Genomic DNA, 72,089 nt, shown 5'->3' with positions numbered 1-72,089 from the left:
TAATAATAATTTATAAACAACAACACATGTTGACAGCAACGCATACTCGTTCGTGGGCTATCTATTGTGGTGCGGCAGCCTAACATGAATGCATGATGATATCTTTTTAGGGTTGTGGGATTTATGTATATATAATATGTTTAATATGTGAATAAATAATACATAAGACCTATTTGTCAGAATATATGCGGGTACATGGGTACATGGGTATGGGTTGTACTAAACCATACCCGTACCCACTATACCCAATGGGTACAAAATTTTCCTATTTATGTAGACATGGATATTTTTTTGACCCATTCCCTTGCCCTAATAGGGTTTTTACCCGCAGGGTACGCAGGTAATGGGTACGCATTGCCATCCCTAATTCCAGCCCAAAGGCAGGCATGCATAGAGGAGGCAGGGAAGCACGCATGCAGAAACCAAGAAGATTGACACATGAATACGGGAAAAGGAGCCAATGACTCCATGCATATTAATAGCTATATATACATCTTTCCAGGTCCGTTGCATGCAGGGGTGAAATAGGCCAAAATAACTCATCGGCTGGCTTGCTTGGTATGCGTGCACTAAGTTATACACAAACTAAAAAAAAATGGAGGGAGTATGTTACCATCACATAGCGCTTTCCAAGAAAAATTGAGTCTACAAGCTAATAAATGCAACCATACATGCATATGACACCAGTCTATGTTACTACTACCTGAGTGGAGGTTTGATTCTCAAGGCATGTATGTTCTCACACCTATGACACTACCCACTATGGAAGTTGAGTCTATTTCTATGTCGACAAAGTAATAAACGAAGACATGTATGTTCTCAGAGCATCTCCACTCGCGCCCCAACAGGCCCCCAGGGCGAGTTTTTTTCCGCCGACGCTGGAAAAAAAACCCAGTCGCCCCTCAGGACGCCGAATTCCGCCGGTTCGGCCCATTTTTTGGCCCGGCGATCCCAGGCCGAACCCAACGCACTAGGGGGCGCTTGGGGGCTCCGGCAGAAGGAAAAGCGGCGCCTGGGCCACCACTATCAGGCGAAAAATGTTTTTTGCACGTCCAGACTCGCCCCCCGCGCGCACTACCCCTTCCGCCGTTGTTCCGATCCCGGCGCCGCCTACTTGCCCACCACTGCTAGAAAGGCCATTTCCCCGCCGGAAAGAGAGGGTTCGTCGCGGAGGCCTCCACCCCGCTCCTTGATACATCTCCAACGTATCTATAATTTTTGATTATTCCATGCTGTTATATTATCAATCTTGAATGTTTTATAATCATTTTATAGTCATTTTATATCATTTTTTGGTACTAACCTATTGACATAGTGCCAAGTGTGAGTTGCTGTTTTTTGCATGTTTTTTACATCGCATGAAATCAATACCAAACGGAGTCCAAACGCAGCGAAACTTTTGGGAGATTTTTTTGGACCAGCATGGAAACGACACATATGTATTATTGCTACTAAGGATAAAACAATGGGGGTCTATCTCTACATAAGTAGATCTTGTCTACATCATGTCATCATTCTTATTGCATTACTTCATTTTTCCATGAACTTAATACACTAGATGCATGCTGGATAGCGGTCGATGTGTAGAGTAATAGTAGTAGATGCAGGCAGGAGTCGGTCTACTAATCTTGGACGTGATGCCTATATAATGATCATTGCCTGGATATAGTCATGATCATTTGAAGTTCTATCAATTGCCCAACATTAATTTGTTTACCCACCGTTTGCTATTTTCTCGAGAGAAGCAACTAGTGAAACCTGTGGCCCCCGGGTCTCTTTCTCATATTATTTGCCTTGGCGATCTATTTTCCTTTGCTTTTATTTTCAGATCTATTAAACCAAAAATACAAAATACCTTGCTGCAATTTATTCTTATTTATTTTATTTGGCGTTCGATCTATCAATCTACTACAATTTTGTCGGCGTTCTGGAAACGGGGGTACCCAGACTTGCCTGCCTGCGGCTGATGTCTACAAAACAACCTTCTTCTTGTAGACGTTGTTGGGCCTCCAAGTGCAGAGGTTTGTAGGACAGTAACAAATTTCCCTCAAGTGGATGACCTAACGTTTATCAATCCGTGGGAGACATAGGATGAAGATGGTCTCTCTCAAACAACCCTACAACCAAATAGCAAAGAGTCTCTTGTGTCCCCAACACACCCAATACAATGGTAAATTGTATAGGTGCACTAGTTCGGCGAAGAGATGGTGATACAAGTGCAATATGGATGGTAGATATAGGTTTTTGTAATCTGAAAATATAAAAACAGCAAGGTAACTAATGATAAAAGTGAGCACAAACGGTGTTGCAATGCTTCGAAACGAGGCCTAGGGTTCATACTTTCACTAGTGCAAGTTCTCTCAACAAGGATAACATAATTAGATCATATAACTATCCTTCAACATGCAACAAAGAGTCACTCCAAAGTCACTAATAGCGGAGAACAAACGAAGAGATTATTGTAGGGTACGAAACCACCTCAAAGTTATTCTTTCCGATCAATCCATTGGGCTATTCCTATAAGTGTCACAAACAGCCCTAGAGTTCGTAGTAAAATAACACCTTAAGACACAAATCAACCAAAACCATAATGTCACCTAGATACTCCAATGTCACCTCAATTATCCGTGGGTATGATTATATGATATGCATCACACAATCTCAGATTCATCTATTCAACCAACACAAAGAACTTCAAAGAGTGCCCCAAAGTTTCTACCGGAGAGTCAAGACGAAAACGTGTGCCAACCCCTATGCATAGATTTCCAAGGTCACGGAACCCGCAAGTTGATCACCAAAATATACATCAAGTGAATCAATATAATACCCCATTGTCACCACGGGTATCCCACGCATGACATACATCAAGTGTTCTCAAATCCTTAAAGACTCAATCCGATAAGATAACTTCAAAGGGAAAACTCAATCCATTACAAGAAGATAGAGGGGGAGAAACATCATAGGATCCAACTATAATAGCAAAGCTCGCGATACATCAAGATCGTGCCATATCAAGAACACGATAGAGAGAGAGATCAAACACATAGCTACTGGTACATACCCTCAGCCCCGAGGGTGAACTACTCCCTCCTCGTCATGGAGAGCGCCGGGATGATGAAGATGGCCACCGGTGATGATTCCCCCCTCCGGCAGGGTGTCGGAACAGGGTCCCGATTGGTTTTTGGTGGCTACAGAGGCTTCCAGGGGCGGAACTCCAGATATAGGTTATTTTCTGGAGGTTTGTGGATTTGTAGGAGAGGTTGGCGTCGAGAACAAGTCAGGGGGGCCCATGGGAAGTCCACGAGGCACAGGGGCGCGCCCTAGGGAGGTGGGCGCAGCCTCCACCCTCGTGGGGCCCATGGGCCTCCCCTCCGGTAACTCTTCGTTCCAGTATTTTTTATATTTTCCAGAAAAAATCTCCGTTGATTTTGAGCGCATTTCGAGAACTTTTATTTCTGCACAAAAAACAACACCACGGTAGTTCTGCTGAAAACAGCGTCAGTCTGGGTTAGTTCTAACCAAATCATACCAAAATCATGTAAAAATATTATAAACATGGCATGAATGCATAAAAAATTATAGATACGTTGGTGACGTATCAGCATCCCCAAGCTTAATTCCTGCTCGTCCTCGAGTAGGTAAATGATAAAAACAGAATTTTTGATGTGGAATGCTACCTAACATATTTACCAATGTAATCTTCTCTATTGTGGCAAGAATATTCAGATCCATAAGATTCAAAACAAAAGTTTAATATTGACATAAAAACAATAATACTTCAAGCATACTAACAAAGCAATCATGTCTTCTCAAAATAACATGGCCAAAGAAAGTTATCCCTACAAAATCATATAGTCTGGCTATTCTCTATCTTCATCACACAAAATATTTAAATCATGCACAACCCCGATTTCAGCCAAGCAATTGTTTCATACTTTAGTATTCTCAAACTTTTTCAACTTTCACGCAATACATGAGCGTGAGCCATGGACATAGCACTATAGGTGGAATAGAATGGTGGTTGTGGAGAAGACAAAAAGGAGGAGATAGTCTCACATCAACTAGGCGTATCAACGGGCTATGGAGATGCCCATCAATAGATATAAATGTGAGTGAGTAGGGATTGCCATGCAACGAATGCACTAGAGCTATAAGTGTATGAAAGCTCAAAAAAACTAAGTGGGTGTGCATCCAACTTGCTTGCTCATGAAGACCTAGGGCATTTGAGGAAGCCCATCGTTGGAATATACAAGCCAAGTTCTATGATGGAAAATTCCCACTAGTATATGAAAGTGACAACATAGGAGACTCTCTATTATGAAGATCATGGTGCTACTTTGAAGCACAAGTGTGGTAAAAGGATAGTAGCATTGCCCCTTCTCTTTTTTTTGTTTTCTCTTTTTTGGGGGGGCGGCTCTCTTTTTTTGGCCTCTTTTTTTATTTTTCATCCGGAGTCTCAACCCGACTTGTGGGGGAATCATTGTCTCCATCATCCTTTCCTCACTGGGACAATGCTCTAATAATGATGATCATCACACTTTTATTTACTTACAACTCAAGAATTACAACTCAATACTTAGAACAAAATATGACTCTATATGAATGCCTCCGGCGGTGTACCGGGATGTGCAATGACTCAAGAGTGACATGTATGAAAGAATTATGAAAGGTGGCTTTGCCACAAATACGATGTCAACTACATGATCATGCAAAGCAATATGACAATGATGAAGCGTGTCATAATAAACGGAACGGTGGAAAGTTGCATGGCAATATATCTCGGAATGACTATGGAAATGCCATAATAGGTAGGTACGATGGCTGTCTTGAGGAAGGTATATGGTGGATGTATGGTACCGGCGAATGTTGCGTGGCACAAGAGAGGCTAGCAATGGTGGAAGGGTGAGAGTGTGTATAATCCATGGACTCAACATTAGTCATAAAGAACTCATATACTTATTGCAAAAATCTACAAGTCATCAAAACAAAGTACTACGCGCATGCTGCTAGGGGAAGGGTTGGTAGGAGTTAACCATCGCGCGATCCCGACCTCCACTCATAAGGAAGACAATCAATAAATAAATCATGCTCCAACTTCATCACATAACGGTTCACCATAAGTGCATGCTACGGGAATCACAAACTTTAACACAAGTATCTCTCAAATTCACAACTACTCCACTAGCATGACTCTAATATCACCATCTTCATATCTCAAAACAATCATAAAGAATCAAACTTCTCATAGTATTCAATGCACTTTATATGAAAGTTTTTATTATATCCCTCTTGGATGCCTATCATATTAGGACTAAATTCATAACCTAAGCAAATTACCATGCTGTTTAAGACTCTCAAAATAATATAAGTGAAGCATGAGAGTTCATCAATTTCTTCAAAATAAAACCACCGTCGTGCTCTAAAAAGATATAAGTAAAGCACTAGAGCAATCGACAAACTACTCCGAAAGATATAAGTGAAGATCAATGAGTAGTCGAATAATTATGAACTATGTGAAGACTCTCTAACATTTAAGAATTTCAGATCTTGGTATTTTATTCAAACAGCAAGCAAAACAAAATAAAATAAAATGACGCTCCAAGCAAAACACATATCATGTGGTGAATAAAAATATAGCTCCAAGTAAAGTTACCGATGAACGAAGACGAAAGAGGGGATGCCTTCCGGGGCATCCCCAAGCTTAGGCTCTTGGTTGTCCTTGAATATTACCTTGGGGTGCCTTGGGTATCCCCAAGCTTAGGCTCTTTCCACTCCTTATTCCATAGTCCATCGAATCTTTACCCAAAACTTGAAAACTTCACAACACAAAACTCAACAGAAAACTCGTAAGCTCCGTTAGTATAAGGAAATAAAATCACCACTTTTGGTACTGTTGTGAACTCATTCTTTATTTATATTGGTGTAATATCTACTGTATTCCAACTTCTCTATGGTTCATACCCTCCGATACTACTCATAGATTCATCAAAATAAGCAAACAACACATAGAAAACAGAATCTGTAAAAAACAGAACAGTCTGTAGTAATCTGTAACTCTCGAATACTTCTGTAACTCCAAAAATTCTGAAATAAATTGTTGGACGTGAGGAATTTTTCTATTAATCTTCTACAAAAATAATCAACTGAAAAGAACTCTTCTGTAAAAAATGACAGCTAATCTCGTGAGCGCAAAGTTTCTGTTTTTTACAGCAAGATCACATTAACTTTCACCCAAGTCTTCCCAAAGGTTCTACTTTGCACTTTATTGAAACAAAAGCTAAAAAACATGATTACTAAAGTAGCTTAATCAGGTGGACACACAAAAACAGCAGTGGTAAATATTGGTTTGATCTCCCAACAAGCGCTTTTCTTTAATGCCTTTCTAGCTAGGCATGATGATTTCAATGATGCTCACATAAAAGATAAGATTTCAAATATAAAGAGAGCATCATGAAGAATATAACTAGCACATTTAAGCCTAACCCACTTCCTATGCATAGGGATTTTGTGAGCAAGCAACTTATGGGAACAAGATTGAACTAGCATAGGAAAGCAAAACAAGCATAGCTTCAAGATTTTCAACACATAGAGAGGAAACTTCATATTATTGCAATTCCTACAAGCATATGTTCCTCCTCATAATAAATTTCAGTAGCATCATGAATGAATTCAACAATATAACTATCACATAAAGCATTATTTTCATGATGCACAAGCATATAAATTTTATTACTCTCCACATAAGAAAAATTCTTCTCATTCGGAATAGTGGGAGTATCATAAGAAACTCGAATACTATAAATCGTTTCCACATTAAAAGAGTAATGTTCAGAAAAAGGGTAATCATAATCATGACAGTTTTACAAATATAATCATCACTACTTTTTATAGCATAAGTGTCATCACAAGAATCATCATAAGTAGCAACTTTGTTCTCATTATAATCAATTGAAACCTCTTCCAAGATAGTGGAATAATTACTAAATAAAGTCATGACCTCTCCAAATCCACTTTCATAATTTTTACAATAAGATTCAACACCCTCCAAAATAGTGGGATCATTACTTCCTAAAGTTGACACTCTTCCAAACCCCCTTTCATCAATATAATCATAATAAATAGGAGGCATGCTATCATCATAATAAATTTGCATATCAAAACTTGGGAGGTTAAAAATATCATCTTCATAAAACATAGCATCCCCAAGCTTGGGCCTTTGCGTATCATAAGCATAATCAGTCTCATCATTAATAGTATGGATAGCACCAATAGTATAGCAATTATCATCATCACAATGAGTAATAGGAGCAACATCATTTGGAAGGGATACCTTTTTACCTTTGCTTCTTCGTCTTTTCTTTTTCTTCTTCGCATCATGTGTGGGTTTAATCCTCTTTTTGGAGCTCCTTATTAATGAGATTTGTTGAATAGAAAGCTCCTCCTCGTTACCTGATTCATCATAAGAAAGAATAGGAGGATATTGGGAAATCTCTTCCCTTTCATTAGTATTCTCTTCATCTTCTATTTGTTTTCTTGTCTTCATGTAATTGGCAATATAAGGATTTTCAATGCAATTCACTGCACAATACATATAAATTTCCTCTAGATCAAAATCAAGAATTTTATCTATAACAAATTCTGGAAGATCATTAGTTATACGTTTCATTTGTTCATAACCCACAAGCAAACTAAGTTCAAGCAAGGGAAATCAAGTCATCACAATTTTTGGACACGATACAATCATGAAACAATTTGCATTGGAGATTTAAATGATCACGTTCATTGCAAAGTTCACAAGGATGGCAAAGAAATTTTAAATTTTTAGCACAAGCATCTAGCCTCTCTTGCAACCATTTAGTTTCTAAATACTTATGCCTCTTGCAAAATCTATCTTCCCTATTTGGTGTGCTTGCAAGCTCTATGCACTCCACAAAATTGACATGCTTATAAGAGACATTTTTATCATGACTAGTGCAATCATCATTAGTACTATGGATATTCAAAGAGTTCATACTAACAACATTGCAATCATGCTCATCATTCAAAGATTGTATGCCAAACATTTTATTGCATTCTTCTTCTAACACTTTGGCACAATTATCGGAATCCTTATTTTCACGAAAGACATTAAAAAGATGAAGCATATGAGGCACCCTCAATTCCATTTTTTTTGTAGTTTTATTTTATAACTAACTAGTGATAAAACAAGAAACTAAAAGATTCAATTGCAAGATCTAAAGATATACCTTCAAGCACTAACCTCCCCGGCAACGGCGCCAGAAAAGAGCTTGATGTATACTACACAACCTTCTTCTTGTAGACGTTGTTGGGCCTCCAAGTGCAGAGGTTTGTAGGACAGTAGCAAATTTCCCTCAAGTGGATGACCTAAGGTTTATCAATCCGTGGGAGGCGTAGGATGAAGATGGTCTCTCTCAAACAACCCTGCAACCAAATAACAAAGAGTCTCTTGTGTCCCCAACACACCCAATACAATGGTAAATTGTATAGGTGCACTAGTTCGGCGAAGAGATGGTGATACAAGTGCAATATGGATGGTAGATATAGGTTTTTGTAATCTGAAAATATAAAAACAGCAAGGTAACTAATGATAAAAGTGAGCACAAACGGTATTGCAATGCTTCGAAACAAGGCCTAGGGTTCATACTTTCACTAGTGCAAGTTCTCTCAACAAGGATAACATAATTAGATCATATAACAATCCCTCAACATGCAACAAAGAGTCACTCCAAAGTCACTAATAGCGGAGAACAAACGAAGAGATTATTGTAGGGTACGAAACCACCTCAAAGTTATTCTTTCCGATCAATCCATTGGGCTATTCCTATAAGTGTCACAAACAGCCCTAGAGTTCGTAGTAAAATAACACCTTAAGACACAAATCAACCAAAACCCTAATGTCACCTAGATACTCCAATGTCACATCAAGTATCCGCGGGTATGATTATACGATATGCATCACACAATCTCAGATTCATCTATTCAACCAACACAAAGAACTTCAAAGAGTGCCCCAAAGTTTCTACCGGAGAGTCAAGAAGAAAACGTGTGCCAACCCCTATGCATAGATTCCCAAGGTCACGCAACCCGCAAGTTGATCACCAAAACATACATCAAGTGAATCAATAGAATACCCCATTGTCACCACGGGTATCCCACGCAAGACATACATCAAGTGTTCTCAAATCCTTAAAGACTCAATCCGATAAGATAACTTCAAAGGGAAAACTCAATCCATTATAAGAAGATAGAGGGGGAGAAACATCATAGGATCCAACTATAATAGCAAAGCTCGCGATACATCAAGATCGTGCCATATCAAGAACACGAGAGAGAGAGAGAGAGATCAAACACATAGCTACTGGTACATACCCTCAGCCTCGAGGGTGAACTACTCCCTCCTCGTCATGGAGAGTGCCGGGATGATGAAGATGGCCACCGGTGATGATTCCCCCCTCCGGCAGGGTGCCAGAACAGGGTCCCGATTGGTTTTTGGTGGCTACAGAGGCTTGCGGCGGTGGAACTCTTGATCTAGGTTATTTTTTGGAGGTTTGTGGATTTATAAGAGAGGTTGGCGTCGACAACAAGTCAGGGGGGCCCCACGGGAAGTCCACGAGGCACAGGGGCGCGCCCTAGGGTGGTGGGTGCGCCCTCCACCCTCGTGGGGCCCACGGGCCTCCCCTCCGGTAACTCTTTGTTCTAGTATTTTTTATATTTTCCAGAAAAAATCTCCGTTGATTTTGAGCGCATCCGAGAACTTTTATTTCTGCACAAAAAACAACACCACTGTAGTTCTGCTGAAAACGGTGTCAGTCCAGGTTAGTTCTAACCAAGTCATACCAAAATCATGTAAAAATATTATAAACATGGCATGAATACATCAAAAATTATAGATACGTTGGAGACGTATCAGCGGCCCATGGTGTGGCTCCATTGACGGCCTGGTACGGCCCAGCTTCAACATCAACAACTCAAGACCCTCGCGAGGCGGACGACACTAAGACCTTCACGTGGGGTGGCCTCCCCAGGCTAGCTCCCGAGGAGCAGAGATATCTATGCAAACCTCACCTTGCGAGGTTCAGATGACATGAGCCATGACGACCAAGGCCAGGCGGGCGCCAGCGGGCGCAGTGTGCCAGTTTCCTCTTTGGTGCTAAGGAGGCAAGTGCAGGCGCGGAGTCCCGAGGAATCAGCCAAAGGTTTCCATTCCGGTGCAACAAGACCAAGACCTCCAAGACGGAGGCTATTGCCGAGCCCACCGCGGCGTCACCACCACAGGCTTTTGCATGCGAAGACCACTTTTGTCAGGATAGCATGTACTAGTTGTCTCCCTTCGAATTTGGCCGTTGTGGGATCCTTTCCTGCCTACATTTGGAAGGAGGACCAAGGCCACTATAAATAGAGCAACACCACCACTGTAGTAAGGGACGGGTCATTCAGATCATCCTCACACCCACCAGCTCATCGAGCACAAGAACACTCCTCCTCCTGAGGTTGTTCTCCCACTCTACTAGTTCATCCTCAACCCATCGAGGCCAATCCACCACAAAGCAGGAGTAGGGTTTTACACCGCAAGGTGGCCCGAACCTGGGTAAACTGCTGTGTCTCTTGTTCATTCGGTTCATCGAGCTAGGCCGTGAGATTAGCGAGCAGGCAGGCTAGGGAGGACGAGTTCTTCGCATGCACCCCAGAGTTCGAACCTCTCAAGAGTCTGCGGAACCCGAAATCCAAGATTTGGCGCGCCAGGTAGGGGTGCGTCAGAGATCCGCCACCTTGTCCGCTGCGCTCTGCTGTTCGGCTCTCATGGCGGACGCTTCTCCATCGACTGGATTACCACCTGCTCTCGGAGGAGCCGAGGGCCTCCAAGCCTTCACCCCTGGCCTGCGGCAGGTGCAGTGGCCGCTTAAGTTCAGGCCGGACATGCCGCCCCGATATGACGGCGCGGCGGACCTGACAAGCTTTCTCCAAGCATACAAGGAGGCTGTTTGGGCGGCCGGCGGCGACGACAAGGTCATGGCGAACTGGCTCCCCATGGCCCTGGCGGGCGCGCCATGTGCCTGGCTTCTCAACTTGCCAGGGTCTTTTGTGGCGTCCTGGGAGGAGCTGCGCGGCCTCTTCATCGCGCGCTATGCGGCACCAGCACCCCACGCTGCCGCAACCCTCCTCGGTGGCTCACAGGCGCCGCCCTCGGACTGCCATGTCAAGCAGTTCTTTCGTCAGCTGGGTGCCGCCCACGTGCAACACGGAGCTCCTCCGGGATGGGCGGCGCCCAAGGCCGACCTCACCTTCGACTCGAGAGACCACCCCGCGACCACCGCGGGCGCCGACGCGCTCCCGATGCTCTGCACCCCCACCATCTGCAACATGGCGATCACCAAGACCCTCATCGATGGCGGAGCTGGCCTCAATGTGCTCTTGTGGAAGCTTTCGGCTTGCTTCACGTGCCACATGGCCGGCTCCGCCCCACCAAGCCTTTCTCTGGGGTCATGGACGGCTCCACCTGTCCCTTGGTGCAGATCCGCCTCCTCGTCACCTTCGGCACCCGCGACAACTACCGCACCGAGTTCATCGACTTTGACATCGCCTGCATTGGCCTCCCGTACAACACCATCCTCGGGTACCCGGCCCTGCCAAGTTCATGGCAGCGACTCATCCAGCCTACAACCTCATGAAGATGCTGGGGAGCAGCGGCGTCCTCACTGTGGCCGGTGACACCAAGGAGGCCTTGTTGGCCCTCAAGCTCGCCTTCAGGGCCGCGACTGCCGTGCGACCGAGGGAGGAAGGAGCCCCGGGGGCTCCGGTGGCCACGCCAACAAATAAGAAGCAGCTGTTCTCCCAAGATCACGCCGAGATGAAGCAGGTACCAGTCGACGAGGACGGGGCATCGGGCGCCACCTTCACCATAGGCGTCGGCCTCCCTTCGGATCAAGAGGAGGCATTGGTTAGCTTCCTGCGCAAGAATAAGGACGTGTTTGCATGGGAGCCCAAGGATCTGGTCGGGATCCCGAGGGGGATAATCGAGCACCATCTAAGGGTGTGCCCCAATGTGCACCCGGTGAAGCAGAAGGTGTGGCGGCAGTCCACGAAGAAGCAGTCTTTCATCATCCAGGAAACCTGCAAACTGCAAGAAGCTGGTGCCATTCGGGAGGTGCGGTACCCGGAATGGCTGGCGAACCCGGTCGTTGTCCCCAAGAAAGGCGGGAAGGAACACATGTGTGTCGACTTCACCAACCTTAACAAGGCTTGCCCTCAAGACCCGTTCCCGCTTCCGCGCATTGACCAGATCGTCGACTCCACAGCCGAGTGCGACCTGCTGTGCTTTCTGGATGCCTTCTCAGGTTATCACCAGATCAAGATGGCGGTGGAGGACATCGAGAAGACAACCTTCTTGACCCCATGCGGGGTTGGTACGCGTTGGTCCTAAACAAACGGTTTTAACCCCTTTCCGCGAGGTCATTTGGAACCGTCGCCAAGTGAGTGTGGGCGATAGGGGGGTCCTTCCCACACGACCCAGAAACCGTCGGGGATAGGGCCCCTATAGTACTCCTACTCGTTTCTGCTCGCATTGCCATCGCAGTCGGTATTCTGTGGTGCTACGTTTACGATGCGCAACCCATCACAAACGGTTCACTATTATAGAATGTGTATGATGCGCGGCCCATCACAAACGGTTCACCATTAAGAAGATTAGCTAATCATCGTATGAGTGTCAGACAGGATTACGAAATGTCGGACCGTCGTAACATCGTCGTACACGACAACTATTGCACACGCTATTCTGTGGTGCAACGTTTACGATGCATACTTCATCAGAAACAGTTCATGGTTGCGAATCGTGTACGATAGGGCAACTAACACAAACGTTTAGTTTGCCCGCACCGTTTGTGATATTGTCTGACATCGCACATGCTTTGCAAACGGCAACTGTGTGCATGCTTGCACATGTTTCCTCTCTGTGAACCGTCTCGGATTATGGTGCATATCGCAAACGTTTGTGTTTTACCAACCGTGTGTGCCGTAACAACCTGGAGAGCGTAATTTCACCGTAATTTAATTGCTGCTTTTCCAAATTGTACCGGATTTGGGTTTGAATTTGAATTATAATTTGAATGTATGCTACAGCTTTATTCATATCCATCAGGTTCAAACAACCAATGCATTATTATTCATAGGTACAGATGTTCAAGAATTACATAAGAACCAAATAAAGAATGATGAACCACAGTTGTATACTTGTACTATTAAAGACGGTAAAGAAAGAGGCGAAATATATTCTGGTTGTTGAACAAGGTGAAGCGGAATGCCCATATTGTGCCCTCCTCCATGCAGAAGGCACGCACGACTCTAGTCCAACCCCTTGTGATGGCCGACCGCCCATCCTTCACGGTCTTCATGAAAACATCTAGATAATCATCGTGTTCTGGTAGAAATACTTTAACCTTTGCATGCCCACCAATCATCTAGTTTGAGAGGTAATCTTGAGTAAACTGCTTTGGCAACCACTTCAAAGGAAAAAGATTCAGACATTGTCATCTAACACAACTCATTATGGGCAGTAAAAAGAAAGCTGCAGAGTTCTTACTTACCATCCTGCAGTTTGCTGTTGTCTTGGATAAAGTGTAAACAAATAGTTTAAACAATCTTTATCAGCTTCCTCACTTGATGCTGGTTCATCGATATCTCATTGCCCCATACGCAGAAAGGGTCGAAACGCGGATCTTTACCAATGACATATGTACCTAAAAGCACCAAGTTAATATTAGAAGCTAAACAACAATTGCACAATGATGTAGTACAACACTCTTTTATAATATGTCTATATACATCCGTATGTGGTAGTCCATTTGAAATCTCTAAAAAGATAAATATTTAGGAACGGAGGGAGTATCTTATAACATCCAATATAATCACATATTAGATGAATTAACATCTTATATTATGGGCCGAAAGGAGTTTAGTGCATTCTAACAAATTATCGGCTGATTAACTGCTGATGTATCCATCGGTTACAGTTAGTTTGAGCTAGTTCGGGCTCAAATAGCCCTAAAGTATATCTAAACATGAGGGCTAGTTTGAGCTAGTTGCATCTATAACCCACCCAAAAAAACTATCCAACCCAAGAGGTGCTAATTGGAGCTAGTTCTCCTAGTGCATTTATTGTCAATCTAACCCTGCCATCCAAACAACTCTTTGGATGGAGTTAGTTCAGGGTTAGTAATGATCTAGAAACTAACTCTAACCTCTAGCTAAGTTGAGTATCCAAACAGGGTTGTGTTGTTGTTGTTCCTGCTGCTCTTCTACGTATATCTAGACATCATTAGAACATTAATGTAACACTCTTCCTTGTAGCTATGTAGCCTAGGATTGCATATTTAGACATTAAGTACAGTGCATGTTGCTATGTAGCCTCAGATATATTACATATGGCCCTAGTTAACCTAACGAAAAATGGGTTGCAGATATATTCAGTTAAAAGTCCGATACACCGATTAGTCCCTTATCAGCCGTTGGCCTATATGGTACCAGCTACCGATATCCTGAACAGTGAGCAGATATAAGCCATGGGATGAAACTAACCTCGATGGAAAACAACAGTTGTTCCCAAAATTGTCGTGTGTAGGTACATCGAGAAGCATGTTAAGCACAACAGGCTAAACATCAACCACAATTATACATGGCAGACAAAATAATCTCCAAAAGATAGCTTCAGTGTGCAGGTTTAAGCACGCTAGTAAAGCAAAACAAGTGGAAAGGTGTGCTAACTGCAACAGGCCTAACATTTAACAACAAGCAAACATAGTCATTCAAACTGGTATTGTGCCGGTCTAAGTACACTGGTTATGGTTAAATAAAAATGGAAAGACGTGTTAACTACAAGATGCAGTAACCAAATGTAGTCATTCATAGTGGTATTGTTGAAACTGGTACTGATGAAATTGAACTGCACAGTTCATACTTGCACATATAGAACATCACGTTGTGAATAACTGGAATAAACAAGGCATACTACGAACAACCAAAGATAGCATTTGAAACTGGACATATGCTAACTACAAACAACCGAACAATCAAAAAACTTTAAAAGAGGCATATGCTAGCTATAACAGGCTTAACAGCAAGCAAATATATGCATTCCTATCGGTATGTTTAAAACTGGATTGATGAAATGTACTGCACAGTAAATAATTGCACATATAGAGCATCACATTGTGAACAACTGAAATAAACAAGGCATACTGCAAACAACCAGATATAGCAATTAAAACTGGACATATTCTCACTACACTACAAAAGGGACTCGACAAAACAAATCATGGGTTCCCCCTGTGAAGAGGCACGGCAAAACAAATCATGGGTTTCCTCACTTGTCACAGATGGGCTCGTTCCCGTGGGAAGAGCACGGACCTTGGATGCGCTCCATGTTGTCGCAGATGGGCTCCTTCCCCTTGGAAGAGCACGGCTGTAGGGTGCCCTCCCTGATGTCGCAGACGGTCCCCTTGGAAGAGCAGATGGGCTCTTTCCCCTTGGAAGAGCCGGAGAGGGCGCCCTCCTCGTGGTCACCGTCGATGAGGTCTGACTTGGAAGTTGTGGATCCCAAGCCAGCGTCGCAGAACGTGTCCTTCAGAAATGACAAAAGGGGCTCGATGGCGATGTAGAATGGCAAATTGTTGATAGCGAGCTAGAGGAGATCAGCGGTGGGGCCATGGATGAGATCGACGGCGGTTGAACCCAAGGGGTTGGGGTGGGCCACTTAACCTGTGACACAGCCCGCCTCAGGCCGTCGTTGTCGATGACCTCGATGTAGTATCCAGCGGCCGAGACATGCCCACATACTCTAGCCCACTGCTTGAGTGCCTGCCGCCAGTAATGGTCGTCAGCTTCGTCGGCGACGTCGGGCGAAGAGACCGCTATACACCTCTTTTGGGCCAGTCACTCCTCGAGCTCCACGGGAAGCATAGCCGGGCTTAGGCTGCGACACTCTGGAGTGGGGGATGGGGATGGGGATCTCTGGGAAAGGGGGCGTTTGGCAGGCGTCATCTAAGAAACTCAGGGCGGCCTGGTATGGAGATCGGTGGGTAAGCTGCACAGGCAAACTGGCGGATGTTGACAATGGAGGCCTTGCGGCGGCGGCGGCAGCGGCGGGGACCTTGCTAGGTTTTCGAGTGAGGGAGGGTGTGTGTGTGTGCGTGCACGCCCGAGGAGGTTTTGGTGTGTGTGTGTGTGTGTGTGGAGGGGGGTGGGTGTTTGAGGAAATGACGCGGGTACTGAAAATTTTACTACGCGGGAGTCAAACGCAGGAGTGAAATGCCGCGCTATTGAAAATTTTGATGGTGGTGCATCGCACACGGTCCGGATATAACAACCTTGTGTTATGAAACAGAAAAACCCTCAAGGCGGGCAGAAATTTTCTAGGGATGCAGGCGGGATTGGGAACAAGAAACATCGCACATAGTCCAGAGATAACAACCGTGTGTTACGAAACAGAAAAACCCTCGAGGCGGGTAGATATTTTCTAGGGATACTGGCGGGATTGGGAACAAGAAACATCGCACACGGTCCGGAGATAACAACCATGTGTTATGAAAGAGAAAAACCCTCGAGGCGGGCAGATATTTTTGAGAGGGGGAGCCTCGTGGAGCCCAATGTACTGTGCGGATGTGTGCGTGACAGGTGCACCGGCGTGGCACACGGTTAGTTTGAGTGAATCGTGTCTGTTGCATCATCTGACTTGTCTAATGTTCATAAATTTGGCGAAAAATGACGCGGGAGAGAGTTAGAACACGAACACACTTGCATGTGGACCAAATTTATGTATCAAAAGGGTGGTTTGATTTTCGAATACCAAATGCAACTTCGATGTGGCACCTCTCTCGCAAAGCGCACGGTATTGCTTGCCCCCACCCCCCCTCGTGTCGGCACGAAGGGAATCCTAAGCTATGAATGCATGCCCCCTCCCCCCAACCGAGGTTCACCTAGCAAAGTGCGAAGTAGCTAGCAACACCCCTCCTCCCTCGTGTTGGCACGAAGGGAATCCTAAGTTATGAATGCATGCCCCCCAACCGAGGTTCATTCACCTAGCAAAGTGCGAAGTAGCTAGCAGCCCCCCTCCCTCGTGTTGGCACGAAGGGAATCCTAAGATATGAATGCATGCCCCCCCAACCGAGGTTCACCCTAGCAAAGTGTGAAGTAGCTAGCAGCCCCCCTCCCTCGTGTCGGCACGAAGGGAATCCTAAGCTATGAATGCATGCCCCCCAACCGAGGTTCACCCTAGCAAAGTGCGAAGTATCTAGCAGCCCCCTCCCTCGTGTCGGCACGAAGGGAATCCTAAGCTATGAATGCATGCCCCCCAACCGAGGTTCACCTAGCAAAGTGCGAAGTAGCTAGCAGCCCCCCTCCCTCGTGTCGGCACGAAGGGATTCCTAAGCTATGAATGCATGACCCCCCCAACCGAGGTTCACCTAGCAAAGTGCGAAGTAGCTAGCAGGCCCCCTCCCTCGTGTCGGCACGAAGGGAATCCTAAGCTATGAATGCATGCCCTCCCCCCCCAACCGAGGTTCACCCTAGCAAAGTGCGAAGTAGCTAGCAGCCACCCCTCCCTCGTGTCGGCACGAAGGGAATACTAAGCTATGAATGCATGCCCCCCAACCGAGGTTCACCTAGCAAAGTGCGAAGTAGCTAGCAGCCCCCCTCCCTCGTGTCGGCATGAAGGGAATCCTAAGCTATGAATGCACGCCCTCCCCCCAACCGAGGTTCACCTAGCAAAGTGCGAAGTAGCTAGCAGCCCCCACCCCCCTCGTGTCGCCACGAAGGGAATCCTAAGCTATGAATGCATGCCCCCCAACCGAGGTTCACCTAGCAAAGTGCGAAGTAGCAACCCCCCCACACACTTTCAGTCGGCAGGCCAGAGAGGCATATATCTCACCAAGATGGATCATAAAACGGACCAAGAATAATCCACCTTGGGCGTACAACCTCTCTCTTGTTGTTGGTCAAAGTGATGGTCGTCCATGCGACCCCGGAGATGGGCTAGCTCACCAATAATCACGCAAGTAGCTAGTCCCCGAAGACAACCACTGCATGCGTGTGGCCCAAACATATGTATGGAGAGGTGTGTTTTTGAGTAACAATGGAACAACTTTGATGTGGCACCGTGATTTCGAACTAGAAATCCCCACACCGAGTGAGGGTTAGGTTGACGATGCATATGTATGTTACACCACACTTCAAGCCAACGACGGGGATTCATGCATGCATGCGTGCATAGTATATGCGCTCAAACTTAATTAGGTCTGAATCTCACCATGACCTATACTACGATAACACGAACCAAATGAAGAATCCGCCATGGTAACCTATCTTGTTGTTGGTCAAGGTGATCATGGATGTCCACGCGGGCCCACGAATATATAGGCTTGTCGCCGATAACCACGCGAGGGAGTGTACCGTTCGAAGGCAACCACTACATGCATATGTATGGAGGTGATGCGTGCATGCATGTTTGAATACACAACATTGATGTGGCGCGTGTGTCAAAAATCGTACACTAGCTCCCCACACAGAGCGAGATCGGTTCATGATGTGTCGTTGTACTAGCCACTTCGACTCGATGGGAGGGATTCATGCGTACACATGCATGTGTGTGTGCTCAAACTGTATCATGCATGTCATCCCAGAGCAAAAATAATAATCCCCTCCTAAGTCAAATTAACCTCTCTTGTTGTCAGGCAAAAAGTAGTGATGGACCAAGCGGGCCCACAGATGGAAAGCATCGATATCGCTGATAACCGCTTAAGTGGGTGCGAGAGGACAACCACCACCGCTTTGCATGTGGGCCAAACATATATATGTTGAATACCCAAAATGCACAACTTTGATGTGCCACATGCCTCAAAAACCGTAAACCATGCACCCACACAGAGCGAGGTTCATATCAAGCGTACTACATATGATGGTCCCCTTCCCCCCTCTTCACCACATACTATATGCTCCTGCCATAATATATGTACAACCCAAAAGAATTCTCATCGATGGTGAAATTAATTAACCTATCCCGGTGTAGGTCAAAGTGATGCATGCATGCATCGACGATGGCCTCGTGGGCCCACAGATGGAAGCGTCACACGTGAGTGTCCTAACTAGGATATGCATGTGGCCCAAAAAGGTATTGTGTGATGTTTGAATAACCAATTTCACAATTTTGATGTGGCACGTGCCTCCGTAACCAAAAGGTCCTGACACTGAGTGAGGTGTACTTATTCACGGACGTGTACGTATAGTATATATGCTAGTCCCCTCCCACCTCTTCGACGCGTATTATATACCACCATAACACAAACAAAAAAGATTCTACCTTGCTAATCAAATTAACCTCACTGCCGGCTATTCGTCAAAGTGATGGACGATGACCTCGCGGGCCCACAGAAAGCGTCACACGCGAGTATCAAGTGTCGTGTAGGACAACCATCGACTGCATGTGGCCAAAACATTTATGTATGAAAGGGTTGTGTAATGTTTTAAATAACGATTTCACGACTCTGATGTGGCACCGGCCTGCCTAACAAAACGGCCAACCCACACAGTGGCTCACAACTCGTAGTGTACTGCGACCTACCCGCCACCCCCAGATGCACACACCCACACACACCGCGAATCCATCGCAACTATGATGCATGTTAAATCAATTATCTCGCGGTGAACATACATGTTACCAAAGGAGGGACGTTTTAATTTCAAAAAAATTACAGAGATCATTAAGACGTTTTAGTACATTGATTGATTGATTTTCTACGAGTATAATGTGCAAAAATCAAATTTGAGCTACATGCACACGTGACAGTGCACCTAAATGGATTGCAAAAACACGTGTCTCACTGGGTGCATGTTTACTCCCCGTGCAACAAATTTCAAACATTGAGAATCTTGATTTTTAAATTCTAGTTTATCCAAAACTTATTTGAAGTTCATGAAACTTATCGTGTTGTCATATGGACACCAATACAAAGTGGCATTGTACTTTTTTATGTCAAATTTGAGAGTAGTTTTGATGTAATCTTTATCTAATTACAGACGGGAGATTATTAATAATTGGGAACCAATATCCCAAACGGATTATTTATTCAAACCGTGAGCGTTAGACCAACAATGGATACGTGCCATGCTTCGGTTAAGCAATAAAGCGGCAGCATTAATCATCCAAATAGAAAAACAATATACGTGCCCCCGCGCGACCCGTGTGGCGTGCGAGCAGGTGTGAGTTGACGGGACGCATGCAAGCAGTCCGCCGCAGGCAGACAGGGAGGCGTGCGTGCAGGTGTGTGAATTGACGGAGGCGTGCTCGCTGCGTAGTGTCATCGGGAGGCGTGCGAGTAGCTGTGTGAAACTTTGGTAGGCATGCCAGTAGTCCAGTGCGCAGGCTCACCGGGAGGCGAGCCATCGGTTTGACCGCCACCCACCTCTCTCCCACAACTCCCACTACTCCATATTAATGGTGCGCCCGAGCGGCCGCACCCCCCATCCTCGCACACACAATCCTCTCTCTCCGCTTGCATCCTCGACGCCGCTCTCAGTCCTCAAAGCCGTCAGTGTATGAGGATGCTGCCGAAGCGCGCCATCGGAGGGAGTGGCGACGCCGGGGCTGCTAAAGCACCGGAGCACGGCGTGGAGATGGAGACAGAGGTTGCCGTCACCGCCGACGAGTTATCGTCGCATCCTGACGTCGTCGACGACGTCGAGCTTCCACAGCCGGAGGTGGAGTTCCACACCGACTCCGACGACCACTCCGGCGACGACTTCGACGACCACTCCGGCGACGACTCCGACGACGACGGACAGCTGGTTAGTCATCTATACCCATTTTTGTGTCAAATAGATCATAGGGTTTCTCTGGTTACTCCTGCCTCCCCCTTTTTGGAATAGAAATCCTATGGTTATGTTCTCCCAATCCATGAAATCTGAGTAAGTTTTGTTAGATCCGTGTAGTGTGTTGATTGTTTGAATGGTACAGGTGATAAGTGATTAGTTGTTTCATCTGTGCAAATGATTTATGCTAGTAATCCAAGTTTACAATGACAATGTACTACGATTTCTGAAGGTTCTTTTGGAGGATTTCAGTACATACCCCCCCCATATTGGTTGCTTGATCCATATGGTTACAATCAATAAGCATTTCTCCTTTGGATTCATCTGTACTAGTTTTCTTAGGGAACTTTTCATCCACTCCAACCTCTTGTGAAGAAGGCTACATTTTTCTAGAATGTAATCAAATGCCCATGTTAATCATGTCAGATCAAAGATGGCATGTTAGTGCATTTTACAAATCCTGCAAACCAAATAGCTAGGCCTGTAGTAATGTTCAAAACTACATGTAGGCACAAACACGTTTTCTTCTTTTGCGGATAAGATTAGGCCTAGTGGTGGATAATGTGATACAATGTAACAATCACGTCTAATGCCTAGATCTGCATCTCTCAGAAATTACTTTGAACTCCTACCGAGGGACCTTACCGGAGATTATATTCGCCAGGTTCTTTGTTCTTAGAGCAAGGGTGCTGAAGGAAATGAGGTTTGCCCTACATTTATTTCGCAAAAATGAATGGTTTGTTGATCAGCGCCGGCGCCTGCGGCAGAATGGAGTAGGCTCCAATAATGCTGAATTTCATTTGGGAACTTCACATGACAGAGTAATCGGAAGTCATCGTGTCAACCCCATACATGACTTCTCAGTGGCTGACCCCTTTGCAAAAATTGTGAGGTTTCGAAACCAGACTTAGAAGTGGTGATATTAGTTTGAACCTCTCTGATATCCATGTTCAACGGATCAGCGCGAGCATTTGCAGCTGATGAGCTGAATTTCATATCTAATATTAGTTTGAACCTTGTAATCTTCGAATTTGAGCCATATAACTCTGGAATTTGAACCTTGTAACATTTCGAGCTTTTGTGGTACAATCATTGAAATGGCATCGTATGAGACTCGTATATTGCTAGCACTATTTTGACCTTAATATGCAATGGTCTTAGATTTTATTAACCATTCTCGAATCAGTTTACCTTGTCGATCTCACAGCACATGATCTGTATAGCTAACTCGACCGCGATCTTTGACATTATTGCACACAGTTGGTTTCTTCCACCGTGTGCACTGTAGAGCGCAGAATTAATTATCACACTCGAGTGTCCATCATCACCCTTCTGTGTAACTTTGACCTCATCACCCAAGGGTAAACTTATGACCGAAGTCATTCCACACACTTCGTTTTTACAAAGCTTTTTGCCAATAAACGCCCATGATTTATCCCTCTTCTAGCTGACGCGTGGCCAAACTAGCTGGGCGGGAAGCTTGCGTGGTAAACAGCGCGGTAGCGCGGCAACAGGCTCACCGACGATACATTTGGCGCCTCTTCGAGCCCACGCGTGCGGTGCGGTGTTGTCAAGCGTGCAATGGAATCCTCCGCTATGAACGCCGTGACAAGACGTGACGATTACAGGCCGGCCGGCCCCCATTTATTACAACGGCCATTTAACCTACCCTTGTGTCTCTTCAACCTTTTAATCGTGCCCCACCATTGCAAGAAGCACACCCATGACGAGAAATTCTTAAAGGATATCCTGCGCGGCTCCAATGGCGCTCCGAGCGGCTGCCGACGACGAGCAGCAGTTCACCATGCGTGCCGTGGTGGACACCCACAGAAGGTTCATGGACCTCTCGGTGGTGTACACCAATGACCCGGTCTGGGTGGAGCACTCCATCCACATCATGGAGTTGTTGCTTGCCGCAGAGAAGTACAAGGTGGTTGGGTCCGACCTCGAGTACACCCGCGCTCGTGCCGGGTCTCGTCCCAAGGTTGCCGTCGCCCAGATGTGCGTGCGCCACCACGTCCTCGTCTACCACTACTGCCTTGCCACAAGGCCTTGCGAGCGTTTCGCTAGGTTTGTCAACAGCCCCCACTACATGTTCGCTACGGTGGACATCACCAATGATGTAAAGCCGCTCGAGAATTTGGGCATCGCCTGCCAGAATCTTTTCGACATCCAGGGCCAATACAAGATCTGGGGCAGCAAGGAGCATGATAAGGACTCACTGGTTCACCTCGCCGAGGCCATCATCGACCCCTATTACAGAGACATGAAGGATTCGTGCAACAAGGACAAGCGTGCCTGGCACTCGGCCTGGATGGAGAAAATCGACAAAGCTCACGTCGTGTACGCGGCCAAGGAGGCGTACACGAGCTACGACATGTACAGGCGGATCGTTGACATGAGGAAGTGTCTCCTTCCCCAAAATGTCCAGGGACCCAACAAGAAGCAGAGCAATGGCAAATGTCGTCGCAACAATAAGTAGATGATTAGATCCTCGTTTCTCCTACTTTAGTATGCATGTAATTGCTTTCTTTGGTGTGTGGAAATGTTATGTGTGTAGTTGATACGTCTCCAACGTATCTATAATTTTTGATTGTTCCATGCTATTATATTATCTGTTTTGGATGTTTAATGGGCTTTATTATGCTCTTTTATATTATTTTTGGGACTAACCTATTAACCGAAGGCCCAGTGCAAATTGATGTATTTTTTTGCCTATTTCAGTGTTTCGCAGAAAAGGAATATCAAACGGAATCCAAACGGAATGAAACCTTCGCGAGGATCTTTTTTGGAACAAACGCAATCCAGGAGACTTGGAGTGGAAGTCAAGGAAGCAACGAGGCAGGAGGGCGCGCCCCCCACCCTTGTGGGCCCCTCGTAGCTCCACCGACCTACTTCTTTCACCTATATATACTCTTATACCCTAAAAACATCCAGGGGAGCCACGAAACCACTTTTCCACCGCCGCAACCTTCTGTATCCGTGAGATCCCATCTTGGGGCCTTTTTCGGCGATCTGCCGGAGGGGGATTCGATCACGGAGGGCTTGTACATCAACACCATAGCCTCTCCGATGATGTGTGAGTAGTTTACCATAGACCTTCGGGTCCATAGTTATTAGCTAGATGACTTCTTCTCTCTCTTTGGATCTCAATACAAAGTTCTACTCGATCTTCTTGGAGATCTATTCGATGTAATACCTTTTTGCGGTGTGTTTGCCGAGATCCAATGAATTGTGGGTTTATGATCAAGATTATCTATGTACAATATTTGATTCTTCTCTGAATTCTTATACGCATGATTTGATATCTTTGCAAGTCTCTTCGAATTATCGGCTTAGTTTGGCCTACTAGATTGATCTTTCTTGCAATGGGAGAAGTGCTTAGCTTTGGTTTCAATCTTGCGGTGCTCGATCCCAGTGACAGAAAGGGAACCGACACGTATTGTATTGTTGCCATCGAGGATAAAAAGATGGGGTTTATATCATATTGCTTGAGTTTGTCCCTCTACATCATGTCATCTTGCCTAATGCATTACTCTGTTCTTATGAACTTAATACTCTAGATGCATGCTGGATAGCGGTCGATGTGTGGAGTAATAGTAGTAGATGCAGAATCGTTTCGGTCTACTTGTCATGGACGTGATGCCTATGTTCATAATCATGCCTAGATATTCTCATAACTATGCGCTTTTCTATCAATTGCTCGGCAGTAATTTGTTCACCCACCGTAATATATGCTATCTTGAGAGAAGCCACTAGTGAAACCTATGGCCCCCGGGTCTATTTTACATCATATTAGTTTTCCGTCAACTAGCTATTTTTGTCGCCGTTTATTTTGCAATCTACCAATCTATACAACAAAAATACCAAAAATATTCATCTTATTATCTTTATCAGATCTCACTTTTGCAAGTGGCCGTGAAGGGATTGACAACCCCCTTATCGCGTTGGTTGCAAGGTTCTTGATTGTTTGTGCAGGTACTAGGCGATTTGCGTGTAGTCTCCTACTGGATTGATACCTTGGTTCTCAAAAACTGAGGGAAATACTTACGCTACTTTGCTGCATCACCCTTTCCTCTTCAAGGGAAAACCAACGCATGCTCAAGAGGTAGCAGTAGTCACTTGTGTAATTGTATGCTTAATTTGGTTATGCAATGCTATCTTTTTAAGTATATATGTTGATGCTCTATAGACAGAGCGTAGATATTGTGCGGACAAAGAAAATCACATCGCACACGGACTAAACAATGGAACCCGTCGGTGATGTTTTCATCACTCACTCACAATTGTATACCAGCAATCGTTTGCTCACAACACACACGGCTTGTTAGCAGTAATCGTCTGTGTTGTTGTCGGTCTTCGCACAAGTTTCCGATTACAGACCTGTTTGCCTCGTATCACACACATCTTGTTCATTTGAACCGTTTCTGTTCTCATGTCTCAATGCAAACAGTTCATCCGAGTGAACCGCATGCCGTATATCGCACACACCTTTGATCTGGCTGACCGTTTCTTTTGTGTTGCCTAATCACAAACAGTTCATCTGAGTGAACCGTATGCTGTACATCGCACACACCTTCATCTGGCTACCCGTTTCTTTTGTTCCTCCTCATCGCAAATGGTTAATTGAGCTGAACCGTATGACCTGCATCACACACACAACTAAAATCTGAAACGTGTTTGATGCATCCTCCATCGCAAACATTTTGCACCTTTTTGGATGGTTTTTTACACCACCGTTTGCGATTATGGCATCACACACAGTTTCGTCGAAGGGTCTCTGATCGTAGTGTCGCGTTAGCAGCATCCTGCAATAGTTCTTCGCACGAACCCCAGAGTTCGAACCTCTCAAGGGTCTGCGGAACCCGAAATCCAAGATTTTGTGCGCCAGGTAGGGGTGCGTCGGAGATCCGCCACCTTGTTCGCTGTGCTCTGCTGTTCGGCTCTCATGGCGGACGCTTCTCCATCGACTGGATCAACGCGCGCTCTCGGAGGAGCCGAGGGCCTCCAAGCCTTCACCCCTGGCCTGCGGCGGGTGCAGTGGCCGCTTAAGTTCAGGACGGACATGCCGCCCCGATATGACGGCGTGGCAGACCCGACAGGCTTTCTCCAAGCATACAAGGAGGCTGTTTGGGTGGCCGACGGCGACGACAAGGTCATGGCGAACTGGCTTCCCATGGCCCTGGCGGGCGCGCCACGTGCCTGGCTTCTCAAATTGCCAGGGTCTTTTGTGGCGTCCTCGGAGGAGCTGCACGACCTCTTCATCGCGTGCTATGCGTTACCAGCACCCCACGCCGTCGCAACCGTCCTCGGTAGCTCGCAGGCGCCGCCCTCGGACTGCCATGTCAACCAGTTCTTCCGTCAGGTGGGTGCCACCCACGTGCAACACGGAGCTCCTCCGGGATGGGCGGCGCCCAAGGCCGACCTCACCTTTGACTCGAGAGACCACCCCATGACCACCGCGGGCGCCGGCGCGCTCCCGATGCTCTGCACCCCTACCATCTGCAACGTGGCGATCACCAAGACCCTCATCGACGGCGGAGCTGGCCTCAATGTGCTCTTTGTGGAAGCTTTCGGCTTGCTTCATGTGCCACATGGCCAGCTCGGCCCCACCAAGCCTTTCTCCGGGATCATGGACGGCTCCACCTGTCCCTTGGGGCAGATCCGCCTCCCCGTCACCTTCGGCACCCGCGACAACTACCACACCGAGTTCATCGACTTCGACATCGCCCGCATTGGCCTCTCGCGCAATGCCATCCTCGGGTACCCGGCCCTGGCCAAGTTCATCGCAGCGACTCATCCAGCCTACAACCTCATGAAGATGCCGGGGAGCAGCGGCGTCCTCACTGTGGCCGGTGACACCAAGGAGGCCTTGTTGGCCCTCAAGCTCGCCTTCAGGGCCGTGACTGCCGTGCGACCGAGGGAGGAAGGAGCCCTAGGGGATCTGGCGACCGCGCCAGCAAAGAAGAAGCAGTTGTTCTCCCAAGATTGCGCCGAGATGAAGCAGGTATCGATCGATGAGGACGGGGCATCGGGCTCCACCTTCACCATAGGCGCCAGCCTCCCTTCGGATCAAGAGGAGGCATTGGTTAGCTTCCTGCAAGAATAAGGACGTGTTCGCAGGGGAGCCCAAGGATCTGGTCGGGATCCCGAGGGGGATAATCGAGCACCACCTGAGGGTGTGCCCCAATGTGCACCCGGTGAAGCAGAAGGCGCGGCGGCAGTCCATGGAGAAGCAGTCTTTCATCATCCAAGAAACCCGCAAACTGCAAGAAGCTGGTGTCATTCGGGATGTGCGGTACCCGGAATGGCTGGTGAACCCGGTCGTTGTCCCCAAGAAAGGCGGGAAGGAACGCATGTGTGTCGACTTCACCAACCTTAACAAGGCTTGCCCTCAAGACCGGTTCCCGCTTCCGCGCATTGACCAGATCATTGACTCCACACCCGAGTGCGACCTGCTATGCTTTCTGGACGCCTTCTCAGGTTATCACCAGATCAAGATGGCCGTGCAGGACGTAGAGAAGACAACCTTCTTGACCCCATGCGGGGTGTATTGCTACACCTGCATGCCTTTTGGGCTGCGCAACACCGGAGCGACTTTCCAGCGCTTGATGCACATCTCTATGGGCCGGCAGCTCGGGAGGAACACCGAGGCCTACGTCGATGAAATAGTGGTGAAGTCTCGGGAGTCAAGGACCCTTATCGAGGACCTGGAAGAAACATTCGCTAGTCTGCGCAAGGTGGACCTGCGGCTCAACCCGGAGAAATGTGTGTTTGGCGTCCCCTCCGGTAAGCTGCTAGGCTTTCTGGTGTCGCACAGGGGAATCGAGGCAAACCCAGAGAAGGTCAAGGCGATAGAAGAGATGAGCCCGCCACAGACTCTCAAGGAAATGCAAAAGCTGGCGGGTTGTGTGACCTCACTGGGGCGCTTCATCTCCAAGCTGGGGGAGCGCGCCCTCCCGTTCTTCAAGCTGATGAAAAAGAAGGGCCCGTTCGAGTGGACTCTGGAGGTTGACGGGACATTCCAAGACCTCTTGCCATCCACCTTGAGATCACAGGTATATAGTCCACATCATGAGGTGGTTCGCATTGAGTCCATGTTCCACCATCCCCTTGCACCGAAAGACTTCCTGGTCCATAGCTTCAAGCCTGGCCTCCACGGATCCCGTCCCCTTGGGGCCTTGCACATCGCGTATGTGGAGCACCCCCTCATGCATCTGGATAGCCTAAGGGTGCTGCATCACCTCCCGCAAATATGGGTTGACGACGTTCTCAAAGAACTTGTCCTTGGAGGAGCTTGAAGCGTCCATGGTGGATTGGATCTGTCAGAAAATAGCAAGGAAAAGAAAACAGAAGATTTCTCCGCGATACGGTGGTCAATAGGTTCGGGGGGTATATAAAGAATTTTTTTTATCTTGGGAAACAAGCAAACGGAAGAAAAACGAAGTCCAGAAGGTAGGCTGGTATGAGGTTATAAGTGTATGAGATTCAGATTGTTTATACATGGACATCCTAGACATTGGAGTATAACAGTATGACCATAACAGTTCAAAAGGCACTGACAAATGTTTTGGCATCAAATTACTGAATATTTATTGATGCAAGTACCTCAAATATGCATTAGTTGGCCAACATAATCCAAAAACCAAATGGTTCAATATGGCCTATTATGCAGATAGAAATTGGGAGGTTTGATACTTGCATGTGAATTGGCTAGAAACTTTCAGAATTAGTGCCTCTGTACAAATACAAGCTGTGCAAATTCCTGTAATATTGTTTTGCGGGTAAAAAAAACTAATTTCTGTAATGTTGTAATTGTAGATAAATACCTTTCCTCAGTCCATGTTTTGAGTTATTTCTCCTTGAAGTCAAGAAAGCCTCTAAATTAGAATAGAAATGTTGCATAAGCAACAAACTTCTAGATACGTCACACCCTTCAAGTAACCAATCTGCACGTTTAATTTTTCTGTGCTTTTCTTCTGCTTCTCATTTTCTTACTGTCTCAAATTTTAAGTAGTGATTGAGTGGTAGCAGCTTTACTAGAATTATTTATGGATTATATATATGCAGAACATCTTGCTACTACTGCTGGGCTTGCTAAAATAAACAAATGCAATATTGTTGTTCTGATGGAACACGCAAAGAGCTCTTTTGGCATTTATATTTTTTATCTATTCGTATTATTTTTTCTGGAACTTATTATGTCTGCGGTGACCTATTTAATATAGATTACGATGTAACTCTATTTTCTTTGCAGGTAAGATTACGATGTCACTCGTCATAAACTATCGAGGCACGTGGCCATAGCCATGGACTTTGCGGCCGGCCTGCTTATCCTTGCCAAGGCAAAAATGCATGACCCAGTGTCCAACTTTGAACGCCGACATGGACGACGGCCTCAAGTGCTCCAGCATCTTCTTTGTAGGTAGACCGGCACCGCTAAGGGCTTAGCCAAACTACTTCTTTTTTACCTATATTAACAACCAACCGCTACATATTGTCATCGGATAAATTTGGACCGATAGGATTTTACTAAAGTTTATTAATGATACTTTGTTTCAGAATATGTGGAGAGGCAGTTTGCACCATAGTTCAAGCCAGACTCTAGATTACATGGCTAAGGAGCTCACTTATACTGGCAATTTTTTACTGTCTTTATTTAAATTAAAATGGTTTATGTACTCTGTCGGGGCAGTCATATGCCATATTAATTTCAGATGAACAATTTCCAATTTAATGTTGTGCGTGTATGTATTGTTATATCTAAAAGGAAAATTCCAAAGAAACAATAACAGGGTCACAGCTTGTATTTACATGATGGACAATGGATGTTTCAATAGCTAAATGTAAACAAAAATAATATAAATTGTGGTCTCTAAGTTTGTGTCATTTAGTCCATCAATAAAATGCACTATTATATTTGCATGTCCAATTCATAAGTGCAAGAAGCAATCATTTTTATTTGATTTGAATTAACAAGGTAGGACCTATACATTGATGATAAACTTGATTAGAAGGCCACAGTGTTGTTAACCCGTTGCAACGCACGGGCATTTTTGCTAACTGACTACTTACTTTGTGGAGTGTGGATGACTGTCATTTTCTATGTGCATACTCTATGTAATCACTATAGAGTTTTTTTTCTTTCAACCTGTACAAGGCTATGTGGAGAAAGTATGTAGAAATTGAAATGGAATTCCTGACACTATGTAAGTTTGGTTTCTCAAGTAATTGAAGAAATGCTCCAAGAATATTGCCACTATCAATATATTTGTTCTTTTATGGGCAAAAGAGTCTGCACGTGCACTATCACTTTTTATTTGTTGAAAAGTTTCTTACCTTTGTGTTGGTCAATTATTTTTATGTATATTTTAATAATATATTTTTAGCTAAGATGCATTAGATCATTGTAGTATAGTCGAAGGGGATGGTCTAGATGAACATTTGTGTACTATTTGTAGCGAACATATCTCCAATTGTATTATTGGAAGTTAAGGAAAGTTTTGGCGTTTGCTACATAGAGAAACACTAAAGAGGCATGTGGGGGCGACCCTCATATCCAGCTTGATGTGATTATATTACTTTAAGTTATAAACATTCCCTTGAGCTTTTCAATGAAAAGTGTCATGTGGTGGTTGACTTCATCACCTTGGAATTGATCGCATTCCAACATGCTTTGATCAGGTAAACAACACAATTATCGTTGTCAAGAGCTTAATGAAGGATAAGTGGCAACACAGGCGGGCTATCATGTTGACATAGATGTCATGTTAAAAATACAAGACATGGACATGTTGACATAGATGTCATGTTAAAAATACAAGACATGGACGGAAGGAGCCTCATTGGGTTAGAGAGAGTTTTCTTTCTCCCGTTGCAACGCACGGGCATTTTTGCTATCGGTACTGGTGTTTATAGGAGCCTAGCATTGCTGGGGCATAGGAAGTTCTAGCTTCACTCAGTGACGATCCTTTCCAGCTTCGGGTTCCTGCTTCAATGTTGTGAAGCACTCTGAAAAACTTTGAGTTCTTTCTGGGACAAGTCACTCTGTTTCTGCCTCCTGAATGCATAAATTTCCTTAGTCCTTAGATATTGCCACTCTGGATTATTTGGATGGAATATGAATTTCATGGTGTGATATCCTATCATCTTGCTGAAGCTGATCGGTATCAAACTGTCTGATCATCGTACCTGAAAGACAGTGTGATTAAGCTTCCTCTCACTGAACCTACTAAATTTGCTGTTGGTTTGTTTGGCGCTAAGTATTCTGAATCAAGGTTGGCAACTTCGTTTGATAGTTTTCATGTCAATTGAGTCACTGCTTCTGCTTTATCTGTAAAAAAATGCATACCAACTAGAACACTACTCACATAGCTACATTGTCCAGGATATTTGGGCCTAAATTAACCGCATCATTTCTTGCTCATGATGTCACAGTGCCCAAATTAGTACATTCTCATAGGTAACTATTCCTTTGGCGACTCCCAGTGTACTTCCTTTCCTTGCCAGCATAGGCCAGAACATGGACAACCAAAACCATATCCAGTATTTTGCCTAGCCAATTTTTTGTATCTTTTGGGTTGCGCTCAAACCAAACACACCTAAGATGCAACTGTGCAGATCAAGATTCTTTACCTATTATTAGCTAAATTAGGAGCATTGTGTATAAGCAAAATGTTATGGGAGTTTCTTGGTATAACTCCTTGTCACAATGGTGTGGTTGCAAAGCTAATTCAGTATCATGTAATCTACTTAGCAGGCAACCATTTTTTTAGGGAAACGCAGGCAACTTTACTTAGATTGTACAACCAATATTCATTTCATTTTCCTTAATAAGATCATTACTTTTTCATGCACTGCCTCTCCCCTATATGCCAGCAGCAAGAATTTGTTTTATGCATTGTTTAGCATTTGTATTAATACTGTATTCACCAGTGCTTTTTGTATCCTGATTTTTAACATCGACTGCTGATAAATCAAAACTGGTGTATAGATTGTTGGTTTGTCACTATGTGCACAGGGTTATGATTGGGTAATTGAAATGTTATTCACATTGTCAATTGACTAATATGTGCTACTTGTTACCTTGCTACAGAGAAACCAGCGACAATGGTGATCCCTCCACCAGACAGGGCCCTAGAATCGTTGGTTTTCTCAAGCCCAACCTTTTGAGGATGGATTTCTCGAACAAGTTTGTGACCGCCCAGGTGATCCACACCCCAACAACAACCGTCCCGTGTTCTGCGAGCTCATAGGAGAAGCTGCTGAGATCGCACATGTAGTCGACGGCGACGTCTCTGCCGCCGCAAAGATTGGAAAGTTGTTGGGCGAGCGCCTGCTGCTCAAGTAGATACCTGCCGTGTCCTGTTAGATTGATCTCTCCACCAATGGGCCCAACGGCTTATTGGGCCCTTGACCCACGCCCTGATCGGGGGCGTCCAGCCCAAGCAAGGCTGGTGGGCCCCTGCCGCGCAGTGCTATAAAGAGGAGGTGGGGACCAGGGGCACGGAGTACGAGGTTCGTCACCGCCACTGTTCCCCACTCCTAACCCTATCCGATCCAGAGGGAGGCACTGAAGCGATGGGAAGCTCCACCGCCGCCACTCACGCACTCTCTGCCATCACCGCCGTAGCCATCCACCATGGCCAACGGCGGGAACTCCTCGGGCCAAGAAAAAGGTAATACCTATCACTACTGTTGCCGGAATCCTAGCCTAACCGATCCGTGATTCTATCAATGGTATCAGCCAGAGATTGGTTTAGGATTTTCGGTACAGAAAAGAAAAGGAAATCCCCTCCCGAGAGAAACCCTAACCCCAAAACAAAAAGAAAGAGGGGAGAAGGGCAAAGTGCGCCGCCGGAAGGCCGCGCCGTTCCTCTCGATCCGGACGCGCATCGGCAAGCCGAGGCGTCGGACGAAGAACCTACCCCGAAACAGGGCAAAGAAATCACCGGAGAGGGCCTCGTGCTCGCCAGCTAAGTGCGCCGCCGCAAGGCCGCGCAGTTCCTCTCGATCCCCACACGCATCGGCAAGCCGAGGTGCGGGGAAGAAGAACACAACCTCCCCAAGGGGGCAAAAGGGCACCACCACCGCACCGCTTGACGGCGGCGCGCTCTCCCACGGGAGCTCGCGCACACCGGCAAGGGGCACAGAGGGGGCACCGCTGCTTCACGCCGTCGTTGTCCTCGGTGAAACAGAGAGGAGACGCGGGTGGTGGAGAAACAGAGAAACAAGGCGAAGAAGAGGTGGCTCGCGCGGCGAGGTGGCTTTTGACGCTGTCGCCGGCGGCCATACAGAGACTCGCCGGTGGCTGGGCATTGCCCTTGCGGGTGCGGAGCAGATGATGGCTCCGCCGCGCCTCTCTCTCACTGACAAAGGAGGGGGAAGGGAAGAAAAGGAGCCCAGCGCGCGCGGAGGCGCTTGACGGCGTCGCCGGCGGCCGGCGAGGTCAGGACCCACGGCGCAGTCCGCGGCGGCGCGGGGGAAGGAAAGGAATGGCCGAGGGTTTCGGTCGATCCCCTCGCTGCTTCGTTTTTGATCGAGCGATCTCCACGGGCGATCGTCCGATCTGTTGAACGGTCCCGATAGAAAACCTAGCGTACATGGGCCCTTTTGGGCCACAAGTGCGGCAAGACCGGCTCGCACGCCCTGGGCTGCTAGCACTGGCGGTCGCTGGGCCGCGTCAGGCCGCAGCGGCGCGCTGGGCCGGATCCGGCAGCCGCGCGCGAGCCAAACGGGCTCCGAATGGCTGGGCCATTTGCGGCCAGCACAGGAAGCGTTTCATTTTTTTGTTTTGTCCGGAGTTTTTTTTCTATTCAAATTAATCCAACGAAAATTTGTCTAGAAAATAGCAAAGTAACAGTAAATAAAAGTTTTTGTAAAGAATAAAAAGTTCATGAATTTTTTAATCCATGTTTTCCGCTGCAAAATAAAAATAAAAGTGCTCTTTTAAAAGTGAATAGAACTAAAGAAAATGATTAAATTGTTGCTTCTCTAATGCATTTTTAACCAACCGGTTAAAATTGCTTAAAGAGTAAAAGAGTACAGAATTGTTTCTGAATAGAATATTGTAAAATTTCCGCTGCAAAGTAAAGTTTTATCCTCCAATTAAATTGGAACCAACGGGAAAATTTAATTGGAAGAACTGTTCTTAGCAATGTTTTTCCCATGTGGGTGAAATAAGATTCAGATAGTTTCCAATATGACAAAAGAAAGATATTTGTTTTAAAGTGAAAATATGGTATTGTTATTTTCTGACCAACGTTGATAATAACAGTATTATAGTTCTATGAGTCCTATGTTCAAAGCTTAAATCTCTGATAAATTTTGTATCAAAGTGATCAATTTTCAGAGAAAAGATAAAGATCAAGAAAAGCTCTTGAGCTAGAGAAATGTATATTTCTTGTTCCCGCTGCAATAAAGTTGGTGATGATGATGATTTCTTATCAAAGTTGTTTAATAGAAATACTATCATCACATTGTTTAAGAGTTATATGCATTATTTCCATTTCCGCCCAACGGTGATATGGAATTAATGTAGAAGGATGATGTTTTATTCTAATTCTGCCCAACGGTGATTTCGAATATAGAAGAAGGTTTTAAAAGTTTAATGTGCATATTTTTTAACCAGATCAACATGGGTTATTTTTATGCTCAGTATTGTTGATTATTGGCTAAATTTTTTCTCAGACTAAAAGTTTTCCATGCCTTCATTCGTGAAAGAAAATGCCTGGGTACTTGTGACCCGAAAGATGACCAAGAAAGGTCATAATGTGAGGGAGTATGTTCTCTCTAAAGAATGGCTTTAAAAGAAAATAATTCTTGAATATTAATATCCAAGAAAAGAAAAGAGATAGATCATTGAGAGTCTTGGTTGACGAATGTCTTTCATGTACTCTCTATGAAGCAGATTATTCAGTCAACATGATTTGAGTTGAAACAAGCAACATGCGTGTTTAATTTGACCAACGTCGGATCAAGCATGTGTGTCAAAGAGCATTCGGATTTATTCCTAAATTTGATGATTGAATATGCAGTCAAAAGAGCCAATTCTGGCATTTATGTCCCGTACAGGGAATTACCCGCATGGCGGGAAAAGATGTTTATGATAAAACCCGCATGGCAGGAAAAGTCTGGGAAAATCCCTGCGTAACCCGTATGGCGGCAGAAATTTTCTCAGACTTATCTTGTATGACAGGAGAAAGACATGGTGACTCATGTGCTTTTAATGTGTCCCACTCTGGGAGAAAAGTATGGAGTAGCTATTATGCCTTCCTAGTATCGACCGTACATCTTATGTGTAACGGTCATTAAGCACTCGATAAATCCGAAGAGAACAAAAGTTACAGACGAACCTAAAGATAAGAATGATATGCAAGTGTGACTTGCAAAAGTACTAATGAGAAAGAACTTTGTTGAGTTTCTGAAATGGAATAAGGAAAAAGTACTCCCATACCAGTTAACAAATAACTTCATTATATATGAAGTAATCAGATAAATGAAGTAGATATTCAAAGTTTCCTCAATTCACAAGAGTTGTGAATGGTTTTTCGAAATTGTGGCAGAAAAGTTCTTGCCACATTTCGAGGGGGAGAAAGAAATATGAGATATCCATTAATGAAGAATGTGATCGTCTGGGGGAGTACGACGATCATAATAATACCCCTAAAGAAAAGAAATAGTTGTATTCCTAGATCTTTTACAGTTCCGAAAGCAGACTAAGGAATACTAAGACGGTGCTTAAAGTGCCATAAAGAAGAAAGTTTTAACAGAATAAACCCAAATAATAATCTTAAAGATACGCCATTCTTAGTGAAGATGGAGTAATCTGGGGGAGCATGGTATGAAGATACCTAAGACTCAAAAAGATTGTATCTAGGGAGCATGTTGTATGACCTATACAACACCCGTTGTTAGCTCTATAAAGGAGGAATGATTAAACATGGATCTTGTGATAAAGGTCCCTGTAAAACCTATTGCCTCTTGGAAATGAAAGAGTATACAATTAATTTGCCTGTTGGCAATGACAGAGCAACAACAACCCCATATGAAAGAAGTGCCAGTACCTGAGACACAGATGGTCTCGAGGAATGAGAAAATCAGATACTCCTGATTACCATAAAGTCTATGTTAATGGAGGTTGATTCCACCTCGTTTAAAGCGCTCAATCGAGTTTTGAGTAGTGTCTGTTTTGTCTAAATGATAAAGGGACTATGTGAGATGAAATAAAATTTGTGAATCCCGACGATGTTTGGGACTCATAAGTAATTTCCAATGGAGTCAAAACAGTAGGCTGTAAAGGGTCTACAAGTTCAATGTGACTCCAAAGGAAATATGTAAAGGTGTAAAGCGTGACTTAAATCGAAAGATTTTGTGAAAAGAGAATGAATAGATTACAATGAGTGTTAGTGGCACATCATGATCGACATCATGATCTGAGTTACATCAGATGAAAGTAAAGAACGCAAGGGATACTGCTTCAAGAAGTCTTTTATGGACTAGAGCAAGTCTCTAGACAGTGGCATTTAAAGTTAGTAGAATCAGATGTTATTTTGGGTTAAAGAAAATGAGAGGACAATTGTATTCATGCAAAGTTATAGATTGGGAAATTCATTTCCTAATCATGTGCATGTGGATGACGTCCTACTTACTAGTGGTCATGTCAATCTACTGCAGGAGAAGAAAAGAAGTTCTTGTTCTCAAAGTTCAAGATAATGTTCTCAGTAGAGTGTCTCTTGTTATAATTATCGAGATTCACCAAGAAAATAATAAAAGGGGTATTGGGAATGTGACATGGACATGCTAAGAAAGGTCTCTAAAGTATGCATGCGAGAAAACCTACGCCTGTTCTTATAGTCAAGGGTAATGAGACTGGAAACTATGGTGTTCCAAAAGTTGATGAGAAAAGATTGAAAACGGATATGGTACCATATGCTTAAGCTGTTGGAAGCTCAATATATTACCCTGACACAGTTCACGGATCCGAATTGTTTTGACAATGTCCAGTCCATATATAGATCACATGGAATGGAGTCAAAGATACCAGCCTCATGCTGAAAGAAATAAGTGCTCTCAAAAGATTGTGAGTACAAAGACAAGACTTGTGAACGTATAGCGGAATCCACAATTGTCGCTAACTTTCACACTTGGAGTTTTTTGTGTGGAAAAGCTCCAAAAAGAATGAAACAATTATCATCAATATGATGCAAAGATAGGTTATAGCTTGATATGAGGCTGAGGGACAGGCAAAATGGTTAAGGAGACCTGTACCCGGAACTGATAATGGTTGACAACAACGATAACCATTTTAAGTTTTTTGCTCCTATGACAACGAGTCAAGTGTTGATGCCAAACACACTGACACAGAGTTATGCGTTGTAAAGGAGAAAGTCCGGAATTATGTAAAAATGCTTGAAGCATAAAAGCAACAGACAAGTGTTCGCAGATCTGCTTAATTAAAGGCTTACCGCCCAGTGTGTTCAGAGAACACACAGTCGACATGGGTTTTATGGTATAGTCTAAGATTTCCGGACAATAAAAGGGCCCAAGGTTAAAGATTCTGTTTCAAAACAGAAGAGTGTGTTGTAGGTGTTGATTCTATCGGGAATGAACCGTGATGATGAGACATGCTCTACATGCAAATCTGTGATGGAACGAGTACTTTGAAAAGAGTTATTTCAAAGTATAAAGTTAAAAGTATATGATGAGATCAAGGGGGAGAATGTTAGATTGATCTCTCCACCAATGGGCCCAACGGCTCATTGGGCCCTTGACCCACGCCCTGATCGGGGGCGTCCAGCCCAAGCAAGGCTGGTGGGCCCCTGTCGCGCAGTGCTATAAAGAGGAGGTGGGGACCAGGGGCACGGAGTACGAGGTTCGTCACCGCCACTGTTCCCCACTCATAACCCTATCCGATCCAGAGGGAGGCACTGAAGCGATGGGAAGCTCCACCGCCGCCACTCACGCACTCTCTGCCATCACCGCCGTAGCCATCCACCATGGCCAACGGCGGGAACTCCTCAGGCCAAGAAAAAGGCAATACCTATCACTACTGTTGCCGGAATCCTAGCCTAACCGATCCGTGATTCTATCATGTCCATCCACATGAAGAGAGAGCAGAAGTACCATCGGAAAGTCAAGGCTGTTATAGATTCTGTCAGAGAAGCTGGTGTCAAGTTGTTGTGATGGTGAAAACATAGAACTCGGCTTATCATTTGCGCTGTCTTAGCTGTATTTCTGATTTTTGGACTGATTCACAACCACTTTTGTGTTTATGAATTCGGCGCTAAACGAACGTTGTCCAGGACCCACGTTAATAAAAGGACTGTGTTGTAGGGACTCAGCCTGATAATCTGTTGTAGCACTTGGATCAACAGCCTGTGCCTGTTATTGTTCTCCTTTCCGAAATCCAACGGAGATTATTGGGCTGGAAATATTCCGGCGCCTGGCTTCTGATACTAAACTTGGTATTCGTTTTTCTTTTGCAGGTGAAAAAAAATGAAATACCAAATTTGGTACTCATGCCTGTTTTATGGATCATGGTGCGACTTTTTTTGCGTGTGAATTAATGTTTGATCGCGACTGCTGAGTGTATCATGCCGTTAAGTTTTGTTCAGATGCTCAGTTATCCATAGCGTAGCACCGTTTGCATCGGAGAATCTTCTTGATTTTTCCTTTTCTCTTGGGGAACTCGTTGTTATTGTTCTTGCAAATTGTTTACTGTCAGTGGATGCTAAACCTCAAGATCATGTTTCTTTTAGGAGATATACGTGTGTGTGTGTATGTACTATTTAATCTTTCCCTATTTTTTTAATAATAAAGCACGGATTGACTTTGTCGTGTTCACCGTCACAATACGCTTTCTTCCTGTGAATTTACGCTTTCAGTTTGAATTTAAAACATACTAGCAAAAATGCCCGTGCATTGCAACGGGAGAAAGAAAACTCTCTCTAACCCAATGAGGCTCCTTCCGTCCATGTCTTGTATTTTTAACATGACATCTATGTCAACATGTCCATGTCTTGTATTTTTAACATGACATCTATGTCAACATGATAGCCCGCCTGTGTTGCCACTTATCCTTCATTAAGCTCTTGACAACGATAATTGTGTTGTTTACCTGATCAAAGCATGTTGGAATGCGATCAATTCCAAGGTGATGAAGTCAACCACCACATGACACTTTTCATTGAAAAGCTCAAGGGAATGTTTATAACTTAAAGTAATATAATCACATCAAGCTGGATATGAGGGTCGCCCCCACATGCCTCTTTAGTGTTTCTCTATGTAGCAAACGCCAAAACTTTCCTTAACTTCCAATAATACAATTGGAGATATGTTCGCTACAAATAGTACACAAATGTTCATCTAGACCATCCCCTTCGACTATACTACAATGATCTAATGCATCTTAGCTAAAAATATATTATTAAAATATACATAAAAATAATTGACCAACACAAAGGTAAGAAACTTTTCAACAAATAAAAAGTGATAATGCACGTGCAGACTCTTTTGCCCATAAAAGAACAAATATATTGATGGTGGCAATATTCTTGGAGCATTTCTTCAATTACTTGAGAAACCAAACTTACATAGTGTCAGGAATTCCATTTCAATTTCTACATACTTTCTCCACATAGCCTTGTACAGGTTGAAAGAAAAAAATCTATAGTGATTACATAGAGTATGCACATAGAAAATGACAGTCATCCACACTCCACAAAGTAAGTAGTCAGTTAGCAAAAATGCCCGTGCGTTGCAACGGGTTAACAACACTGTGGCCTTCTAATCAAGTTTATCATCAATGTATAGGTCCTACCTTGTTAATTCAAATCAAATAAAAATGATTGCTTCTTGCACTTATGAATTGGACATGCAAATATAATAGTGCATTTTATTGATGGACTAAATGACACAAACTTAGAGACCACAGTTTATATTATTTTTGTTTACATTTAGCTATTGAAACATCCATTGTCCATCATGTAAATACAAGCTGTGACCCTGTTATTGTTTCTTTGGAATTTTCCTTTTAGATATAACAATACATACACGCACAACATTAAATTGGAAATTGTTCATCTGAAATTAATATGGCATATGACTGCCCCGACAGAGTACATAAACCATTTTAATTTAAATAAAGACAGTAAAAAATTGCCAGTATAAGTGAGCTCCTTAGCCATGTAATCTAGAGTCTGGCTTGAACTATGGTGCAAACTGCCTCTCCACATATTCTGAAACAAAGTATCATTAATAAACTTTAGTAAAATCCTATCGGTCCAAATTTATCCGATGACAATATGTAGCGGTTGGTTGTTAATATAGGTAAAAAAGAAGTAGTTTGGCTAAGCCCTTAGCGGTGCCGGTCTACCTACAAAGAAGATGCTGGAGCACTTGAGGCCGTCGTCCATGTCGGCGTTCAAAGTTGGACACTGGGTCATGCATTTTTGCCTTGGCAAGGATAAGCAGGCCGGCCGCAAAGTCCATGGCTATGGCCACGTGCCTCGATAGTTTATGACGAGTGACATCGTAATCTTACCTGCAAAGAAAATAGAGTTACATCGTAATCTATATTAAATAGGTCACCGCAGACATAATAAGTTCCAGAAAAAATAATACGAATAGATAAAAAATATAAATGCCAAAAGAGCTCTTTGCGTGTTCCATCAGAACAACAATATTGCATTTGTTTATTTTAGCAAGCCCAGCAGTAGTAGCAAGATGTTCTGCATATATATAATCCATAAATAATTCTAGTAAAGCTGCTACTACTCAATCACTACTTAAAATTTGAGACAGTAAGAAAATGAGAAGCAGAAGAAAAGCACAGAAAAATTAAACGTGCAGATTGGTTACTTGAAGGGTGTGACGTATCTAGAAGTTTGTTGCTTATGCAACATTTCTATTCTAATTTAGAGGCTTTCTTGACTTCAAGGAGAAATAACTCAAAACATGGACTGAGGAAAGGTATTTATCTACAATTACAACATTACAGAAATTAGTTTTTTTTACCCGCAAAACAATATTACAGGAATTTGCACAGCTTGTATTTGTACAGAGGCACTAATTCTGAAAGTTTCTAGCCAATTCACATGCAAGTATCAAACCTCCCAATTTCTATCTGCATAATAGGCCATATTGAACCATTTGGTTTTTGGATTATGTTGGCCAACTAATGCATATTTGAGGTACTTGCATCAATAAATATTCAGTAATTTGATGCCAAAACATTTGTCAGTGCCTTTTGAACTGTTATGGTCATACTGTTATACTCCAATGTCTAGGATGTCCATGTATAAACAATCTGAATCTCATACACTTATAACCTCATACCAGCCTGAGCAATCAATGGACAACAAGCAAACTATTAGATCAGTCATACCAGTTGTTGGGTTGCTAGTGTGCTTCCTCGATATCAAATTCGGAACAATCCTCCCAAGCCTTAACCAGCATGGAACACAACAGGTAATTAAGTAATCCAATTTTGCCAAACACTCGGGTGCTGCAAAAGCTGTAGCTTCAACTACCGTTCAGAAAACAAGCGCAACAGCAAGGCAGAGAGCACCGTCAACTTGGGGTGCCGCATCATTATGAGAGCCACAATGATTAGTGTCTGGTGCCAAACTTTACCTAGCAAGGGATGAACACACATCAGTCAATAATAAGAACATAAACAGTATATGCATGCATATGCAGGAGAGAAAATTCACAAAAATAATCTCCCGGTTTCACCTAAATTACACGCATTGGGTAAATTAAATCTCCCCAAATCCACAACCAACTCCCCAAATCTAATTTGAAACCTAGAGCAGAGCCGCATCAGATGCAACTGTACCCGGTATCATGTCACGCACCATGGAGCCTCGCGGCCACGGCTGCCCACGACCCTACCCCCTGCCGTGCCTCGTGCGGAACCGGCCTACAATAATTGTTTAGAAACGAAAAGCGGAAATCAACAAAATACACCGTAATTTAGAGGACCATAAAATGCACATGCAAGCTACCGGCTTTGTTATTAGCCAACAGGCTTTTGTTATTAGCGAACAGGCTACTGTAGACTCACATGAAAAGAGATAAAGTAAATTATCATCTAAATTTGAACCATTCAGATCACTTTTTATTAGAGGTACTACAGTAACCTCAAGAGATTCAACCACGCAAATAAAACATAACACTTTGTAAATACTATATTTTGTATATTCCACATCTCATATATTTGCTGGAGACTTGTTGTGCAATAAGAATTATATAGCTTATTATTCCTTCATATAAAGTTAGTTCAAAAGCGGTGTATCCGATATCTTACCAGCAAGATACAACATGAACCAACTCAAGATCATGTACCATTGTTTGATGAATAAAGTGAGGTTGTACCTCTAGAAAGAAAACTCAACCCAAAGTTGTATGTTTCGAACATCTTTGTACCAATGCATGTTACCATGTTCTTAGATATGAGATGCATAGGGTGAATACCAATTCAAAAGTATAAAAATGATCAACAACACATGGTGAAGAAATCTGTCAGCTCCAAATCTAGTATGTATAGTCCCTTCTTAAATTATCATCATACTGATCAAACTTGTCGTAAGATCAGGAAGCCGCTTGAACGACCTTTTCTCTCGGCCCCTAGTAAAAGTCTTTGCAAAAGATAGTAATCAAATTAAAATGGTTACCGGGGAACCCTTCGGTCCCCCGCCCGCCCCGTTCCTTGCGTGGTATAGTAATAATTTAGCGATGATAGTAACTTGTTTACATTGGTTACACACCCTTTAGTCCTACCCAACACGTTTTCTTTTAGCACTCTAGTAAAAACCGGAGCAGAGATAGTAACGCCATCTAAATGGTTACCACCACACCCCTCTGGTCCCATGCACCATCAAATCAAATCCCTCGTAATATTTTGCGCACATAGTAATGAACCAACATATGGATGGTAATGAACTAAGTGGGTACCTAAGGTAATCTTGTTACGGTGTAATAATAAGTCAATCGATCAAAAATTCTTTGTGTGTACGGGTCATGGTCTGGTGCGTACGTTTATAGAGAACAAATTAGTTGGTAATATTTTTTAGTTAGGATAGATGGTAATTGCATTACTACTTGCTACTCTCTATTACTATTGGTCCAGCGATCCAAGTCATCATAAAAGTACCAGTTTGGATTACCATACATTAGTATACAAATTACGATCAGTTTGTGATGCATGGGTCGAGCGGACCAGAAGTTTTCTGAATGGACTTTCTTTTTGGTGGTTATAAATGAACTGCACCAGCGTTGCACGCTCAAACAAAAGGTGGGTCGGTGTTACGAATGTCGACAACAACAAAATCGTGTTTTCTACCTTGCATCGTACGGAAGGCATGGCTCACCACACTGATCAATGTCAGGATACTTAGTTTCGCCGAGACCCACGTGGAAATAGTCTGCAAAAGAATAAAAAAACAGTCAAGAACACAACTTCGAACTACTTAAGTGCGCCAGTCTCCACCTAGTTGTCTTCCACGTCCTGCACACTTCTGCTAAATTTACAAAAAGAAGGCAACCAAGATTTTCATATCTCGTGAGCATGCAAGCTCTAGGTATTTTGTGATAAGACATTAGGTATCAAGCCGTTTTATTCAGAGCTTTCTAATGAATCCACATGCTGGCGATTAGAGCAAGGAAGTTTGAGATTTAGGAAAACGATTTATAGGCCTCGAACTGAAACTGTGTTCGGGACAGCAGACCTGGCTCAGCAATCATGGTTGATACTAATTTGCTTGAAACCTCAATACCGTGCACTTCTTCAATAATTGATCAATGATCCTAGGCATGCATGGTTTGGCAAAAGTTATATGCTCGACTGCAGCCAGGCTTGAGTATTTGTGTTTTCTTATGAGCTGATAGTGCATGAAAAAGATAATGTAATTGAAGTGACATATAGGTGGAGGTTCTTATCCACTAACCTCGAAGGGTCTTCATATCCACTCGTCTAGAAGTCTTCTTAATTAACCACTGAACAAGCTAGTTCTCTCTCAATCGCACGGACAAAAGCCCCTCGCTGCACGTTTTTTCCTGCCGCTTCTCACTTCCCCATCATATCTCCACAACACATCGGCAGTAGTCTCAGACTGCTTGACAGCACGACAGGGAGCTGTCGACGGAGAGCTAGATCGTGGCGACGAGGGAGTCGAGCACACGTCTAGTGCAGACCTCGGCTGCACGACGCTTGTGTCAGATGGCGTCAAAGCGGGACGTGTAGCTGCTGCTGCCGCTCCAGCACATCGAAGCCGGCGCTCACCGCATCCGCCGCCACAGAAGCCACCTCCCTCCACCACTTGAAACCGCTTTCATCCACGGAACCCTAACACCAAATCTCTGTGCCAGCATGATTCTCGCATCGAGCGAGATCGACGTGGTTATGGCGCCGACCTCTTCGGAGCAAACGACGTCGACGAAGGGCCCCAGCATGGTGGCCGAGAGCTAGGAGGAGAAGGCCGCGACGGTTGAGAAGCAAGGCTGAGGAAGCGAAGTCCAGAAAAGACTGCGTCCATGGGTTGGGATAAGCAAGAAGAGATCCAATCGGGAAGGAGAAGTGATCAGATGACGGCCGATGCAATCGGGAAGGTTTCCTTTTCTACCGGGCCTGTTACGTCTCTTTGTTTCCTTTTTTTTTAAACTGAAAGCGTAAATTCACGGGAAGAAGCGTATTGTGACGGTGAACCCGACAAAGTCAATCTGTGCTTTATTATTATATATATATAGGTAAATTATATATATATATATATATATATATATATATATATATATATATATATATATATATATATAGGTAAATTATATGGGGCACCTAGGTGCCTGGGCACCTCATTCGGATCCAACCCGTTAAGTGTTTTGTATTTGGAAATAATCACTAGTACCATCCAAATAATCTTCTTTCCTTTCTCTACCTGCATGCAATTACTTCCGCTGCCATTTATTGCAGATTGGTTTCCAAAAAACTAGAAGCTATTGATTCCCTGGAATAATTTGTTTCCTTAAACAAATTCGACTAGTCACATTAAAAATAGTTTGAACGCTCGTACTTGGTTCAGTATATACCCTATGACTTATTCTAATTTTTACTAGATACGTACAAAATAGTCCAATATATTTGTAAATGCATACTCAGGCCCGCGAAAAAGGGCATACTCAAGATATTGTTAATGAAAATATACAAATACCCGGGGCAATTATATCTAATGAAAATACATACCGAAAATATTATACCTAATGAAAATATACAAATACCCGAGGTATTGTTTCTACTGAAAATATACACATACCAAGGTATGATACCTAATAAAGATTATGGATATATCTCGGGTATCCTAAATGAAATGAAGTTTGAATAACCAACAGTGATATAATTTGGTGCATACTCAAGTCCCAAAAAAATGCATAGTGAAAATATTGCTCAGTATGTACATATACCTCGAAGTGAAATTTATTGGTATATACCCACAAATGACACTACCTTTTAATAGGTGGATACATGTTCGTAAATTAAATACCTTGATGGATGATATGTTTCATTCCTGTAAATATGAATATCTATACAACATAATCAATAGAGATGTATTTGACGCATGATACTCAAGGATTATAATAGCTCTGCTATCTTTGTGAAAATCTTTGTGAAAATCAAAATAAATTGTCATAAATTCCAATTTAAATATTAGTACATGTACATGTATACGTACACATGACGTTTGAAGCGTTTTCTATGTACCTTAGACTGCTAGTTTTTCACACACGTACATGTACAAATATAATTTAGTTACATGCACTAAAATCTGGAAACTTTAACACATTGATGACTATCAATTAGTATTGAAATGCCATGCACGCATGCATGCATGCTTACCATAAATTTTTGTTACTATCAAATATACTCATAAATGGTTTACCCACTAGTACTTGGATCAACGGCAATGCCATACATCCAACGGCTAGGAGGTAAGGTGCCCAGGCACCTAGGTGTCCCAAACAACCGTCCTATATATATATATATATATATATATATATATATATATATATATATATATATATATATATATATATATATGTGTGAAAGATACACGAGGTGGTACTAAAGCTTTGATCGATCCCCATCTAGAAAAGGCCAAGCGAAGAAACAGCCCATATCAACCCGAAATCCTCAAGTCAACCTGAACCGATACACACGAGGGAAAAAATGCACGACCACCCCTTCCCAGCGCGCCGCCACCACTTCCACGCTCCAGCGCGCCGTTGGCCCTCGCCACGCGCTGCCGCAGCCGGCCGACTCCTCTCTCTCCTCCTTTGCCGCCACCGCTCTTCATCAGCCGGCCTACTCCGTCGAAAGTCGAAACGGGTAGGCGGCCGACTCCTCTCTCTCCTCCTCCTTTCCCGCCACCGCTCTTCATCAGCCGACCTACTCCGTCGAAACGGGTAGGCGACGCTGAAGTTCGCCGGAACGGCAAGGTGGGCGGCGGGCGGTGTGAGGTGCGGCTGTGGCGAGAGAACGCGGCTGGTGCGGCAGCTTGCTATGATGGCGGCGACTGGTGCGGCAGCCATGCAATGTTGGATCTCCTTGGTCTTCCTCTCGATCGAATCTGCATGCAAACACCTTGACTTGCTGGATGTCTCGTGATAGGTACCTCAACAACCGTCACGACGGAGCTGCCACCGCAGCTCGAGAGAGGAGGGCGTCGCCGGAGACGAGGGCCGCCTGCACGAGTCAGGGCCGCTATCGGCGGCAGCACCCGCGTCCACACCCTAGCCAGCGGCAACACAAGCACCAAGGTTGGGTTGTGTCTTCGTGGTGCGTGTCGATGTCCATGTGCAGCACGCGCCGGAAGCGACACGCCGGCGTAGCTCAGGCATTACCCCAGGAGGCCGTCGATGACGGGGTTGTCGTTTGAGCAAGCGGCGTCCTGGCGGCGCATGGTGCCGATGTCATGCTCCTCGGCAGTTCGCTGGAGATCGCCGTCGCTAATATACCCGCCGGGGTGAGGTTGCAGAGGAGGTCTCGACGTATTTCTGATCGTGGAACTCGAGCAGCTCCTCCGGCCTGGCCGGCCTGGTGAGGAGGTGACTCATGTCTTTGAGGAGACCGTAGGAGACAACGTACGAGGCAGTGGGCCATCGTGATGCGGCGGAGCACCATGACGTGTCCCTCGCCGTAGTCGATGCGGGAGATGCCTGGGTCGTAGTAGTACGTGGCTGCCCTTATCTCCTTTTGTGTCTTCGTAAGTTCGTAGTTAAGCCTTGAAGCTCTCTCCTCCAGGTCTCACATGTCTACATGGGCCAGTTGGGGATGAGTTTGATCTACTCAATTTAGTTGTCTTGATTGATTGATGCGTTATCACACCAAAGTGAACTCAAAGTGAACTAGCTAACAAATCTTTCTCACGGTTGTGGATAGAACGGAGGAGGTGGCACCTGGCTCCATTAGTTTGAAGCGGACCAGAGTCGTTCCCATTGTCGGGCAGGTTGCTGGGTGGAGGAACTTGCAGGCACGTTTCGAGTTCAGCTGTCGCCGAAGCAGCACTACTGCCTACAGGTCCAAGGTTTACTGAAGCACTACTTACATTGATTAGTTTTTTGAAGAGCCATCGCTTCTTGACTACACCTACTCGCCAATAGCAACAACCTCTGTGTCACTACTCACCAAGTTCCAGTGCATCATCCATGTTTAGTCAATGTACGTGCTGAACCAGCCTAAGAGTTTGATTATTATCTGTGTGTGCTTTTGTTATAGGTAGTGCTTCTCTTGAATTTGCTGATTTTTATGGCGCATGACTCCTTGCATGGCAGGCGACTCCATCCTATTCCATGGCATGAGTAAGATGCCTGATGCTTTCCTGCAGTATACACGGACAGTGTGAAGTAATATATTTTCCTTTCAACTTTTTGTATGTGAAATCAGTATCCTAATGTCATTATTTTTTGTGTCCTGGACATCATATTATATAGTGTGCATGCATTTAGTGTTGCAGACAATCATATGAACCAGCTAAATATAGTAATCTTAATTACATTCATGAATTTGCACTAAATATTGTTGCTATCTTTTTTTTGTGAAATAATATTGTTGCTATCTTGCAATTCTATTTACATTGCTTATGGATCCTAGGCTTATATGGTAGGTTTATGTGAGCTTTCTGTTTATTCTAATATGAAAACTTACCAAGAAACCTCTCAAAACAAAAAATGAACCAAGATATGTGTCGTTAAGAATCAAATTAACCAGCTAACAATGTTCATTTTGTGAAGTTTTCTCAACGTAATATTATAAAAGTATCCTTGAGATTACTACTTACGAGCATGTTTGTTGGTCTTTGTGAAAACATGTTGGGCTCTTTTTTTCTAATAATGAAAGGATCCAATATAACTTATTTGTTTGTATTGATCACTGTGAATTAATTGTATAACACGTTGTAATTAGCATTGGACGTGTCACTGAGGAGTCGGACTCAAAGTCCCTGGTGTGTTCAACATGAACTCTTGCTTTTCTATGTTATATTACCCAAAGGATTAAGGATCTTTGTGCAATACTTTTCTCTTGGAATTTTGTGAGCAGTATTGGCTAAACTTTATTGAGTTCCTAATTTCTTTTAAGGAGAAGTTCCTAAATTTATTTTCTTTCATGGGGGGAAGTATGTTGATGCAGGTAAAGAAATATTCTATGAGATTAGCATGTCCTATTTTGATAATTTTGGATCTTGAAAAAAATTGAATAAAATTTGCATGAACAATGAATGTATTTTTGCATATATTGTTATAAATAAACTTGAATATAAACCAATGTTTTAAATAGCGGGCTATGGAAAATAGCGTCGGCCCTCAAAATCAGCTATAGCGGGCTAAAGCGGACTATAGCGGGCTATTTTTGAAGACGACCATTTAGCGACACCCTGCTAAAAAGGCTATAGCGGGCTATAGCAGAGCTATAGCCGGCTATTTAAAACTATGATATAAACTATTTCCCCGTTGCAACGCACGGGCATTTTTGCTAGTAATAATAATAACGATAATAATAATAATGAAGTCATTAGTGCTTATGGCGATACGTCACATAAAAAGCCTCTAAAATTGCAAAATATTAACCACTGATGCGATCTATAAGTGACAAAAAAAATGTTTCAGACAGGGGAATCCCCCGCCTGGGCCGACCCACGGAGCAGGGACCTCCTATACTACGCTCTGTGCGCTGTGAGAAGACGCAGCACGCCCGTTCGGGACGGCCCATGTGCGTGCGGCCTGTTTTTATTTTTTTCCTTTTCTTTTTTCTTTTCCATTTTCATTGTTTTCACCTTTAAATAATTTGGTACTTCAAAAAATTAAAAAGGGAAACTTTATATAAAATATTCAATAAATCATAAAATTTTTGTGGATTAAAAAAATGTTCTTAATTGTTTTAACAATGTTCGCATATTCAAAAAATGTTTGCAATTTTGAAAACAAATGTTTGAGAAATCAGAAAATGTTAATGATTTTTCTAAAAGTTCATGTAGTAAAAAATGTTAAGAAAATTGAACAAAATGTTATCAGTGATGTAGCAAAATTTTGTCATGGCCTTTGTTGATTATGATTTTTTTTTCTCACGTTGCAACGCACGGGCCCTTTTGCTAGTAATAATAAAGCAAATAGTGTTTCTGGTCATACGTCGTCGCCGTTTTTGCAGAAACGTCCTTGTGTTTTCTGTTAATTGAAGCCGCAGTCCCTTTTCAAGTGAATATCACGTATTTGCATTAAACCCTTTGTCATTCCGTATATTCATCCTGCAGTACTCCTTCCCCTCCATATTCTGTACCTTATCTGCTCCCTTTCCAGCGCGGCGGCGGACGAGAAGCTGAGGGGCGGCGCCGCACTCTCCGACTTCTGCCTCCACCCCATCTACGCGCAGTCCTCTGTCCGCGCGGGCGCAGGCGGCTACCGTGCCCCGGAGATGGTGGACACGCGGCGGCCCATGCTGAAGGCGGACGACTACTCCTTGGTCGTGCTCCTGCTGGAGCTCTTCACCCGCAAGTACCCGACGGACGCGTCCTTGCAGGAGGGCGACGTCGGCACGCTGGACCTACCGCGGTTGGTGCAGTCGGTGGTGCGCGAGGAGTGGACGTCTGATGTGTTTGACTTGGAGCTGGTGCCGATGTAGAAAAACAATGGAGATAGAGAGCACTGCACCACAACAGCCTCGCATAGGATACAGAGCAAGCACACGGCCATGATGCGCATTGCCGCTTGGGCCTCGAATCAGGAGGCATCTGTGACTCCCCAAGACAGGCGCTCTAGATGCCTTTCATGGATTTCGAGATTCGTCGTGTGATTTGTTTTGTTCGTTGCATTCATCTTTGCATCATGTGCATTGCATCATGTCATCTTGCACCCCTTTTTAAAACTCAGCTAAATAAATTGCATGGATCTTCGGTCCATTTAAATCGAGGGAAATGCACATGGTGATTTATCTTTACAACATATAAAAGTCTCCCAATATTATTAGGGAGCTATATCAAAGTATTCCATTAACTTTGGAATGACCGTAACACACCTGCAGTTTAACTTCCATGCATTTTCTATCTCAATTCCTTGCCTCAAACTTTGCCAACAATTCTTTTCCCATTGTCGGGGTGTCGTGCGACATATGCCAAAGGATGGCTTATCATGTAGGGGACTAATAATACGTCGTCGGTGCCAGGAAACGGGATAAGGCCCAAGCATGCACGCTGGTGAATCTTATCCAGGTTCGGGGCTCTCCTAGGAGTTAACACCCCTACTCCTGCTCTACGGGGTCTCCGCATGATCACTCAAGCAACAATGGTGGCTACAAACTTGCTCCTTGAGCTGTTTCTCTAGAGGGGGAAGAAGAACAAGGCTAGCCCTAGCTTCCTCTCTCTCTCTATGTGTGTGTGGGTGAACTAAGGTCTGAACCCTTTGCATGGGTGCCCTGGGGGGTTTATATAGGCCTACCCCCAGGGGTACAAAGGTAATCTGGCCGGGTATAGGACCCGGCCGTCAGTGTCTATGGTCGCCGGCTTCTCCACCGGCCGCTGGGGCCCGCCGCCTGGTGGGACCCATCGGTTGTCTTGTACTTGGCCGACAGGCCGCGCCCGCCGCTGACGGGTCCTGCCGGCTGCTTAATACTGTGGCAATGCCACTGATGATGTAGGCTTTGTCGGGGAAGCATGGCTACAGTACCGCCGCCTGGCGGGCGATCACTGTAGCCACTCCCTGTCACTTCTGATTAATGGTGCACGGTCTTCGAGGGAAGGAGAGGGCCGCCTGCTGACAGCCGGCCTTCCCTCGGGCCTACTGGTCCGAGCTTGCCGCCCTCTGGCTTCTCACGGTCAGGTAGGGCCCGCCGCCTGGGGCCGTACCGACAGCCCGTAGTGGGAGCATGGTCTCCTGTGCCATGGATGATGTCATGGGCTACATGGCAACAGCGCCGCGCCGGGCGGGGGATATCCGCCCAGTACGATGCACTGTGGCCACGCTCTACCCTGGATTCGGGGGTGGCTGACCGCACTGTAGCCACGCTCCGTCTCGCCATCATAATGTGGTGCAAACTTTGAGGGCGCTTGGGGCCGCCTGCTAAGAGACGGCTTCTCTGGAGGCCGCCTGCTAGGAGTCGGTCCACCTTGGGGCCGTCTTCTGGGCCTTGCCGTCTTCCGCCAGCCGGCCGCTGGGACCAGCCGGCCATAAGAAGGCGGCTAGTTGATCTTTGAGTCTTGAGGGGCGCAGCCGGCCCCGATGTCTTGAAATACCATGGGAGGATGATGAGGCTACCCGTGGTCATTTACTCCGACAATAGTCCACGAAGTTGGTGGGGCGCCGCGGCTGAAAAGGCGAGGAGCCTCGGCAGCTTCCTACTCAGAGTGATCTGATGGCTTGCTTCGTCCGTCTTCCGAAGCGCCGACTGCTAGGAGTCGGACGCGACCAGGCAGGCCGCCTGGTGGTTTTTGAAATGTCGTGGCAGGAGTTGGGTGGCGCGCCAGCCAGGCGCCAGGCTCGCCGCCAGCTATCTGTGCGCCACGTGGCGCGAGCCGGCCAGGCCGCCTGCCAGCCCACGCGCGCGATGGGACATCGTAGAAGGCTGGGCCCCACCACTACTGGGCCTCGGCACGCGCGCGGATCCGCTGCGGCCGAGGCAAGCGGTTGGGATTCCGCAGCGCAGTAACTTTGTGCCTATTGCGCGTTAAACGCGGGGTCGTGGGGACGTGGGCGCAATTAATCCCACGATCCCCACGCCCCGCCCCCTCGGCTTCATAGCCAGGGGCTATAAGTAGGGGGAGGAGGGGAACGGCACTAGCACGCGCACCCTCCTCTCCTTTCGCCATCTTCTTGCTCTCCTTTCTTTCTGCCGCCGCCGCACCCCCGCAGCTCGCCGAAGTGCTGCCATGGCCCGTCATCACCAAGCCCAGCCTTTCTGCCGCGCCGTCGCCTCGTCGGACCTGAGCTTCCATGGCGCGAGAGCGGGCCGGCGACTGGGATGGCTCAAATGTCATCGAGGACCACATCACCTTCCTCCGCAATACGCGGCGGCTGCCCGACGAAGGCTATGTCCGGGCACGCGTTCCGCCCGCGAAAGAGATCTCGCCGGCGCCGGGGGAAGGTGAGCGCGTCGTCTTTCGGTCGCACTTCCTCTGGGGCTTTGGCCTGCCGGCGAGCGGCTTCCTCCGCTCTTTCCTCCAGTTCTACCATCTTCAGCCGCATCACCTCACACCAAGCACGGTGGTGCTGCTGTCGGCCTTCATCACGCTCTGCGAAGGCTACCTTGGCGTTCTCCTCACCCTTGAGCTCTGGGGAGAATGCTTCTACACCAAGCTTGGCGTCTCCGCCAAGAACGAGGCGGCTCAGTGCGGCGCCTTCATCGCGGTGCAGCGCCCGGGTGCTGGGAACCGCTTCCCGTCCATCACCTTGACCCAATCGGTCAAGTTGTGGCAAAAGTCATATTTTTATGTCAAGAACGTCAACCCGGCGATCGACTTCATCAACCTGCCGGCCTATGAAGCCAGCCCGCCGGCTGAGCCCCGCACCAATTGGGCCTTCAAGCCGAGGACGCTGTCGGCCGCCTCCACCGCCACCGTCGCCCGGCTCCAGGAGATGATAGAATCGGAGGGCCTTAAGGCCTCTAATCTGCTGACCGCCTTCGTGGAGTGCCGGGTTCTCCCTCTTCAAGGCCAGCCTCATCTGATCAGCCAGATGATCGGGCATCGAGACCCGTGCCGGCTGAGCACTAGGGAGATGCCGGCCACGGAGGTGGTCCGCTTGGTGAACGAGATCGCGAACTGCAAACTCTCGGAGTCGGAGTGGCAGTTCGGCAAGCGGCCGTATACCCGCGCGCACCCGCCGCCTGCGGTAAGTTTCCGACTCTTGGTCTTTTCTTCGTCCGCCGGGTTCTTCTTTGCCGACTGACCAGTCGGCCATGTCGAAGCTCCTCATGACCCAGCCGACCGCCGACGCCATGGTGCAGGGCCAGGAGTACCTGCCGGACCGGGCGGTGACCGATGTGGACGACCCTGATCTGGGGGCAGCCGCCATGGAGGAAGACGGCACCACAGGCGGTGGTGACAGAGCAGGCGGTTCCGGAGGAGGAGGCAGCAGTCTCGAGGACTGGCCAGACGATGACGAGGAGGAGCACGTGCCGCGCCGCTCGCCGGTTGCCAACATGGCGGGGGCGAGTTCCTCAGCGGCGCCGGCTGCACCAGGCGGCGCACAAAAACGCCGAGCCGGCACACAGCCGCAAGGCGGCCGGCCGAAGAAACCCAAGTGTTCGGCCGCAGGGACCAGGCGAGAGGAGGCCGTAGAGAAGGCAACCAGGTTCCAGAGGGCCCCGAAGCAGCCGCCGACGTTGTCCGCGTAAGTGCTTGTCCTTCCTTGTGTTTTCGTTTGTCTTTTCTGCAAACTCCCTCTGAGTTTGTCTTGTCTTGCTTGAATTAGAGCCCTGCTCTCTCTTGAGCGGTCGGCCTCCACCTCCATCATCGGGGGAACGGAGGGCTCCACCAACGCCTGCCGCATAGACCCGCTCGCCGACCTCCGGGAGGCGACGGAGAAGAATGCGCGGGAGGCGCGCGAGGAGAAGGAGCGGGCGGAGCAGGCGAAGGCGGACGCGGCCAAGACAGCGCAGGAGGAGGCGGACGCGGCGGCCAAGGCCCGGGAGGAGGAGGTGACCAAGGCCCAGGCGGACGCGGCCGCCAAGGCGCAAGCGGAGGCAGCCGCACGTGGCCGGGCTCTGCAACTTGTCATTTCACTGTGCTCCATGCCGCCGGCACCAGAGATCCCAATGTCGACTGGAGGAGCCGGCAACGACTAGCTGGTCATGGAAAGGGAGGGAGGCGACGCTGTCATCCCGAGGACGGAGGTGTCCCAGTAGACGCCGGCTGCCGAGGCTCAGGGCAGTCGGCCTGACGCGCCGCCGGCGCCTAGAGTCAGCGGCGAGCTGGTGGTGGGGGCGACTCCCGTCGTCCGCACTCCGATGCGCCAGCGTGTGACGAAGGCGACTTCAGCGCCGCGGCCTCAGGAGGTCGGTGAGGGAGTCCTGGACTAAGGGGTCCTCGGGCGTCCGGCCTGTTAGCCATGGGCCGGACTGATGGGCTGTGAAGATACAAAGACTGAAGACTCTACCCGTGTCCGGATGGGACTCTCCTTGGCGTGGAAGGCAAGCTTGGCGATCGAATATGAATATTCCTTTCTCTGTAACTGACCTTATGTAACCCTAGATCCCTCCGGTGTCTATATAAACCGGAGGTCTTGGTCCGTAGAGGCCAATACTCATAGCCATAGTCATACATGCTAGACTTCTAGGGTCTTAGCCATTACGATCTCGTGGTAGATCAACTCTTGTAATACTCATATTCATCAAGATCAATCAAGCAGGAAGTAGGGTATTACCTCCATAGAGAGGGCCCAAACCTGGATAAACATTGTGTCCCCCGTCTCCTGTTACCATCGACCTTAGACGCACAGTTCGGGACCCCCTACCCGAGATCCGCCGGTTTTGACACCGACATTGGTGCTTTCATTGAGAGTTCCACTGTGACGTCGAAGATAGGATCGATGGCTCGCCTTGTTCTCAAGGACAATATCACCTCTGGAGGAGCACTGGCCCCAGGCCAAACCCTCCGGCTGGGCGGCTTTACCATGACTGCCTGTTCGGTCGTTAAGCCCACGATGACCTCTCGGGTCATCGAAAATTCCCTTCGTGTTGACTCCGAACACTCCAAGCAGATGGATCCGACGAAGCTTTTGTCTTTAAACGAGCTCCTAGATCGCATCGCCGCCCTGGGGGTCGCTACAGACTACGATCGAATTGGGCTTAAACCCGATCAGAGAGAAATCAAATCTCCACCGATCACCCACCAGATAGCGGTAGTCGAGGAGCGAGACGACAACTCTTCCTCTATACTGAGGACGGACTATGTCCGGATCTCTGACCTCGAAGAGCCGGACACCCACCTGCGAAGAGATGCATCCTGCCCTCCGAACATAGAATCGGACGACGGGCCTTAGAAATCAGTTGATATCCTAGAGCCCGAACTGTTAAGTTCGAAAGATCTTCAGACTCTAGATCCGAAATTGGGTCAGGGTTCGGATTTAAATCCACCCACCCACCCAGATATAAGCGCTCTCATGAGCATACAATAGCAGTCTAAGGAAACGGTCCACCACTTCTGGGCCAGATTCCTCTTTGTGAAAGACAAGATTAAAGATTGCCGCGACGAAGACGCGATCTCAGCTTTCCGCAACAATTGCATGGACGAAGGAATCCTCAACACCATCAACCGCCGTCGCATATTACACTTCGCTGACTTGGCAACTATCGTACAGAAGTACAGCGCAATGGAAAGCGCCTGGAAAACTCAGGTAGCCCGTTGGGAACCATCGGTCCCCACTCAACCCCTCGTTCAGGCAAAAAGGGCGCACCCTCATGGCACGCTTGGTCCAATACTAAAGAAATATAAGCCCATTACGGGGCGCGGAACCGTTCTGGAAGGATGGCTCGATGGGCCATGCAAAATACACACAACACCAGATAACATACCAACCCACAACCTTAGAGCATGTTGGATACTCCGGCAAGTGGCCAAGAGCGGCGAGGATATCCTCACCAAGAATACACCAGAACAACACCCCCCAGAAGACGACGACCTCAAAGTATTGACGGTCTCCGAGACATTTGCTTCAAACAATAGGCACAAAAGGGCACTCCTCGAACTTGCCGAAGTCTGCCAAATCGCAGCAATAAACCCTTGGAACGACACGGCTATCACTTTTAATGCCGGTGATGAACCAAAATACAGGACAGTCCTAGCACCGGCCGCCGTGGTCCTCAGTCCAATCGTGGACGGCTTTTGGCTCACCAAGGTTCTCATGGACGGCGGCAGCGTACTAAACCTCATCTATGAGGATACACTCCACAAAATGGAAATAGACAGGAGCCGCATCGAGCAAAGCAGCACGACCTTCTGAGGAATCATTCCCAGTTAGGAGGCGCGGTGTGCGGGAAAAATTACACTTGACGTGGTATTCGGCACGCCGGAGAATTATCGGTCCGAAGAGATAACCTTCCAAGTGGCCCCTTTCAACAGCGGATATCACGCCCTCTTGGGGCGAGACGCATTTACACGCTTCCAAGCTATACCTCATTATGGGTACATGAAGCTTAAGATGCCCGGGCCCAACGGCATAATCACTCTCGCCAGTGATCCAGACATAGCACTCTGCGCCGAAAATAAAACCGCATCCCTGGCCCTTGAGGCATTATCTGAAGCCCTCGCGGCCGAAGAATTAACCACACTGCGCCCCACAGCGGACAGGGATGATGTGATCCTAGACAAACAACCCAAATCCACCTCCTTCAAACCGGCAGAAGAAATAGTCAAATTCCAAGTCCATCCAACGGACCCCAAGAAGACAACATCTATTGGAGCACAACTAGACCCAACGGTCGATGCCGCGCTACGAGAGTTCCTGCGCGAGAACTGGGATATATTCGCCTGGCACCCTTCTGATATGCCAGGAATCCCACGCAAGTTGGCTGAACACAGCCTCAATATATTGAAGGGATATTAACCAGTCAAGTAAACACTGCGGCGCTTTTCCGAACCCGAACTCAAGCTATTAGGGAAGAGCTAGCCAAGCTAATCGAGGCCAGATTCATTAGAGAAATAAAACACCCGGACTGGCTAGCAAACCTGGTGATGGTGCCAAAGAAGGATAAATCCTGGCACCTGTGCGTCGATTTCAAAGACCTCAATAAGGCCTGCCCTAAGGATCCCTTCCCCCTCCCCCGTATCGACCAAATCATTGATGCCACCGCAGGACACAACTCACTGTGCTTCCTCGACGCATATTCCGGATACCATCAAATCAAAATGAAGGAATCCGATCAAGCTGCAACAGCATTCATTACCCCATACGGGCCATTCTGCTTCAACATCATGCCCTTCGGGCTCAAAAACGCCGGAGCAACCTAGCAACGCATGATTCAAACATGCCTGGAGCAACAGATCGGCAAGACAGTTGAAGCATATGTGGACGACGTCGTCATCAAAACCAGACACGTCGAAACACTCATAGATGATTTACGTCTCACATTCGACAACCTCCGTGCATATGACATTAAGCTCAATCTGGAAAAGTGTGTTTTCGGCGTCCCCGCTGGAAAACTGCTGGGCTTCATCGTTTCCAATAGAGGATTGAAGCAAATCCAGCCAAAATCCGAGCCTTGTCACAATTGGCTACGCCAACGGACCTTCAACAGGTCCAAAAACTCGCCGGTTGTGTGGCAGCTTTAAGCCGCTTTATCTCTAGATTGGGAGAAAAGGCATTGCCACTCTATCGCCTTCTACGGCGCACCGATCACTTTGAGTGGACGGATGCGGCAACGACCGGACTGGAAGAAATAAAAGCCCTTCTAGCGAGCAACCCAATCCTGGCCGCGCCGAACGTCGGTGAACCCATGTTATTATACATATCGGCAACACACCAGGTGGTGAGCGCCGTGCTCGTCGTTGAACGAGAACAGGGCGGACAAAAATTCCCGCTTCAGAAGCCAGTATACTAGGTATCCACTGTCCTCACACCATGCAAATACCGGTACCATCATTATCAAAAGATAGCATACGCGGTCTTCATGGCATCCCGGAAGCTACGACACTACTTCCAGGAGTGTTCGATCACGGTGGCTTCTGAAGTACCGCTCAATGACATAATAAGAAACCGCGATGCTACGGGCCGGATTGCCAAATGGTCCATTGAGCTCCTTCCATTTGACATAACATACAAACCGCGTCGAGGCATTAAATCCCAAGTACTGGCTGACTTCGTCGCCGAATGGACAGAGGCCGAACTCCCTAAAGAGTACGACACATATTCCAACTGGGTTATGTATTTTGATGGTTCCAAAATGCTGGCAGGACTAGGAGCGGGCGTCGTTTTAACGTCCCCCACTGGAGACGTAGTCCAATACGTACTCCAAATGTTATACACAGACTCCAATAACGCAACCGAATACGAGGCCTTATTGCATGGTCTTCGGATGGCTGTCTCCATGGACATACAACGCCTGGAAGTGCGCGGGGACTCAAACCTCGCAATATCTCAAATAAATGCAGACTTCGATGCCAAAGATCCGAAGATGGCGGCTTATCGTAATGCCGCCCTAAAAATGTCGGCTCGGTTCGAGGGGCTCGAGTTTCATCACGTCGCCCGAGAAAGTAATCAAGCGGCGGACGTCCTTGCCCGCATCGGCGCCAAGCGCGACCCCGTCCCACCTAACATCTTTCTGGAAAGGCTTTTTAAGCCATCCGTGGTGTGTCAAGGGGAGAGCGGCAACACCAGGCCGGATCCGAACACAACCCCAGATTCCGAACACACGGATATCATCGGGGGCTCAGCCACCGAATTAACACCATCGGCCCATCTCATTTTGGCAGTCATTGCCCCATGGATCGAACCCTTCTTGGCCTACCTTAATAGGAAAGAACTCCCTGAGGATCAGAATGAGGCCCGCCGCATTGTCCGGCGTTCGAAGGCCTACAAGGTTCACGACAGAGAGCTCTACAAGAAAAGCGCTACTGGAGTCCTTCAAAGATGTATCTCCGAGGAAGAGGGGCGGCAGCTCCTGGCTGAAATTCATGCCGGTCTCGGCGGGCACCATACCGCAGCTCGGGCCCTTGTTAGCAAGGCCTTCCGTACAGGTTTTTATTGGCCGACGGCCCGAGCAGATGCACAGGACCTTGTCCAATGTTGCGTCGGATGCCAACTCTTCGCCAACCAAAGCCATATGCCGCCCCACCGCCCTACAAACAATCCCCATCACTTGGCCTTTTGCGGTCTGGGGACTGGATATGGTTGGACCCCTTAAAGGAGGAAGCCATAAGAAAAAGTATCTGCTGGTCATGGTGGATAAATTCACTAAGTGGATAGAGGCCAAACCAGTTAAAACGGCCGAGGCCGGGCCAGTGATAGAATTCATATCCGGTGTTGTGCACTGTTATGGGGTTCCGCACAGCATCATCACCGATAACGGCTCCAATTTCACAGCCGAAGAGGTGAAAACCTGGTGTGCTAATCTGGGCATTAAGCTCGACTACGCCTCTGTCTATCACCCTCAAACAAACGGTCAGGTCGAACGGGCCAACGGTCTTATTATGAGCGGCATTAAACCCAGACTAGTGCGGTCTTTGAGAGAATCGGACAAGCACTGGGTTGAGGAGCTCGACTCCGTACTCTGGGGGCTGCGGACCACGCCCAACCGCACTACTGGATATACACCTTTCTTCATGGTGTACGGTGCGGAGGCTGTGTTGCCCTGCGATATTATTCATGACTCACCTAGAGTGCGCAGGTACGAAGAGAGAGAGAGAGGCCGAGCTCGATCGGCAGGACAGCCTAGATGCCCTAGAGGAGGAGCGTGATGTCGCAAAAGCTCGTTCCGCATTTTATCAACAACAGGCCCGCAGATATCAAAGCAGAGAAGTACGGGCCAGGACTTATAATGTTGGCGAACTCGTTCTACGCCTGCCGGAGAAGAAAAAGGACAAACTCAAGCCCAAGTGGGAGGGTCCCTTCATCATTGACGAAGTTCTCACTGGAGGAGCGTACCGCCTGCGTGATGCATCAGACAATCGCCTAGAGCCGAACCCCTGGAACGCGGCCAGCCTCCGAAGATTCTATGCCTAGTGCCGAACTCTTTGTTCGTCTCCTTCCCAATGTTGTTTCAATTATTTTTTCTTTTTAGCCTTAAAGCTTTTGTGCGGCTAGACCGTGCACCTCTGACGTATACATCTTCACATATGTACGTCCATTATACCTAGGGGCTTCTTGGACAGAAGCTTGTTATTATTATTTCCCGAGCATCAAGCTCATCACATATGCGTTTTTTCCCATATATACCTTTTCTTTGCCATTATATGCATCGATATGACTTATGTTTTGGCCAAGCTGGGTTGCCTGGCTCCTGTGCTTATGCCCTACATTCCCGTTAGTTCCGCTAGGGCATAAATCGAGCACCTCTGCGATTGTTACTGCCGGGTCATCTGGATGTGTACCTCAGACTGGGTGAAACCGAAAGCTAGCATTCTTAAGGGAATATTCGGTCGGTGAATTAAAGATGTTTTCGCATTCACTCCATTGTGAACCCCCAGAAGTTACATATACTGTGATTTTTCAATCACAGTTCGGACATGCACATTAACGCATGCACACCCAGGGAAAGGAACCCTTAACGGAACTATTCTCTCTGGAAGATGTTTCTTACAATCTTAATGTAATATAACATAACTAGCCGGATACAACTTGTTTGTTCAAGCAACTATGACCCCTACGCCTGGTTTCCACGCATACCCCGGTCTATTTGGCCGCTCTGGTATTCGGAAACACTCCGCAACTTCGGGTCCAGAGGTTGAAGCGAAAAGGTCTGCCATGACAATCGTTTTACAATTCAGCTAGAGTTACATATGTCAAGGAAAGTACATAGTCACTTAGACTCAAAAATTTCGTCCTCTATACCATCCAACAGGCTGTCTAACTTATAATCCTGTTGGGAATATTTGGCGGCTACTGCTACTTGGTCATATACCAAATTAACGGGAACTTTTTTGCATCTGACCCTAGAGGTTCGACCCGGGCCATGTGATTCGGATCAAGCTTGGTATACCGTGTTTTCACCATGGTCCAGACCTCTCGCGCACCCTCCCGGCAGGCCGATATTTTCCATAATCGGATACGCCGCCGCGCTTCCTTGAATAGCTCTACAAGCTCCTCCATACTTCCTGGAGGGGAGGCGGATGGCCATAAGGCCTTGGCAACACTTCGCATCGCCTGCCGAGCTTGCTCGTGCATTTGCGACAGCCCTTGCAGCAGATCGTCCGACAATCCGGACATCTCCTATTTGGGACGGCCCGTCAGCATACCTACAAACATAACTCTATCAGTTCCTTTCATCTTCGAACTATTATAAGGTAAGTTCGACCACATACTGAATATGCCGCCTCGCAGCCTTTTATTCTCCTTCACGGAGTCGGCCAGCTGGGCCCGCACATCTTTCAGTTCTTCGCCCAGCTGGGTGTTTGAATCCTAGAGTTTGTTTTTCTCCTCTCTGACTCGGGTCAGAACACGCTCGCCTGCGGCATGTAGTCTTTTCACCTCTTTCTCGCCCGCTTGAGCGGCTTTCAGTTTCTCCTCCAGTTGATCTGACAATCCTGTTATGAGATAAGCAATAGTGTTAGCAGAGCTGGTATATAATTATGGTTTCTCGATGGAGGGAAATATTACCAGAGGACGCCTTCTTGGACTTTTCCAGTTCGGCGGTAACAGCAGATAGCTGTGTCCGACACTTTTCTAGCTCTTGGGCTAGCAGGTCGTTCTTCTCCGTAAGAACCTGGTTATACAACGATCCTTAAATCAGTTGTACCAACTGCTTCAAGTCTCGGGGGCTATTGGCATATGGTTATCATATTCGGAGAAAGTAAACTTATCTGCACATCTTTTAAATGCTGCTGTGTGGCTCTGTTAAGCCCATCTCGAGCAGCTCGGATGTATGCATCAGCCGAGCTGAAGGCATTGAACGCCTCTTTTGAGAACCTGGGGTCTCGTAAAACAGCCCTCCAGCGCCGATGGTTCATGGCGCTCTCCACTTCTGAGTTGGTGAAGGACATATCTTCCGAACCCTCGGCCGAAGGACAGTCCCGCGTCACTCCCATATCGGCCCCCGTCTCTTCGGCAGGGATTGAATCCCGGCTGTTGGGAGTATGACTGGCCGGATCCCCGGACATAGTCCGGCGAACTCTTTTCCTGATACAGGACAAACATAAAAGTCACAGTTGGATGCGACTGCTGAAGAACATATTTACAAATCCGTACCTCTTCGATGAGGGCCCGGCCGTGTCTTCGTTGGCCTTCCTCTTCGAAGGCTTGCCCGGTGTGGGAGCCACTCTCTTCGAGTCGCCCCTGGGGTGGCACGGCACACCGAACGCCTCCCCTTTGGAGCATGAGACAGTGCGGTGGGTGAGGCAGGACGGGATAACCCTTTCGGGGGAGATGTCTCATGATTACTTACATGAGAGGCAGGAAGAAGACCGGGATAGTCGGCGGTGATGGCCACTTCCGTGCCGTCATAGCTCGCCTGGTAAAACACCCCGTCCGCGAGCACCACGAATATATCCGGATCCTCCTCGAACCCAGGGTCAAGGTCCCGGTTGTGGTCCTCTGGCTGTGGGGCAGGGCTGTGAAGCCCCTTGGAGATCTTTCGCCAGTGCTATTATAAATAGGCGGATTAAAAATTCATTAAAGATGACTTGGGGAGTGGAGTGAGTAGAGTAGAGGGGTTGGGACTTACCCAGCTAGGAGGATTGTACATGGAAAATCCATCTCTGCGCTTGATACAAAGAAATTCCTCCTCCTCCCCTTTGAACAGTTCGGCCAATATTTTGGCCGGAGCGGCGGGGGTATCCGGACCCTTCCGGCCGTAGCGGGAAGCGTCATCCTCCCCATTATAGTGCCACATGGGAAGCCCTCGGTATTGGAGTGGCTGAACCGCCCGCACTATGGAAGTCGCCATTACCTCAACTATTGATAATCCGGACTGGGCGAGCGTCTTTATCTTGCTCATGAGTTGACGAACTACCGCACTATCATCCTCCTCAAGACTCCGAGGGCGCCAACTATGGCGTTTATTTAACGGAACGCTTGTGAACTTGGGAAGACCCTTCCAAACTGGGTCGGGAAGTGCGACGTCCTCGATATAGAACCATTCGGAAGGCCATTCTTTGGATGCCTTCTTTGGTGTGCCGGACAGGTATCCAGTCTCGGTGATGCGCCATATTTTGGCTCTGCCCACTTCAAATATTGATCCCTCGTAGTTACGCGGGACGAGGCAGAATAGCTTTCTCCACAATTCGAAATGGGCCTCACAACCCAGGAATAGCTCGCAAAGAGTGACGTAACCCGCGATGTGCAGGATGGAGGGCGGAGTGAAGTTGTGCAGTTGGAGGCCATAGTACTCCAGAAGCCCTCTGAGGAACGGATGAATTGGAAACCCGACGCCTCTTAGTAGGTAGGGGACGAAACACACTCATTCCCCCTCAGATGGATTGGGGAAATTCTCCGCCTGGGCCTCACCGTTGAAGGAGGTCAACCCAGCTCGAACAGGGACCAGATCCGTAGGAGGAAGAAATCCCTGTGTTTGCAGCTTCTCCAGCTGACCATGGGATACAGAGCACCTCTCCCACTCGCCTTTTTCTGGGCTACAGGGACGGGAGGAGGAGCTGGGAGCGCTAGCCATGTTGGAGTGGTCTTTCCTAGCAATCTTTGAGGATTTTTCCGCGTGGTGCCGAATGGATCTGAGATCCAGTCTCTTTAAATAGATGCTCTTTCTCGCATGGCTGGGGTGTTATGTGCAAAAATACCCTGACCTCTCGCATTCGCTTGACATGTGGAAGCTGAAGTTGTTGATACACAGAAGCCGAGGGGTGCGACATTAAATGGAGGGCCGAATACATTACTTTGAAGTCATGGGAGGAGGAACCCGCCTTGCAATGCCGAAGACAATCTACGCGCCGGACACCTCGTGATTGAAGTCTGGTTGGGGAGCTACTGAGGGAGTCTTGGACTAAGGGGTCCTCAGGCGTCCAGCCTGTTAGCCATGGGCCGGACTGATGGGCTGTGAAGATACAAAGACCGAAGACTCTACCCGTGTCCGAATGGGACTCTCCTTGGCGTGGAAGGCAAGCTTGGCGATCAAATATGAAGATTCCTTTCTCTGTAACCGACCTTATGTAACCCTAGATCCCTTCGGTGTCTATATAAACCGGAGGGCTAGGTCCGTAAAGGCCAATACTCATAGCCATAGTCATACAGGCTAGACTTCTAGGGTCTTAGCCATTACGATCTCGTGGTAGATCAACTCTTGTAATACTCATATTCATCAAGATCAATCAAGCAGGAAGTAGGGTATTACCTCCATAGAGAGGGCCCGAACCTGGGTAAACATTGTGTCCCCCGTCTCCTGTTACCATCGACCTTAAACGCACAGTTCGGGACCCCCTACCTGAGATCCTCCGGTTTTGACACCGACAGTTAGAGCCTCAAGCACGTCGGCCCCAGAGGCGGAGGCCACCAGTGCCGTCCCGCGAGAATGGACGTCTAGGGGTGCGAAAGGCGTCCTGAACAAGGCTGCACAAGAGGTCCAGTCTCTGCTTCAGGCCCAGGGCGACGCCCTCCAGAACTACACGCAGACGTTCCTGGCGTCGCGAGCCGCTGTCCGGGTATGTTCCTTGATCGCTTGTAGTTTTCTTGAATTCTTCTGTGGGGGCGCGCCAGCGCACCCACTGGGTGTAGCCCCCGTGTTCCGGGCCGGCAGCTGAGCAGGCGGCTCGGAACTTAAAGTTAAGTTCCGAGTGCTAACCCTTTCTTTTCTTCTGTTGTCTTTGTTGGAGGATTACCACAACATTCGTGCGGCCGCCTACAACTCCCAGGTCCAGGAGCTGGCCAAGCGGACCGCGAGTTGACCGACAGCCGGAGTAAGCACTCCGCTCTTCTTTCTCGCGGGGGCGCGTGAAGGAAATATGCCCTAGAGGCAATAATAAATTTGTTATTTATATTTCCTTATATCATGATAAATGTTTATTATTCATGCTAGAATTGTATTAACCGGCAACTTAGTACATGTGTGAATACATAGACAAAACAGAGTGTCCCTAGTATGCCTCTACTTGACTAGCTCGTTAATCAAAGATGGTTAAGTTTCCTAGCCATAGACATGTGTCGCCTATTCCTTCTCTCTACTGCTTACATTAGAGTGGTGTAGCATGTTACTGCTTTCGGTTAATCCTATTCTGATGCATAGCCTGTCATTGTTGCTACAGTTGTTACCCTTACCTACAATCCTAAATGCTTAGTATAGGATGCTAGTATTCCATCAGTGGCCCTACATTCTTGTCCGTCTGCCATGCTATACTACTGGGCTGTGATCACTTGGGAGATGATCACGAGCATATGCTATATACTTTATACCGTTACATTACTTATGATACTATTCGGAGATGGGGGCTGAAGGGGCAGGTGGCTCCATCCCGATAGAGGTGGGCCTGGGTTCCCGACGGCCCCCGACTGTTACTTTGTGACGGAGCGACAGGGCAGGTTGAGACCACCTAGGAGAGAGGTGGGCCTGACCCTGGTCGGCGTTCGCGGATACTTCAATTAACACGCATAACGAGATCTTGGTATTTGATCTGAGTCTAGCCACTGGCCTATACGCACTAACCAACTACGCGGGAATAGTTATGGACACTCGACGTCGTGGTATCAGCCGAAGCCTTCGTGACGTCAGCGACTGAGCGGCGCGCGCCGGATTGGAACGTAAGCCTGCTCTTGTATTAAGGGGGCTAGTTCTACTTTCGGCCACCCTCGCAACGTGCAGGTGTGCAATGGGCGATGGGCCTAGACCCCTGCGCCATAGGATTTAGACCGGCGTGCTGACCTCTCTGTTGTGCCTAGGTAGGGCTGCGACGTGTTGATCTTCCACGGCCGAGCATGACCCAGGAAAGTGTGTCCGGCCAAATGGGATTGAGCATGTTGGGTTATGTGGTGCACCCCTGCAGGGAAGTTTATCTATTTGAATAGCCGTGTCCCTCGGTAAAAGGACGACCCGGAGTTGTACCTTGACCTTATGATAACTAGAACCGGATACTTAATAAAACACACCCTTCCAAGTGCCAGATACCACCCAGTGATTGCTCTCTCATAGGTCGACAAGGAGAGGATCGTTGGGTTAGGATTATGCTATGCGATGATACTTGGTGAACTTACCATCTACTCTCTTCTACATGCTGCAAGATGGAGGTGGCCTGAAGCGTAGTCTTCGACAGGATTAGCTATCCCCCTCTTATTCTGGCATTCTGCAGTTCAGTCCACCGATATGGCCCCTTTACACATATACCCATGCATATGTAGTGTAGCTCCTTGCTTGCGAGTACTTTGGATGAGTACTCACGGTTGCTTTTCTCCCTCTTTTCCCCCTTTCCCTTCTACCTGGTTGTCGCAACCAGATGCTGGAGCCCAGGAGCCAGACGCCACCGTCGACGACGACTCCTACTACACCGGAGGTGCCTACTACTACGTGCAGGCCGCCGACGACCAGGAGTAGTTTAGGAGGATCCCAGGCAGGAGGCCTGCACCTCTTTCGATCTGTATCCCAGTTTGTGCTAGCCTTCTTAAGGCAAACTTGTTTAACTTATGTCTGTACTCAGATATTGTTGTTTTTGCTGACTCGTCTATGATCGAGCACTTGTATTCGAGCCCTCGAGGCCCTGGCTTGTATTATGATGCTTGTATGACTTATTTATGTTTTAGAGTTGTGTTGTGATATGTTCCCGTGAGTCCCTGATCTTGATCGTACACGTTTGCGTGCATGATTAGGGTACGGTCAAATCGGGGGCGTCACAAGGCTTGTCGCACAGACCTCGGTCGTCGTGGCACCAGTCGCATTCCCCCGGGAGACTTTCGTCGTCCGAGTATGACATTTCCTATGTTCATAATTCAAATATTAAACGTCTACAATTAAACATATGTACTAAAAAACCTAAGTTAGATCATTATTATTCATCATGAAAACTCTCAGCTCACGTGGTGTATACATTCGACCGTTGGTGATGGTCGCTCCTCCTTTCATCCCCGAGTGCATTACACCAAAATGTCTAGCACACGGGAATGAAGGAGAAGCGACCCCCACGACAACAGTCGGGATTCTTCGTCCTCTCATATATATATGGTGGCACTCTCCCTCACTGATTCCTCTCAGACATTTGCGACCGTCGGTGATGGTAGCTCCTTCCTTTCGTTCTTGAGTGCATTACACCAAATTGTCTAGCACACGGGAACGAAGGAGAAGCTACCCCCACGACAACAGTCGGGATTCTTCGTCCTCTCATATATGGTGGAGACTCAATAGACTTAAAGTCAACCCGAAATATCATTTAATTATCTTTCTAAAACTGGTTCGTGGCTGGTCTCACCTCGAGGTCGGAGGGGGTCGTTGACGGGGACGACGGCGGGGATGATGGAGGGGGGCTCCTAGATTTCTGCGAAAACAAAAACCCTATAAGCTATCAACTAATCATATGCATACGCCTTGCATAGTGCTCTCCAATTTTAGCATTCAAAGTAGGAGTAGTTTTCCAATTTGAGCATTCAATAAGCAAAATCTAATCACAAAATAAAGTAGTATTCAAATTAGGATGCATTCAATTATAAGCAAAACTACATCATCTCTATGCGTCCGTACATCGTCGAATATTATCACTATTACACCTCGAATACTATCATACATATAGCATCGCTAGTACAGCTAGAACCGTAGCGCTCGACGGGTATCGGCGCGGGCGGTGGATACCCAAAGAGAAGGAACCATCACAGGATCATAGCTCCAGTGAGATCCCTGAAGAACCTGCCAGGTATTGTCGAACCTGCACTCCAACGCAACCATGTAGCGACGGACGTGCTCGTCCTCCTCGCTGACACGGTGACGTACCACCTCCGCGGTGTCCAGAAGCCTCGGCACCATCACTGGCCCACGCGACCGCCACCAAACAAGGATCAGGTCAATGACGGGCTGGCTCCTTACCAACCTACGCCCCTCGGAAGGTAGCACCTCCCAAAACCAGCCCGGCGGAGCCTAGTCCCGGACATGGCCCCTCTGATCAAGCCGGCCTCCTCCGCCGAGTCGACGACGAGGATGCGGGATTGGCATCGTCGACGTCGATGCGGGAATAATTGCTTTAACTAAAAAAAAAACTAGTTCTATTAATTTTCTTGCTAAAAATAAACTACTTCTATAGTAAAATAAACTAGTTTTATTAAATCAACTAGTTCAACTACTAAGCACTTACTATAAATAGAATAAAGTAGTAATTACTAAAAATAAACTAGTTTAACTAGTTCTATTATTTTTCTAACCAATTCTATTAAACACTTTCTCTTCTTATTCTATGAACAAAATTACAACAGAAAAAAATCATAAAAATTCTATGAATAAGATAAAAATTCTATGAACAAAATTACAATAGAAAAAAATTATAAAAATTCTATGAAAAAAATTGACATATTCTTTGCATATATATGAACACACAAACATTTGCATATTCAACAATAATATCACAAAAAATCTATGAACAGAAAAAAATTCTAACTTTTGCATATTTTAATTTATGAACAAATTACAACAACTCAATTAACTACACATCTAAATTAACTACACATCTAAATTAGGAAAATTCATATGAGCTCACTAAGGGGGCGGCGATCGACGAGGAGGCAGGGCACGGGGGCGACGGTGAGGGGCGCGGCCACGAGCGACGAGGAGGCAGGGGGCGGCGACGGCGACGGTGAGGGGCGCGGCGACGGGCGACGAGGAGGCAGGGGGCGGAGGTGAGGGGCGCGGCGACGGGCGACGAGGAGGCAGGGGGCGCGGGGCCGCGACGGCGTCTGGGCGGCGCACACTACTAGGAAAAGGCCTACTAATGGCGCACCTAATTTGGCCATTAATGGCGCATTAGTGGTGCGCCATTAGTAGCACGCCATTAGTATATTTTACTAATGGCGCACCACTGGTGCGCCATTAGTATCTGGTATACTAATGGCACACCCCAGATGCGCCATTAGTATATACAACAGTGCGCCATTAGTATGCCTCCCAGGGGGCCATCTATACCCAGGTGCTTTGGCATACTAATGGCGCACAACAACTGGATGCGCCATTAGTAACTTCGGCATACTAATGGCGCACTGTTTAGTGATGCGCCATTAGTATCCTTTGGCATACTAATGGCGCACTATGATGTGATGCGCCATTAGTATGAATATTAGGTTTTTTTTATTTTTATTTTCTGTTTTTTGCACAGGTTACAAAATGTATAATTGGACAAAATATAGACAGCACACATCAACAACAGATTCATCGAATACAATAGAAGATTAGTCTCTGAATACAATTCATCATTTTAGTCTCCGAATACAATTCATCATATTAGTCTCCGAATTGAAAAGACCGAACAAAGATAGAACATTATATTACAAGTCTCGAGACCGCGAGTTTGTCTTCACATTACAAGTCGATATCGATCATCTAAACTACCATCACATAGAAGAGAGCTGCGGTCATCACGATGAGCATCATCACGATGAAACTCGTCTTCATCCGGTTCCTCCAACGCTCCCTCCCCTCTCCCGCTAGATAGCGGGCGTATCTAGATTCGGCCTCGGCCCTAGTGGCGTACCCTTTGTAACTGTTACCGCTGAATCGGTGAACCTGTCTCCGACACTCCTCCCAGTCGTCGTAGACTCCGGGAACCTTACCCTTGTACACGACATACCACGGCATCGCTATGCAGTAGCCAAACGAAACGTTAGTACCAATTCACAGACAATACATAAGCAATATATAAGTATGCAACAGAACGATCGGAAGAGAAAAGCAAGACATTAATAGCATCGATTACATCTAAGTTGAAGGACTCTCGAAACCAAAGAGACATACTACAAGTTCATTAAAGTTTAATTACAACATGAGCCAATCGATGTTTCAGAACTAGACACAGCATCACTGCTTTCGACTCGACTCAAGGGACCGGAGCGTGGATGAAGCCGCCGTCTATCGTGGGAGTCATGAAACAACGGGCGTTGTCAGCCTGCATTTGTAGGATTGTGTCGATGTCACTGTTGGACGGTTGATTTCTGAGGTAGAACTGCCCCGAGGTACGAAGGACATCTTGATGGATGATTTCCGCAAACTCCGACTGGATGCGAAAGAATTCTTGTCTGATGTCCGCGTCCTGGATTGCCGACACGCTCGCGGCCCAATCTTTGAGTCTACTCGGTAGCAGTAGTTGATGATGGTCCCGTACGATCGCCCGCATGTGATGGATGGCGTAGTAGGCACCCTTCTGACCGCCAGGCGGCTGCTTGACGCAGCAGAACGTCGTATTGTGGGAGAACACGTGCTTGCCGTACTTACGAATAGGCCTGGTGAAGGTGCCTCCAGATTTGACGTAGCCGGGGAGAACATCATCAAGAACCTTCTTGACATTTGTGTAGTCTACGTTCGACTGACGGTCCGGGTCGAAATACGTGGCCATGGAATATTTGGGGCTTAGGAGGATGAGCGTGCAATGTGTGTCACTGCAGAAAACACGGAATGTTAAAAGAAAAACGATCGAAATCTAAGAATTCATATGTTACGGGGCGGTTGAGGGGAGGACTTACTCGGGAAAGTAAGGCACGAGGAAGTTGTCCTTATCTTGGTTTGCCAGAATGACGCCTTCGAGGTAAGAACTCGCGACTTGCCGGTCCCCAGCGCTGCCCAAGATCTTGGCACGCATGTAGAAGGGGTCGACTATCACGATGTCCGGGGTCTTGTCGCGAATGATCCGCATCTCCATACTCAGCGAAAATAGCCGAACGAAGGTGTAGTGCAGCGGATGAAGGTTCAACATAGCGTGGATGTCATCAAACCGCAGGACGATCGTACCCCCGATGGAGTTATCCACAAAGCCCTTGCCCTCTGGCACCTTGGCCGCGAAAACCGGGTATGCCACATCCTTCTCTCGGAGACGCCGCTTCTCCAAAGAAAGAACACTGTCATGCAGACTCCGCATAGCACCGGTTGCAGCATCGAGCATATTTCTCGGTAGCATCGGCCTACCCGCCACATGCACCCTCCTCGAGATATCCGCAGTTGAAGGTGGCCCGTCCTGAGCACGGATCGTACTCGGTGCCGGCTGGCCCGCACCCTTGTTAGTCTTTCTTTTGCGTGCCTTCTTCTTGATCTCCTGTAATGGGACCGAGTTCTGCTCACAGACCGCCTTCTTGAGTGTGTTGGGGCTGATCATATTTCGCACCTCGCCTATCTGAGGCTCGGTGAAGTCGGCAGCTGGAGGCGTCTCCTGAGAGCTGAACTGCAGACGACGCCTGTTGCAACTTGGCTTCTCCGCGGTACCAGCTAGATCGCACACGTCTTTTGTTGGGTTGGGTTCTTGAGAAGGAGGCCCCATGAAGTCGCCACCGTCCCCATGATCGGCAAAGTACTGATCGACGTTGGCAAATGTATCGTCGTCGTCGTCGTTCTGATCCTGTGCCATATGCATGTTTGGATCCAGTGGCATAGGGATGTCCGGCACCGTTGCGGCGGTCTTGCCATGGGGCCGACTTGGCGCCGGCACGACTGGCGGTGTTGTCTTTGGGGTGGTGTCCCCCGCCCCCAAACGAATCTGGCTCTTCGGCCAAAGCAGGGGCCAGCTCAGGCAGGCGCTGAGGTTCATCACGTCATCATCGTCGGCCCCGATGGGTCGAATCGGAGGTAACACCTCGTCGCAGCCTGGCAGCACCCGAACCAGTTGAACCCTAAACAAGTTGGGTGGCATCTGGGTACCGTGGAACAAGGGGTTGCCCGGTTGAACGATTTTGCCCTTGGCGACATCGACCAACTCGTTGTTCACGAAGTGCAGGAGAGTGCACGGAACGTCGGCGGCGCCCTGCGAAAACATGTAGGGCGTTAGGGATGCCCAGTCAAAGGCAAGGAGATGAAGTCCTCGGCCGAGAGAGGCTTAATTAGTTACCGTGATGATGGCGTCGAGCTCGGCTAATGTCGAGGCACCGCCAACGGCGGGCGTGCAGTTGACGGAGGGGCCGCTTGCTGCAGAGGTGCCGGC

At 46.8% G+C, this 72,089-nt stretch overlaps 2 long non-coding RNA genes across 2 annotated transcripts; one reads left to right on the top strand and one right to left on the bottom strand.

The window, feature by feature from the left end:
- The first annotated feature begins 32,404 nt into the window (after positions 1 to 32,404).
- LOC123095852 (uncharacterized) lies at positions 32,405 to 38,619 on the top strand. The gene is made up of 2 exons (XR_006446341.1): positions 32,405 to 32,555; positions 38,364 to 38,619. It is a non-coding gene; the product is annotated as an uncharacterized lncRNA (long non-coding RNA).
- A 1,243-nt stretch (positions 38,620 to 39,862) lies between these two features.
- On the bottom strand, positions 39,863 to 44,317 carry LOC123099474 (uncharacterized). Its single transcript, XR_006448166.1, has 4 exons — positions 43,827 to 44,317; positions 43,223 to 43,304; positions 41,264 to 41,511; positions 39,863 to 40,420 (listed from the first exon to the last, which is right to left on the bottom strand). It is a non-coding gene; the product is annotated as an uncharacterized lncRNA (long non-coding RNA).
- Positions 44,318 to 72,089: the final 27,772 nt, after the last annotated feature.

This window comes from Triticum aestivum, chromosome 4D, assembly GCF_018294505.1.
Source record: "Triticum aestivum cultivar Chinese Spring chromosome 4D, IWGSC CS RefSeq v2.1, whole genome shotgun sequence".
NCBI classification, from domain to species: Eukaryota; Viridiplantae; Streptophyta; class Magnoliopsida; order Poales; family Poaceae; genus Triticum; species Triticum aestivum.
The sequence above is the reverse complement of the archived record's forward strand: the minus strand, read 5'-3'. Positions and strand labels throughout refer to the sequence as shown.